This window comes from Eublepharis macularius, chromosome 2 (assembly GCF_028583425.1).
Source record: "Eublepharis macularius isolate TG4126 chromosome 2, MPM_Emac_v1.0, whole genome shotgun sequence".
Lineage (NCBI taxonomy): Eukaryota > Metazoa > Chordata > Lepidosauria > Squamata > Eublepharidae > Eublepharis > Eublepharis macularius.
In genome coordinates this window covers 28479132-28551220 of record NC_072791.1, presented here as the reverse complement: position 1 = coordinate 28551220, position 72089 = coordinate 28479132, and positions in this window count along the sequence as shown.

The window sequence follows — 72089 nt, the reverse complement described above, 5'->3', positions numbered from 1 at the left end:
GAAGTGGTCCTGCCCTCCACAGAGGCCCCAAATGCACCCATTTTGGCCCAGATCGGGCTCATTTCAGGCTCGTTTGGTGCAAATTGGGCCCATTTTGAGCTGCTGAAATGGGCCTGATCCGTGCCAAAACGGGTCCAAAATGACCCCAATCTGGGCTGAAATGGGTGCATTTTGGGCCACTGCAGAGGGCAGGGTCCCCAGCAGCCCCAATCCGGGCCTGATCCAGGTGGCTGCAGTGCATAGGAGTGCACAGCGCTGCAGGGAAGCACGCACGGAAGGTGCACTCCCCTCCTGGCCAGGTAAGCGGGGCGGGGGGTGGGGGGCGGGGGATCCCCTGCCCCTGGCGGGGGTCTGGCATCCCTAACTCAGTTCCATCCTTTAATTGGAAGGGGCTTTGGACTGGAGACAACACACATCTTTGTTGGTCAACGTCCAGGTAGAGTCCAGAAGGAACAAGCCTAGGAAAACTCTGATAACAAAAGACCAGAGTCACACAAACTCTGGTCCTCCAGCATTCAGCTGAAAACTATTGCTATAATAATTGCTTATATACCCCTCTTCCAGACAGATTAGTGCCTCAGAGCTGTGAACAAAGCCAGTGTTATTATCCTCACAATACAGATGGGGAGCGGTGGCTGAGAGTTGTGCCTTACCCAAGGCTTGGTGCTGAAATCCTCCATTTCAATTTGATTTGTGATTGTGATTGCTGAATTAAGGCTGTGCCTCTTTGGAGCCCCTCAACCCATTAGTGTTCCTAGGGCTGAGCAATTGGTTCCTCGCAACCAATCAGCTACTGCTCTGAGGTGATACGGAAGCAGCTCTAAGAGTTTCTGCCCTCTGAAAGAGGAAGAACCCAATTCCATCCCCTCCTCCCAAGATGAAGTGTCTCCGCCTCCATTCCTAGAAAACTGAGGCGACTCTTGTTTTCGCTTTGGCAAGATGGCCTGACAAAGGTTCACCATCTATCCTTATGAATGACTTTTAGAACATCTTGGGGGCTTCCAGGACATCCTGTGGCCAGGGCCGGTGCTAGAGTTTCTGGCACCTGAGGCCGGGGGGGGGGCAGCTTCAGGACTGCTCCTGCCCCCTCATGCGCATACAGAGCGCACGCATGCACCCAGACTGCAGGGTGGTGGGCAGCTGGTTGGGAGGGCTGAGAGGCTACCGGCCCAGCCAGGCACGGCGGGTGGCTGGGGAGGCACGTGTGCGTCCTCTCAGCTCTCCCACTCCGTTGCTCCGCGCACCGTTCTGGATGCCTGCCGTGCCTGGCCTGCAGCTGCAGCTCCCAGCTGGGGGTGTGTGTTGGTGGCAGCAGCAGCAGCAGCGCGGGAGAGCTGGGAGGCTGCAGTAGCTGCGGGCCAGGCGTGGCAGATGGCCGGGGCGGCGTGCTGGCAGCTTTCCATCCCTCCTGGTCAGCCGCCCACATGCTGCCACCACCAACTCTGTGGCGTGCATCCCCGGCCCTGGCGCCCCCTCCGGCGCCTCAGCGCTGGAGGCGATCACCGGGGTTGCCTCAATGGAGGCGCCGGCAGTGCCTGTGGCATAAAGAGTCGTCTGCTAATGCAAGAGACTCACTTCTTGGAATCAGGGAAAGACTCCTTACACCTAAGGAAATTGATGCTGCTGGTAGAATCCAACCCATACTTAATTAAAATGAATGCAAATGATGTCAGGATCTGGCTAAGTGAATTTTAAATAAAATTAATTTTAAAATTTTCTTCTTTCAACCTATTTGGAGCTTTCCCTAGGATTGTTCTACAGCTGCAAGAAATTCATTTAGTTTGAGGAACAGAGGAAAGAAAAATATTGCCCAGTTACATATTGATACTAAAGATATTGATAAAAAAATAACCAATACTATCAAGCATAATAGCTGTTTATACACGTTGGGGTTCGAATGGAAGGTGCTTTGTTTGGAATGCTAATAAAATAGCTGTACTTCTCTCTCTCTCTCTTTGGTTTTGTTGAGAGGAAACAAAAATAAGTATTGTGCTACATTTCCTCAAATTGCGGGGAAAAAATTAGATTGCTGGCAAATAGCTTCCAATAGATGAAGCGGCATTGTTAGGAAAGCAAACGGCAATATCCAGCATTTCTAGATCTATCAGCGTTAAACGTAACCTCTGTGAGTGTACATTCCGTGCCGGTGGGCAGGAGGTAATCAAGCCGAATAATTGCTATGCATGGTAAAGTGTTCCATCTTTACCTTTCCGTTGCTTTCTGTAGCAGAGGATAATAAAGTCGACCTTGTTGTCATTGGCCTGTGTTTTATTATTGTGATTTTTTTCTTAATCTTAAATATTGTTTGATATGAAAACATTCCACTGTAAGCAGGCACTGTTGCATAAGGCATGAAGCTGCTCTGCCTGCGTGGTTCCAGAGAGACTAATGGGAACTTTGGGGTATGTCAGGAGCAGCCAGGAGCTATAAACAGAAACCCATGGATCCGTGTGCTGCCGCCCTGTGTGATAATCCTCTGGGGTAACTCCACTTACCCAGGGTAATCATTTGCTCCCCTGACCCGGAAGGACTATAAATGCTTCCAGGTCATGTAGATAGATAGTTGGCTCTACTGCAGCTGTCTGTGTCCCAGATAGGGTTGCCAGGTCCCCTTACCCTCCTGGCAAAGCATGTTCATGCTCCTGGCAGGTGCGATAATATCACTTTCGGAAGTGACATCATCATGCCTGGCAGCGGGCATGCTCCCACACTTCACAGGGGCCAATTTGGGCCCCTTTGAAGTGCTGGAGCATGCCTGCCACTGGGATCAATGATGTCACTTCTGGAAGAGTGGCAAAACCACACCACGTTATCACCCCCCCCCCTGAGAGCACGCCTGCTGAATTTGTCTCCCGGCCTTGGTCTCCAGTCCTTTCCTCCCCCGCTGGTCAGGTGAGTGGCAGTGGGGGGAAGAGGCTAGGAGCAAGGGATCCCCCCCCCAAATCAAGTGACCTGACAGCCCAAGTCTCAGAGTAGCAAGACATGAAATTTATTTGACTTTTTCAGGCATTAACCTACAAAGACAAAGGTTATTTTCTGAGACTATGGCCGTTTTCACACGCACCCCGGGAGATCGCACAGACTCACAGCATGAAGCGTCTTCCTAGCATGATCTCCCGGCACGATCCCCTTTAATGGCCCGATGACATCAGAAAAAGCGCCATTACACAGGATCGTGCTGGGAAATCATGCTAGGAAGATGCTTTTATGCCGTGAGTTTCGCGCAATCTTCCGAGCACGTGGCCATGTGAAAACAGCCTGTGTTCCCAGCATAGGGTTGTCAGTTCCAGGTTGGGGCATTCTTGGGAGATTTTAGGGATGGAGCCTGGAGAAAGCATGGTTTGGGGAAGGGAGGGCCTCAACAGGGTATAGTGCCCATAGAGACTACCCTCCAATGACGCCATTTTCTTCAGGGAACTGATCTCTGTGGCCTTAGGATCAGTTGTAATTTGGGAGATCGCTAGCCACCACCTGTAGAGTGGCCAGGGCTTTTTTTCAGTGGGAACGCGGGGGAACGGAGTTCCGGAACCTCTTGAAAATAGTCACATGGCTGGTGGCCCCGCCCCCTGATCTCCAGACAGAGGGAAGTTGAGATTGCCCTTCACGCTGCTCAGAGGGCAATCTCAACTCCCCTCTGTCTGGAGATCAGGGGGTGGGCCACCAGCCATGTAACCATTTTCTCCGAGGGCAACCCACTGAGTTCCACCACCTCTTTCCCCAGAAAAAAAGCCCTGAGAGTTGCAAACCTACCAGCATCAGAAGAACAGCGGGTGGCTATGAAAAACAGTAGTATCACAGTTGAGAAATGTCCTTCTCATTAGTGCATTTATGTTCTCCAAAGCGATCTTGGTATATCACCACATCATCTTGGCAGTGAATTCCATTAGGTGGTTATGTGATCACAGACAGCAGAGTCACAGATAGTTGCTGGTTTCAAAGTGTTTCTGAAAGCATTATTTAAATGGAAAAGTTTAATCCAACTCAAGAGCACAAAAACCTGTCCTATACCTGCATCCTATCCGAGTGTTTTGAGGGCACCCGATGATCACATCATCTGATTCCACAGCCATTATCCCAGGAGTCAGTGTTAATTTTGTCATAACAATTGCTGTGGCTAACCTTGAATGTACTTACGTGGCCTTGACCCTGCACAGACATCAGTCTATTTTGTGTTCCCTGTTTGACTCTGTGGACTTGACCGGGGCTTCAGGGTGGCTTCACCTTCCATTTCTTTTCCTTCTTAGACATCCAGATGGGGCAGCAGAACAGAATGAGACCCTGGCTCTCCATCTGTTGATGGGAAACCAAATACAGGGTTTTATTGTTCTCTAAGTAAGAACAGATACAGCCTCTGCATCAAGGCCAAGCTCGATGCTATTAAATCTACCCTTTGAAGTCTTCCATCAGGCTGACCAAGGACAGATGGCAAACTGTTATCACTTGATACTGGCTTAGGTCAAGTCGAAGTTCAAGATTAAAGGTAACAAGAGCTGCCATTCAGCTGTCAAATGAATCATTCTATATACTGAATACGCATTAATTCTGCAGATTTTTTAAAAGGTGAATTCCTTTTTTTAAAAAATCTGGTACAAACTGGAGTGATAATCTACCATCTTTGGAGCTCTGAAATCTTCTTCTTTTTAAGTACCCCGGGTTGCCGGGAAATGTAGATTTTAATACTAGCTTCTGCATTTGTGTCATTTTGTGTTTCAAGATGAAAATCATGATTCTTCTCTTTGGGAGCCTTTGTTGCCAAAACCCAGGAGCTGATTTATTCTAATGTTATCTTTGTATTGACTCATGGCATATAAAAAATACCCAAGTTTGTTCTGTAATGGAAAACTCTGACAAAATTTCAGAGGAGACCTAGAGTAAGACAGGGATGGTCTACTATGCAACAATAGCTTTGACAATCAAAATTCGCATTTATACAAGGAAGCAATGGTTTTGTGGGGGGAAAGAAAGGAACTTAAAGATTTTATTTCCATTACCTAATGTTTAATAAGAAACAAACCTTCTATTCTACACATAAGTCCAGGGATCTAAATGTATGGTCTATTTTTGAACTTCATCCAGAGAACATCTTGATAGTGAAGGAGCAGACCGCACAGATATGGAACTGATGCTTTTCTTTCTTTCTTTCTTTCTTTCTTTCTTTCTTTCTTTCTTTCTTTCTTTCTTTCTTTCTTTCTTTCTTTCTTTCTTTCTTTCTTTCTTTCTTTCTTTCTTTCTTTCTTTCTTTCTTTCTTTCTTTCTTCGAGCCAGTGTGGTACAGTAGTTAGACTGCCAGAAGACCCAAGTTCAAATCCCCACTTTTCTCTGGAAACCTGATAGGTGATCCTGGGCCGTTTGCATACTCAGGGCCAAGCTATATGCTATGGTAGCCATGGGTTCAACTGTGACTGTCCAAGTGTCCATGCCATTTTATAGAAAAATTTAGCTGTTTGAAAATTGATGTGAGGACTACTGGAAACAAGAAGACATACCAGAAGTTGAGGAATGGATCCAAAAGCTGTTCCATATGGCGGAAATGGACAAATTGACAAGGAAATTGAGAGAGCGGAATCCAAATTAATTTTTAACTGACTGGAAGAAGCTTAAGGACTATGTGGAAAATAAATGGGATGTGAGAGGACAACTGTGGACTTTAGATAGTTACTAAGTGATATGAGCTATGAGAACGAACATGGACTTTACCTTTGATTATAGGGACTATAGAGTAATTAGAGACAACGATAAGAAATTAAGGGGTTTTAGTATTGTTGGAAGTCAAAAAGGGAAAAGGAGGAGGGGGAAGGGATGGGGGGCATATACTGTAACTATAAGAGTAAATGAGTATGTATTGTGTACTATGTAATATGTTAACCCATTCAATAAAATTTCTATTAAAAAAAAAATTGATGCGAGGACCATGGTGTGGCAGCACCATGGAACCTTGGTTTCCCTCTACACCTTTCCAAGTACTGAAACAGTGCCTCGTGACTATTTCAGCACTGGAAAGGTGTGTGTATGGGGAAGGGAGGGGACAAGGTCACATGGTGCCACTGTGCTCTGTGCCTGATCTAGTTCAGGCCCTCACAACAATTTTTAAATGGTTAAATTCTCCTCTAAGGTGGCATTGGCAGCCACACGTTGGACCCACTTCCTCTGTAATTTGTAGTTTGGCTCTCAGCCTAACCTATCTCATAGGGTGGTCATGAAGATAAAATGGAGGAGCGGAGAACTATGTACGCCTCTTCAGGAAGAAAGATAGGGTATAAATTAAGTAAATAAATTTCTCTCGGATTTGTAACTTCTATAAGCATTTACAAAAATATTATTTCTAGAGGAACTAACAGAAGCCAATTATATACATTTAGTATATGAAAGAATATGAAATACATAAAAATGATGTCTCTCTAAGACCATTTTAAAAAATGAGCAGACCCAACCCGTACCTCTTTAAATTACAGTTTTATAAATAACAGATTAACAATTCTGGATTCAAACATTTCCAACTGAACTAGCTTTCAATTAATACAGATAAATATAAATATATGAATATAAATAAAGAACTATATAATGATTTGGCTTACTTTCAGGCTCTTGTGTTCATTAATACAGTTTGCAAATGATGTCTGTATTAACATAAACATCTTCTGTTTTTCTCCATCCCTTTTCTTACATTCTGTGTGCAAGTTTTTCTTGCGTTGTTGGCTTTCTGACTTGGTCTAGACACAGATTATATGTTAGCATAGATGTTCCTGTCTTTAAAAAACCCTTCCCGGGTCATTATTCTCTCAATTTTTTCCCTCTGAGAGCCAAGCTACAAGTGACGCCTGACACAGGTTGGACACTTGTCAGCTTCCCTCAAGTTTTGATGGGAAATGTAGGCATCCTGGTCTTGCAGCTGTAATGGAGAGCCAAGCTGTAAAACCAGGATGCCTACATTTTCCATCAAAACTTGCGGTAAACTGACAAGTGTCCAACCTGCGGAAGGCATCACTTGTAGCTTGGCTCTAAGTGCTTCCTGCAGTCTGAAAAAACAGGAAGAACTCAAAGGAAAACCAGGAGAGCAAAAATCAGCAAACAATACTGTGTAATTATGAAGCTGGGTTGAAGCAAAAACCTGGTGCAGAAAAGCCCATTGGGACAGCATGCTGAGTTTGTCAATCGACTCCTAATAACTTTATCAAGACATCAGAAAGTATAGAGAGCTGGTTTGAGCTTTCTCCTTGGAATTATTGCAACTGTAGTTTTCCTGCTACCATCAAGAGGTCAAATACTATCTTCTGTCCATATAAAAGCCAGTCTGAGAAGGTTCCTTCTCATTCTAATGTCATCAAGAGGTTTCCTCAGGTGTCTCATGGTGATCAGTATAGCTTACTTCCACATAGAATTGCTAGGTCCCTGGCAACCAGTAGGAGACTAGGAGGGGTGTGGGGCCTTCCAAAAGCAGCAACGGCAAGATGTCACTTCTGGGAAAACCCAGAAGCAATATCACACCTTTCTAGGAATCACTGGAAACTCTGTGGTAAAACTATAGTGATAACTGGAGAGGACTATGGTGGCGATTCTTAGGGAGAAGTGATATCACTTCTGGTTTTCCATATGCATTTCTTGATGTAACTTCTAAAAGGTCACTTATAACCTCCTTCAGTATGAAGTGGCCATCTTTTTTATGGTGAAAGTAAAGCTCAGTACTTGGGGCACTGTTGCCCCCACTGATGTTGAGCCCCTTAACCCCCTCTGAGATCCTTCAGGGGTCTGCATTGACTTCTAACTTGTTTCCTTGCACACTTTGAAGTGCTGGTATTCATCTTTAAAGTCCAAGTCTGGTTCCAGGGACTCTGAAGGTATCTCCTGCTCCCATATGAATTTGTCAGGTCATCATTGGGCACCCCTGCCTTTTGAGGAGAGGTGGAAAACAACTATGGAAAGTGTATTTTTTGGTTAGCAGTGCAACATCTTGGGAACTTCCTCCTCTGTAAGGTGCTGCTTCAGGCACCATTGCTAATGACTTTCCGTTTGCTTACTGTGTTCATTTCAAGGTATGGGTTATATCAGCTCTTCATGGCCTAGGTCCAGCATACCTACAGGACCACATCCCTCCCTATGCTCCTCCACGTCAGCTTCACTCTTCTGAACAGGGTCTCCTGCAGGTGCCACCCTGCACATGGGCAAAATCAACAGCAGCCTGTTCATGGGCTTCCTCTGTGGTGGTCCCCACTCTGTGGAATGGCCTACCTGAGGAGGTCAGGAGACCCCCCACTCTCCTGGTTTTCTGCAAATGATACAAAATTGAATTATTCAAAAGGGCTTTTTACTCAGATAGGAAGGCTGTATTGTAGGGAGGGGATCTCAGATGATCCGCTAATGAGTTAGGAACCATATCCCTCACCACTATGTTGTATTGGATTCCTACTAATGCTATGTCTTTGTGAACTTCTATCCATTTACCCTATGGCATTGTATCTATGCCTACGGCCAAATATCTATGCATAAGGCCAATTAAAGCAATGCATTTTTAAAGCTCCAGATACAGTTTCCAGGCCTGTGCCTTGCAATCCTGGGAGCATTTGGAGGTGGGGCATGGGGGAAGGGAAGTGTCCCACAATGCTCTATGAATTTCCACAATTTCTATGGTATTTGCCAGGGAAATGTCTAGAGTGTGGATACAGTGACTGGAAGTGACATCACCACATCCCTGATGTCACGCCCACGCCCTTTTTCTCCTGTTGTGAAAGCAGTCACAGCCTAGGAGAGTCAAGTCACGTTGCTGATTGTGGGAGATAACATGCCACAGCAGGCGATCTGGCAAGCTTTCCAGGGCTTCTTTTTAGGGTGGATGGTTAAAAAGGGGGCAGTGGGGGCAGAAAAGCACATCTTTCGTGCTGTGGTATTAATGCTACTTTGTTTGTATTCTTTCCGAGATGCTTAGCTGACTTCAGTGGGCACAGGGTGTGGCCAGGTTTGATCATATCAGTCCCCTGGCATGCTGGGAAGGAGAAGCAAAAATGGAAACCAACCAACAACCAGTAGTTGATCAAATGTCTCTCAGATGCCAAATGGAACGTTCATGCCCCCCAACTCATTAATAATGTCGTACCTGACATTTCTATTACTTTTTATAGCTTTGCACAACTTTGCGAGCCAATTTTTGGCTGAGAAATCAGGGATTAAAGAAACAAAGAATTAATTGCATAATCTGTACAGCAACCCTGTAAAATAGCATCGTGTTGTTATACATATATTACTAACAGAAGGTTACTGCTTAGAAACAGCAAGGGTGAAAAAGCTTGCTTCAGGCCAGTTAGGGACTGATCTTATTTATTATTCAAATATTTATACCAGGGTCTTCCTAATTCCTGGGTATGCAACACCAGCCCTACATTCCCAGTCATCTTTCTGTGACTGCTGTAACTCAGGCAGTGTTCTCTTTTTGAAAATGCATGGCTGACTCATTGTAGAGAAAAAAAATAACCTCAAAGATTACAACCTAGAAATGTCATTCATGCTCAGCAAGCCATTTATATTTATGTATATGTGTGCAAAAATGACTTAATGCCAGGTTTTCACTCTCGTCAACAAGGGTTGTTGCAAGGGAAGCTGGGACTTCACTGTTGGAATGGGAAGCCAGAAGCTGGCTTTGAGATTTAGAAGACAAGATCGCTTGACTGGAAAAAAAGAAGAAAGTCTCAATGCGAGAATGGAAATTAAAAAAGAAGAATTCCTTTGCTTTTCCAAAATCTTTTCACCTGAAGTCAAGAAGCTAAAAAACACTACTTTGCATTTTGCCTCTTAACTGCTTTCTCCAAATTCTGTGTGGTCCAAGGATCTACACAGATATAACCCTTGTTAACTGTAGCCTTTTGGACTTTGCCGTCCAGTGGTGGTCCACTAGAATTGCTTTCCTTTTCACAGACTACCTTCATTACATGCCTAATCTAGGGAGGTGCTCCAACACTAAAATTCAGATTTCAAATTCAGGTCCAGAAGTGTGACCACTTAGATATGGGATTTTAAAAATTCAGAATTTCTGAAACATCACAATCCCATTCAAGTCAACAGGAAAGAAGACAAATTGCTTTTTATATATTGTCAAAGGCTTTCATGGCCAGAGAACGATGGTTGTTGTGGATTTTCCGGGCTGTATAGCCATGGTCTTGGCATTGTAGTTCCTGACGTTTCGCCAGCAGCTGTGACTGGCATCTTCAGAGGTGTAGCACCAAAAGACAGAGATCTCTCAGTGTCACAGTGTGGAGAAGATGTTGGCAGGTAATTTATATCTACTCAGGAAGGTGGGTTTGGTCTGAGTCATCCTGTAAGTTTCCCAGGGTGTGGAATGCTAATGGAGGGAGGCTTCACTGTATCCTGAGGAGGTTCTTTTGCATGTGGATTGGTGCTTGATATGCTAATCTTCTCTGCAGGGCTATTGAAGGATGTAGAGTATTTCGTTAGCCTTGTGTTTTTCAGGACTGGAAACCATGCCCTATTCATTCTTAAAGTCTCTTCTTTCCTGTTAAAATTGTGCTTATGCTTATGAATTTCAATGGCTTCCCTGTGCAGTCTGACAAAGTAGTTGGAAGTGTTGTCCAATATTTTAGTGTCCTGGAAAAGGATATTGTGTTCTGTTTGAGTTAGGCTATGTTCAGCCACAGCTGATTTTTCCGGATGGCCAAGTCTGCAGTGTCTTTCACGTTCTTTTATTCTTGTCTGGATGCTACGCTGTGTGGTCCCGATGTAAACTTGTCCACAGCTGCAGGGTATGCGGTATACTCCTGCAGAGGTGGGGGGTCTCTACTGTCTTTTGCTGATCGTAGCATCTGTTGTATTTTTCTGGTGCGTCTGAATACTGTTTGTAGCTTGTGCTTTTTCATAAGCTTTCCCATCTGATCAGTGATTCCTTTGATATATGGCAAAAACACTTTTTCTGTGGGAGACTGTTTTTCCATGGTTGTTTTCCTTAGTTGTTTTTAGAGACTGTTTTTTCCTTAGTTTAAAAATTGCTTTTTAAATGCCACTCCCCAGCCCTTTCCCAGTGCCTGTGCCAACTCCAAGAGCTGAACAGACATGATAAGGACACAAAATCAGCTACAATTGTCAGGCAGCAATGCTTGGGCAATGGGCAATAGCTGCAATCTTGCCAGTGGCTGTAGGTAGTACCAATCTCCTTTAACAACAACAAGGCAAGAAACCTTCAGAGGTGGTTTGTCATTGCTTGCCTCTGTGTCACATCCTTGCACTTCCCTGATGGCCTCCCATCCTAGTACTAGCCAGTGTCAACCCTACTTTGTTTTCAAGATACAATATGATCAGGCTAGCCTGGGCTTTTAGGGCCAAGGTTCCTTAGAGACTAAGAACATTTTATTCCAGTATAAGTTTTCAAGGACTAGAGGCAAGTGCTTCAGAAAGCCAGGGCTCATTTCGAGGGGGAACATGCAGGAACACAGTTCTGGAAGTTCCCCAAAGAGGTCACATGTCAGGTGGCCCTGCCCACCTGACTCTTGGCCATTTTGGGCCCATTTCAGCCTGGATTGGGGCCAAAACGGCCCAGATTGGGGCTCTGATGGGTGGTGGATCACTCTCCCACTCAGCAGTGGCCCAATCCTGACCATTTTGGGCCCCTTTTCAGCCATTTCCAGCCCCTTTTTGCCATTTTGGGTCCAATTTCAGCCCTGAATGGCCAGGATTGGGTCCAAAACAACCAGGATAGGTGATGTCAGGGGGTGTGGCATATGCTAATGAGTTATGCTAATGAGTTCCTCCAGCTCTTTTTCTACGAAATGACCCCTGCAGAAAGCTATGAGTGAAAAAAAACCTCAAACATCTCTCTCTTACATACACGCCTGTGTATACAGACAGTCCTTAAATCTGTAACCTCTAGATTTAATCTAAATCAATCTTACAAACCTTATGCCTAATAAAAGCGGGGTAAACTGAATATAAAATTTCTGTATTAACCCGCAGCCTAATTGATCTGTCCGAGCTATGGTATGAAGGCCTCTTTGGGTGATTCCGCACACATTGGATAATGCACTTTCAATGCACTTTATCAATCGTTTGAGGTGGATTTTTTGTTCCGCACACAAAAAAATCTGTTCCAAATGATCTATAAAGAGGATTTGAAGTGCATTATCCAACATGTGCGGAATCACCCATTGCCTGCATCCTGCGTAATATAAGTGCCTGCACTTTGAATTAGGCTCGGAAACGAATAGACAACTAATGCAAGGATTGCAGGAAAAGGTGGGATGTGGTCAATGTGCCCTGCCCCTGATAAAAGACAGGCTGCTACATTCTTCACCAATTGCAGTTTCCTTTTTAGTGGTGGCAACATGGTTGCGAAACATGAAGAAGACTGCTGAAGTTGGAAGACGTCGACAGACCATTGAGGGGTAAAGCTCTGTGTATATCTTCAAACTTTGGCAAGGGACTCAGAGGTGAAACATATACATGCAGAATGTCACAGGTTTAATCTGGAGCATCTCCAGCGAAATGGTAGCAGTGATGTGAAGATCTCCATATGAGAGCTGGTGTCACTCAAAACAGGCAGTACTGACCTTGACATACCAAAGATGTAGATGTCACATTTTTTTGTAAGGAATAGTGAAAGAAAAGCCTTTGAGCGCATCAATCTGCCTTTTACAGCATTAGACCATTTGGCCGTTTTCACATGGCCACGCGCCCGGAAGATTGCGTGAAACTCACGGCATAAAAGCATCTTCCTAGCGCGATTTCCCGGCACAATCCTGTTTAATAGAGCATTTTCTGACATCATCAGGCCATTAAAGGGGATTGTGCCTGGAGATTGTGCTAGGAAGATGCTTCATGCCGTGAATTTGCGCGATCTCCCGGGGCATGTGTGAAAACGGCCTTGGTCTCACAAGCTCAGTACTATCTACCTTGTTGATGGCTCTCTGGGATCTTAAGTGGAAATCTTTCAATACAATCAACAGCTAGGAGGTTCAATAAACAAACACAACAGTGTGAGTTTTCTGCCAGTGTCTTTCTAGACATCATCCAGTTCTCTTAGGTCATCCAACTCCGTGGAAAACCATGGAGCTGGCTTCAGCCCCAAGGGTGAACCCAGCCCCATGAATTTAAGGAGCTTCACATTTCAAGCTAGTACTGCAGCCTCAACAGATCATGTGTTTGGAATTTTAACTCCCCTCCCCAGAACATTTTGGAATCCAGAAGGATCCATGAGCCTCCAAAGACACACCATTTTAACAGGTACCCCCTTTCGTGCAGTGTCTGAGCAATATTCACCTTTGTCTTCAGTAGATAGTGGTCAGTCCAGGGTTCAGGCCAAATCTCCAGCATTTACTTTCTTAAATGAGTTCATTCCCACCTGCATCAAGTGGTAGCCTCTGGAGGTATAGCAGGAACTGGAATCAGAGTTTGTCAATTCCTTAACCATGGTTTGGCATAAAGTCTGAAGCCATCTATCAGGGTATGCTGTCTGCTTCTCTTTGTATGCTCTGTAAGTATATAACGGCCGTGCTGCAGTCACATACCCCTGTCCTGTGTGACTCCTTCCATCCTAACAATTTTCCATTGTCACCCTTGACATTTCACTTTTCTGCAGAAGGCCCTGACTACAGCTCCAACTGTGGTAATACGTTAACACTAGACATGGGCATGAACTACAAAAAAACTGAACCATGTGGTTCGTGGTTCATGGCATTTTCACAAACAGGAACCACAAACTCCCACAAACTGGGTGAGTTCATGAACTGGTTCGTGGTTCATTGGGTTTAAATGCCCCTTTCTGGCCACTTAGCAGCATCAGGAAAGGGGCATTTAAACCCCTGATCAGCTGCTTGTCGGGGAGATCCCCAACAAGCAGCTGATCATTTAAACAGGGGCTGTTTAAATGGCCGCTCCCAGCAGCGGGGAAATGACCATTTAAACTGTAGGTGGGGCTTGGCTGGCCGGCTGGGAACTCCCGGCCAGCCAGCCAAGCTCCACCCACAGTTTAAATGATCAGCTGCTTGTCAGGGATCTCCCCGACAAGCAGCTGATCCACGGGTTTAAATGCCCCTTTCCCTGCTGCTTTGCAGCAGCAGGGAAAGGAACAATGCTAAAACAAACCAAACGGACCAGTAGACCAGTTTTCGAACCACGAACCACTGGTTCGCAAACCACGAACCGAGCTGGATCATGGGGTTTTTTTGTTTGTATTTAGGTTCGTGCCCATCTCTAGTTAACACCCATGGACACAGTGGATTGAAAACGGATCCATTTGATCTGAATGCACTTCCAATGTAACACCAAAGGAAAAAGAATCTTTCCATTGATTTTCTTTTAAATGCTCCTGTACATTTCTTCTCTTAGGCTCCGTTTCCATCTTGGTGTCCGTCTGCAAATCCCTCTACAATACTTTCCATATGCAATTACTCTTTAGGATAATGCTTTCTTTTTTGAGCGATTGTGCTTTGCAGTTCAATTCCATGAAATTTCTGTTAAGTGCCCTAAGATCCATGGATATGACTATTACTTAAACAGTAAGTAATGGTTGCGTGTAAAAATTAAGGAACACATTGTGCTTTAGATAAATTACATTCAAATTAGTTCTTATTATAAATGGGGTAGAAAATGGATTTTTAGCTCTGGCTGGCCAAAGAACCAACATTTGTCTCTAGTTCATTTGTTTAAATATATTCAGGCCAGATTGAAATCCATATTGCTTGACATTAATTGAGTATTGAAGCATCCGTGTACTCAAGTTTCATAAACCACTGATGGCTGAGTTTTTACAGACTTGATTTAAAAATATACCATCTCTTTTATAGGAAAATGATGTTCCTGTTTATAAAGTCATTTTCTGAGCTCACCATTCAATGCCATACATCTTAATAAAATGAATTTAAATATGGCATTTGTACTATTGCGATGACATCTTGTTTGCTAAGAAAATTATATTTTCTCCATTTGATAATGTATTTTTACAAAGCCTTCTGTGCAATATCTGAGGCAAACATGTTTCTCTTTTCAGAGAGAAGACTTGAACTCCAAAGATAAGTCAAGTGTGGAGCACAATGTAAAAAAATCATTCATATTTGGCAGTAAAGGACTGAGGCAATATTTGATTTAATGATCCAGAAATGGGCCTACTTTCAGTGCAAACTATTAGGCAAAACAAGTTAGTACTTGTCTTTTGCAAACTAGATAATACTTTGACCTGGAGTCTATGGTTGGCAATTCAGGCCAGCTTTTCAAGATGTGAGCTTGTTCAATGAAGTCCAAGCACTTTGCAAAAATACTTCTCTGCAATAAAAAGAAGTCTTGCAAAATATGAATGGCTAGATTCACAAAAGAATACCTTGCAATATCTTGACTTTTTATGTATTAAATAAGAGAAACTGTTGAACTAGAACTGTTGCATAATCAGAGCGATTGTCCTGCTAGCAGACCATACCAGGTCTTTGCAAGCAGGGGGTGCCTTAACTAAACCAGGGACAGCAATAAAGATTTAGATCAAGAGCTCACAACTCAGAGGTCCACTTTTATGTTTTTGCTTCTATTGTGTTAACTTTATATATTTTTATTATAATTTTAACACAGACTATAGAGTTTGGAGGACTTCCTAGAGTGTCACCTGGAAGTGACATCACATTCCCCTGAAACTCAACCTTCCATTGGCACAATCTTTAAATTTCTTGGCATTTACAGGCACAGGATTAAGGAAGCCTATGCAAAAGACAACATAAAGGGGTGTGGGCAGAGTATGCAAAACCACACTGGTCTAACGCTAGTGGCTGTGGATCTATGAGAGAGCATCTGCTCTGTATGCAGAAGATCCCAGGTTGAATCACCAACATCTCTAGTTGAAAGGATCAGGTGGTAGGTGATATGAAAAACCTTAACCTGACACCCTGGAGAGCTGCTGTCAGTCTGAGTAGACAATACTGAACTTGAGGGACTGATGGTCTGAATCAGTATAAGGGAACTTCATCTGTTCCTGTGCTCATTATACAGATACAACTGGGGCCCTTAACAAAACGTTGCAGGATGTGTCAAGGTGAAATAAGGAGGAGTTAGCTGCAGTGGGTCTTGTAATGCCAGTGGTCCAGGGGGTGGTGGCAGTGTTGGTGGCACTTGGGTGAGGCAGAGCAGTTGCAGGGAGGCATAGTCCCATTCCCCTTACTATTGCTTTCCCCTCCAAAGGATCCCTCTCTGTTCCTCCCCCTTGCGAAAGATCCTTCCCTGTTTCTTCTCTGCCTTCCAAAGATCCTTCCATGTTTCCCTCCTTCCCAAGGATCCTTCCCTTCCCCTCCCCCCCCTGCCTCCTTGGCAAATACCCTAACTCCCTCACCCTTACCCTGCTCTCCTCTCCCCGCAAATATCTTTTACACTCCCTCCCAGGTTCCCTCCCAAACATTCTTCTCCCTCCCCCTCAAACACCCTTTGTTTTTCTGCCTTCCCTCCCTCTCTCCAAAACACCCTTCCCCCATTCCTACCTCCCCAGGGCAGCTGGGCTCAGGGCTAGCCCTCTTTAGGCCCTTGGGGTCTCGCTGTGCTGCAGTGCTAACCGGGAATGGTGGGGCTCCACACATCCCAGGGCTGGTTGGGTGTGGTGATGCTACATATGTCTCAGTGCTGTCTCCTTTCTCTGCCCACTGTCTGCTCCATGTGTCCAAGAGCGGGAGGTGCAGAATTGGACCTGCAATTCTGGTGGCATGTGGGCACTTCCCCCAGCCTGAAGAGCATGCTGATGCCACCTGGACCTTGCATGACTCCCCAGGATGTGCTGCAATGGCAGTCGGGTGTCATCTGTGCACAGAACTCACTGGGGGGGGGAACCTCCCCCCCAATGCATCGTTCTTACTTTTTGCATTTTCTGCAACCATGGAGGGGTTGCCCTAGGTTGCAAGAGGCCCTGTTTTGTTTCCAAATTGCTCTAATCTGCAGATTTAATATCTGCAGAACAGGCCACTGGGCTATTAGTATATACAAGTGGGGGACCTGCAAGGATTTGTTGGGGGGCATCTCATTTCCCATTCTTTTACCATGTCCTCTTTCCCTTCTCTGTCCCCATAGCCTCTCCCTCATTTCCTGTTTCCTTCTCTCCTCCCTGCCCTTTGTCTGCCCCCCCTCTTCACCTTTCCCCTTTCCCCTCCTTGGCAGCCTCTCCCCTATGGCCCAGTTGTGTGGTGCTGGCTGAGCTGGGCCAAGTTGCATGGTAAGTGAACTGTAAGGACTTCTGCATTGTACTTCACTTTTCCCTGTACCCCTTCCCCACACTATTTCCTCTTCCCCTCCTCCTGTCAACCTTCATATGCTCACCTTTCCAAATGTCCTCTCCCTCAAACCCACTAAACACCTTATCTTTTATCTGCTCCCTATCTTCATCCCTATGCTCCCTATGTTCTTTTTATCATTTGGGTTTTTTAAAAACCTCCCAATTTTTTTTGTTTTGTTTTTTAGACTTAAGATTTTTCTGCAAACCTGGGGCATTTTCCAGGTGTGTAGGAAGATCTGTCTTGTCTGTTCTTGGCTCCAGTCTCTGGATCTAAGCATCCTCTGATCAGAGCCATTTGGCTATTAGTGCTCATTAGAGAGACATGCTATAAGAAGAGCCAACTTGGTGTAGTGGTTAGAATGTTGGACTAGGATCTGGAAGGCCCCGGTTTGAATCCCCACCCTGCCATGGAAGCTCACTGGGTGACTTTGGCACTAGTCACACCCTGTCAGCCTAACCTACTGCACAGGGTTGTTGTGAGGATAAATGGTGGAGAGAACAACATAACCTGTTTTGGTCCCCAATGGGGGAAAAGGCTGGGCATAAATAAAGTAAATAAATAATCCTTTGGTGCATGCAATGGAAACCCATACATTTGAGAGTCCACCTTTGTGCATACTGAGGCTCAAAAATACTCATGTTGGCCTATTCACACAATATGGAAAACTGACACATTGAGATGATCATGTATAGCATTTTCTCCAAGTATAGAATTGCAACTACTGCCACAACTCAAGTGCCACCGTACATTTGTTAGCCCATAAAGTGCTATTTGTATTGCAGAAAAGTAGCATGGCTCCATCTCTGGCATGCCCAACCGTCCCCCTGAAGTGGCCCTCACCCAGGGTCAATTTGCGGTGCTCTAATGCCAGACCACCGAGACACACAGGCACAAAAAGATTGTGTTCCTTGGTCACAGAGGGGCAAAAACTCACCCATTAGCATCAGGCACAAGCTGGCACTTGCATATGGACATATTTGCACTGTGGGACAATTATGTTGTAGCTCTTTAAATGAAGGCCCTTCCTAAGAAGATAGCCTTTAAAGACTTTGTGCCACTATGTTTTATAAACATCAGGTTAATTGAGGACTGCTGTATATTTAATGGTGAGGGAAGCCCTCTGGGACAAACTACAAGGAATTGGAGTTGTTCAGCAGTCCATTAGGCACACACTGGTGTGCCGAAATGGTCATGGAAATCCCAGAAGGCCAAATCATTAATGGGACACTAAGCTCCAATTAAGGGCATGGCCCAAAAGACCAAGGTGAAAAACATGGCCCTTAGTGCCAGTCCCGGAGGACCTCTTTAATCTTCCTGCTTGATCTCCTGTGCAGAAACACAATGGCAAACAACAGAAGTGTTTGTGCATAAAAGCCAGTTTTTGTTGTCCAGAGAGCAAATGGAAGAAATCAGAATAGATAAAACCACTGAAATTTGATACAGGCACCTTCCAAATTAAATCGATCCTTTAATACAAAACAAGCAATTAAAACAACAACCTCTGTGTATTGAGAATTACAGCATCAGTGTGCTATACACTATGTTGGAACTGTATTGCAAACCATGGTAGAATCCACATGTTGCTGGATATTATATTATTGTGTGAATAGAAAAATCCAGGAGGTGTATGATTATAAGACCAAAATGTGCAGATTCGGCTTGGATCCAAGGATGTACAAGCAGAAATATTAATGGAATTAATGCAGTTCTTCCTGCGCATGATGTGATGCAAAACTTAGCACTTTCTTCCCTATATATTATAATACCCAGAAATTAGTTGCACAAGATCTCTCACAAGGAGAATCATAGCACAATACGTTTCACTTAGCGTAAGCACCTACCATGGTCTTTTTCTTGCATTTCTGCTTTCATAAGAGCTCTACCGCCAAGTGGAAATTTTCCCGATCCCTCAGTGTGGACGTTCTGCAGACCAGGTCCCGGTTCCCTGCTCCCTGCACCATCAGGGCTTTTGGAGTCAGTGAGTAACTCCATGCAGTTCAAGCTGGATTACACTTGCAATGACTTAGAATCCTCTAGAGCATTTAAAGCTCTCAGGCTTGTTTTTCTTCAATTTTTGAAACGTCCCTTGAATAAATTGGTGGGGCTTGGATTCTTTGGTTCAACATTAGTTGTGTTAAGTTGCCCTGTTGTCCTGCTGGGATTCTATGGTTTGACATTGATTCGGTTAGGCTGGTTGGTTCTGTTTGAGCCTGGGAACTTTTGGGCAGTGGTTGCTCATGTGTGTTTAGCTATTGGCTTCTTTGTCCTGGAGAAGGCATGGAATCCCCTCCCCCACAGGAAACAATAGAAACAAGTAGGGGGCATCTTTTTCAGGGGCATGTAGAATGGGACCCCTTGATCCAATTGCTTGAAACTGGGGTAGTCTTTAATGGACAGGCAGGACAACGGTACTGAAATTTTGATGCCATTTGCTTGAAAAATGGCCACTCCAGACCCCAAGAAAGTATTCCCCATAGGGTATAATGGACCCCCCAAATTTTCCAAATTCAAAGAAAAGAACCCAAATCCAAATTAAAAAATGGTATTGGGGACCTGAATAATTCAGAATGGTGGTGTGGAAAATCTCCCTGAAATCCAAATCTGAAAAACTCCTTTTTTTTTTAAAGTGCACATATCCATGCTGGCAATCCTCACCGGATCCTTACAGTAACCTCTTAAACTGGCCAGCTGATCCTTTGGGATCATGTTGAGTCAGGTGGCGAGGATTTCACTGACTGATAAACGTGTCAGTTTATTATGAGGATTGGCTTTGAGTGTCTGTATATTGCAAAGTTTGTATACTACAAAAATACTTCATCATTATGGATTAAATCTTTCAAGAAAAACTTTCTAAGTCTAAAGAGAATCTCAATGAGTCATGAATAAGTTTGTAAATCCGGAATTGCATAAAATGTGAAAACATTATGCAAGTATCTTCTGTTTTTAGTGAAGGATTTGGAGCTTGGATCTCAAAGCTCATTTCTATCTTATTTTTGTAACATAAATGCTGCCCTGGTAAAGTAGGCAGGCCAGTAAATTGATTGGTCAAATATTGTCAACTGACTGGTCAACTGATCATCTATTTTTTTACTACAAAAACATTATGCAAGTAGATTCTATTGCTATCTTCAGTGATGGAGGGGCGACTCAGAGTTCACTTCTATGACCTGGATGCTACCCGGGTAGAGTTATTTTGTTCATCAACTAACTGCTCACATGTTGTCAATTATCAACACATGGAATGTTGGTTATTGGACTGCAGTAAACTGTTGTCAAACATTCTATGAAGCAAAAAAAAATGCCTCTGTGCCAATAGCAGCTAACTTTTAAAATGTCTTTCTTTCTTTCTTTCTTTCTTTCTTTCTTTCTTTCTTTCTTTCTTTCTTTCTTTCTTTCTTTCTTTCTTTCTTTCTTTCTTTCTTTCTTGATTGATTGATTGATTGATTGATTGATTGATTGATTGATACCCTGCCCCCCCTCCCCCGCGAATGGGCTCAGGGCGGCTTACAATATGTATACAATAGAATAAATTAGTCATATAAAACTATAAAGTCAGTAGTAATTTTAAAGACATTAAAATAGTTCAGGAGCCTTCTATATATAGGGCGTTTAGATAGCCAGTCAGCATTCCGTATATGAGCCATGACATATGGGCATAACACACAGCAGAGAGAGAAGTCATGGAGAAGGTAGTTGTCTTAGGTGGAAGGGGGGAGAAGACACCTGCTGGTCCTCAGCCAAATGCCTGGTGGGACATCTCCGTTTTACAGGCTCTGCGGATCTGTAACAGGTTCTGCAGGGCCTGAATCTCCAGTGGGAGAGCATTCCACCAGGCCAGGGCCAGGGCAGAATAAGCCCTGGGAGAGCATTCCACCAGGCCAGGGCCAGGGCAGAATAAGCCCTGGCCCTGGTTGAGGCCAGATGGATGTCCTTTGGGCCAGGGACCACCAGGAGTTGCTTGTCTGCAGAACGCAATGCCCTGTTGCTTCCTCTTTGTTTTATTTCTCTTTTTATGTCATTTATTTATATTTTTGTAACTGTAGGCCAACTCTGTTATTTCAGGAGAAAAACCAAAAAGGAGAGCTGAACAGTGAGTTGTTCATATTTACTGAAATCTTACCTTTTTGTTCTAATAATTAATTGAATTTGAGTATTTTTTGTTTCACAATAACAGTCAACTAATTAGTCTTTGTAATTAGTCTAAGTGTTAAACCTCTTGACAATTAAAGTACCTTTTTATTGTTACAGTAAATAGTTCCTTTAAAACTTCTTTACATACATTGGAACATATAAATAAGTGTACTCGGTCAGATCAATGGTGCATCTAATCCTACATCCTGTTTCAAATAGTGTCAATCAGAGGCCATCAGGCAGGGCCCACAGACGACAGCCTTCACTTACCGACTGTTGCTCAGCATTTGACTATCAAAGGAATCTTGCCTCTGAATATTAAGGTCCCCAAATACTTCACTATTACTTGACAACATTCGACCAGTTGATTAAACAAATCTTTTTGTGACTGGTCAAACAATCAGTCCTGTGCCGTGTGTGTGTTAAACTGTGCATTTAACCTAACCACTGTGATGAAGCATCTAATGTAACTACACCATGAAAAAACACCTAAGATGTGTTTTTTGTGTCATGATTTCAGTTGGCCTGTACAACGTGAGACCCACTTATGGTTAATGTAAAAGGCAATCCTAAAGAGAGTTAAGTTCATTTACTTCAGCTAGGAGATGGTCAAGCAAAGATACTTGTTTGTGTCTAGGATCTGGTAAAACCACTGTAACGCCAGCTGAGACAATGGCTCCAGATGATGATCTGGCTGATTTGGTTCCCCAAATCACTCCTGTATCACAGCTGAATGATATACACCTCCTGGGGTGGTCAATTACCACCCCACAAGATCTGAGGAGTTGGGAAAACTTGTCTCCACATAGTTATGCTCTAGGAATGTCCACTAGTCTTTATAGTAAATACCATAGAGACTAGGAGAGGTAGCCTAGAGCATCAGTCAGAAGTTACATCACACCATCCCAAACTCTGCCCTTCCCAGGCACTGCTCCCCAATTCTCCAGGCATTTGGTGATGCAGTTTTTGGAACCCAAGAGTGACATGAGGAGACTAGCCAGCCAGTCAGTGCCAGGGGAAACAAAACCAAGATGAGAGAACCAGTGTACAACTGCAGGCCATGTCCAACTCAGTGTTACTCAGTACTTTTGCTTTTAATGATCGGGAAGGTAGTGCTTCAGCAAATGCATAATTTTCAGGCAAGATTTCATTAGAGATGGCCTGTGAAACCTTAGCTTTTGAATTTTGGAGAGCCATCGATTGACAAAATCTTTCTTCACTTCTTTCTTCACTTCTTATAACTTCTAAAGTCTGGAAAGGGTCAGATTGTTTCCTCTTTCTCCAGCGATGAATGTGCTGTAAACTCTTTGTGTTTTCTGCTTTCCAAATGCAATACTCCCATATTCCCACCTGAGGTCATTAGCTACAAGGTAGGTTAAAAAACAAAGTGTTTGTGTCCGTCCTTCAGCGGTGCCCAAAACCCCATTAAATCCTCATTACTGTTCAGCTAATTATTTTGAAAGCTAGCATATTACTTGTTAAACAACGTTCATTTCAGCAGAATATGGTGTTTACCTGATTAAAGTGTTGAAATAAAAATTCTTATGTAGAAGAAAATCTTACAAATGTGAAAACTATCTTTTTGATGAGGCCAAATCATAGCATACTTGAATGCTGGGCCAAAACAAGACATTGTGACATTTTCCAGGGGGTCTTCCCTCAACACTTACACTATGGTTCTTTGATCATTTAATATTTCAGGACAGAATAAATATATGGGGAAAAGATGCCAACAAACTGGGTCCAAACCTTAGAAATATACTCATTGCCACTGTCAACTGAATCAATATTTTTAGTTAAATAAGCACTTGCCTTGAAACTGATTAATCAATCCGTTCACCCATCAGATTTAAATAAATTGCCATATTTCTAAAAACCTCAATATAAATTCCTTTTAGAGGGCTAAAGTTGACATCATGGGGTGGCTTCAGAAGTATTTATTCATCAGTTCACCCATTCAGTGTCAAAGAGGGTTGGGATTAGGGTTGCCAGTCCTCCACTGTGGGCAGGGGATCCCCCACTCCTACCCTCTCCACCCCCACTCCCACTTACCTGGCTAGCGAGGGGGGGAGTGGCGGAATGTCCTGCCCAAGGTGCATTTCTGGATGGTGCAGCAAGCTCCTGCACGCTGCACTGATTTGGGCCCCAAATGGGCAAAATCAGGCTTGTTTGGGGCCTAAACTGGCCTGCTGTGAAACACAGGAGCTCTCCAGGGCCCTCCCAGTAGCGCTCCCATGCTCTGCAGTGGGCTGAATCAGGCCCATTTGGGACTGAAATCAGCCTGCTATGAAGCGTGAGAGTACTCCAGGGCCTGTCACGCCACCCCAGCAAGTCTCCTGCATGCTGTGCGTCACAGCTGGCCAATTTAGGCCCCAAATGGGCCCAATTCAGCCCCAAACTGGCCAAAATCAGCCCGCTATGGAGAGTGGGAGCACTCCCAGGGGCTGCATGAGGGCTTGTGTGATGTCATTGCACAGCTTGGAAGCGCATGCTCAAATACAGCAACAAAGGTGAGTTCCAGATCTCCTGCCTCCTGCCAGAAGGTTGAGGGAACCTTGCAACCCTAGTTGGAATGGGCCTTGTTTTGACTGAAAATGACATGTGAGGGTGAGAGCCTGCTGCCCTGCTGAGCTTTGTTTTATGGGTTACGCTGGCTCTGATATTGGATCTGAGCTACTGTATTTCATACAATCTGCTGCCCCAATCTGATTTAGGATTCTCTAGCTTGACTCCAGTTTATTTTTATTTATTTTATTTTTGTTTTGTTTATGTTATTTATGTTCTGCCTTTCTCACTGAGACTCAAGGCATATTACATAGTGTGAGATTAGTACAATTAGTGGCAAGGACAAGGGCAGGCATTTCCATACAGTGTCAAGAACATTTCCATAAACAATGTCATAGGGTAAATGAATACAGTTTCAGGCATAGATCTGATTTTTTTTTCAGTCTATGGATATCAAATCACACACCCCTGGTTTCAGGAGAAAAATCCAGAAGTGACATCACAGTCTGCTGCAGCATTCTAGGAATTCCATCAATCTCTATGCTTTTTACCTCAGAGTTTGGTAGAATTCCTAGAGCATAGTGGTAGGCTGCAACATCACTTCCAGAATTTCTCCTGGAAATGCCACAACAACAACAACAACAACAACATTCAATTTATATACCACCCTTCAGGACAACTTAATGCCCACTCAGAGTGGTTTACAAAGTATGTCATTATCCCCACAACAATAATCTCCCTGTGAGGTGGGTGGGGCTGAGAGAGCTCCAGAGAACTGTGATAAGCCCAAGGTCACAATGGCATTGGTGATGCCGTTCTCTCCATTTGTTTCATCTGTAATCAAATTGATTCCTGATAAGAAAGTGAATATGGTGGTGGTGGTAGTGGCGATTGCCTGCCATCAGTGGAGAACTGGCAACTTTACATAGACTGCACTCATATAAGGGAACGATTACACATTTGCTGCAGCTTAGGATGCTGTGCAACAGTGTGCAATTTGTCCATTGCTCCTCACTGTGAATGGCTTGACCTTCTCTAATGAGGGTGCCATAGCAGAGGCACTTTAATTCATGAATGCTAAAATACAAAAATAAAGTCCCTACCCACCCTACAAAGCCTCTGTCCGTGCACACCTGTTCCATCATAATTATGGGAATTATGATAGTCACATCACAAAGGGTAAGGGACAATAGCAATAAATACCTGATTAAAAATGCTGGTTGATTTATAATTGCAATTACTTCCAGCCAGTCTCTGGAAAGTGCCAACCATTTCCAATGTCTCTTCAACTGTTCTTAAACATTGCAATGAAATAAGGAAAGAAGCAAGGGTGCATTGTCACCACCGCGGTCCTCCTGCCACAAATGCAGAGTACAATTAGCAGGAGAAGAAGAGTTTCCCAGAAGCTCCTATTCAATGAATTCTACTTTATAATAGGATTTTTGTACAATCACAGGATTTTTAAAAAACAGTATTAACTTTGTGCCACTGAATATTGTGTTGGGACAGGGGACTAGATGAAATGATGAGAATAACAGCCTCTGAAAAGATCATATCTCCCTACTGTGCCAATGTATTAGACTACAGACAACCGTACTTTTAAAACCACCATTCACAGTGAATCATAACAGCTTCCTGCCAACATCTAAGTTCTGCATCTTTTGAATGGCAAATGATTAGAATTAGGTCAGGTCTAAGAAGAAGAAATAACCCATTGAAATCCACTTTGGAGCGGTACACACTGAGAAAGCATGACAAAGGGGTGTGTGCGGCAGCTTCCTGATCTGTGTGCTTGGGGCAAAACAAACAGTGATGCCACACAGTTGACAAGCGGAGAGGTTTTTTTCCCCTGCACAAAGATGATAGAGAAAATCATTGATGAAGTGGCTCAGTATGCCTTTGTTTGCATGTAAAATTCTAAATTTTAGTAAGGGATGGGGAGGTTACTCAAATCCTTGTGTTTATCAGTGAAGATGTTCGATGAGAGTTTGGTGCCTCCCAAATCCATGCATGCCCCTTTCTCCTTGGGACTGCAGTGTGTGGGTAGAAGCAGCTTCAGTCTTCCTGCTTGCGCTGCCTTCACTTCTTCAAACCACCCTGTGAAGCTGCTATCATATATCAAAAAGCCAAGTGGCCTTGACATATGGATACTTAACTCCATGGACTGGGACCACTTGGCTACAAATCAGATGGTTCTGCAAACTTGGAGGACATCCCAGGTTTGCAAAGAAATGGGAAAACCTGAAAAAAATACATGGGGGGGGGTTTCCCTCCTGTAACCCCCCTTCCCTTCCTCCGGTTGTGGCAGTAGTGGCTGTGAAGTCCAGGGAGAGGCAGCAGAGGTGGCAACAGTGATTGTGGTTTGGAGGAAGGTGGCTTTCTGGACCCCCCCCCAGTAAGTCTTGTGGGTCCCCCCCAAAACAGGATTCTGATTTTAGCTCTTTAACAATTGCTGCAAGGCCCCAATCCAGATAGGAAAATAGTAAAGAGTCCAGTAGCATCATTAAGACTAACCAATAGAGATGGGCACGAACCAGAAAAAATGAACTGTGCAGTTTGTGGTTCATCACATTTCATGAACCACAGACTTTCACGAACCTGCCCCAGTTTGTGAACCGGTTTGTTTGGTTCATGAAAACGTCACAACCAGGTCAGCAAATCGTCACTTCCGGGTCAGCAGAAAGCCAATTCCGGGGCGGCAGAAGGCCACTTCCGGGTCAGCAGAAGGTCTGCAGGAAGTCCATCCCCTGTTGCCCAAGAAACTGATTGATCGGTGCCAGGCTGTCTGCAGTGACGAACCAAAAAATGAACCAAACGAACCAGCATAAAGTTCGTGGTGCTTCATCAGAAATGGGCTCTGACGAACCGCCAGTTTGTGAACCACAAACTGGCCTGCTTCGTCACGAACTTTGGTTCGTATTTCAGTTTGTGCCTGTCTCTACTAACCAACTTTATTGTAGCATAAGCTTTCCAGAGCCACAGCTCTCTTTGCCAGCTGCATCTGATGAGCTGTGGCTCTCGAAAGCTTATACTACAATAAAGTTGGTTAGTCTTAAAAGTGCTACTGGACTCATTACTATTTTGCTACTACAGACTAACACAGCTAACTCCTCTGAATCCAGATAGGATGAGTGATGGGGCAGCATCAATTGATTCTGCCCCCCCCCACACACCTTTACAGTGTCAAAACATCTGTGAGGCTGTTTTGGCACTTTAAAAGGCACTGGGTGGTGGTGATGGGGGGGAGAGCATATGGTGCTGCCACACCACATGGCCCTTGTGGCAAATTTGTAACTCTTAAACCTCCTGTAAAATTGTGTCAATGGGTGAAGCAGCATCAGGGGGAATCTCTGCCAGAAGGTGGGCTGTGAGAGGATGGGAGTAGAGATGAAGTAAGGAGGAGGTGGAGAAAGGTGGGCAAGCAGATCACTGGGGTTGGGAGATGAGGGGAGGGGAGGAAGAGAATGTAGGGGAATGGGATGTCCTGATTCTGCCGCTCAAGTAAGAAGATAGGGGAGAGCTGCTGAAAGCAGAGGTCAGTTGTGGGACAGCTGCCATGGCAAGGCTGGGGGGCAGGCTGAGTGGGAATTTGACACCACCCCAGAAATCTGGGATGAGGGCTGGGGAGAACACCAGCTGCTGTGAAGCTGGGGGGAGGCATATGGGAAGGGAAGTTGCCACTGCAGCAAAGCTAGCAGGTAAGCTAGGAGGAAGGAATAGCGGGGCAAAGCAGAAAAACCTAGCAACGATGTGGGTGGAGTCTGCCATAGCTCCATGGAACCCCCCACCCCCCTCACCATTCTCGCAGGCTCCCTGCTTGTTGGCTATATTTGCAAAATCATATTACTGATTTGGTTGCACATATGTTTTGCAATAGAGGCAGTAGTGGCTGCATAGGGAAATAAAAGGAAGTAAAAACAGCGTGTGGAGGAAGCCTGAAGCCAAGTTCCATGTACCCATATGTTGTGGCCATGCATGAGTCCGGGAGACAATAAACTCTCATTGATGCAAAGTACACATGTGATCTACCACCAAACATGAGGACTTTAACATAAAGACTGGTCCTTAGAGGGACCATGATAGATGATGATCAAATTAAGCATGGAATGCAGAAAGTGGATAGAGATACTTTTTCCTACCCTCCTCAAATACTAGAAAGCAGGAGAACCCAATGAAATAGATGGGCAATAGATACAGGAAAGAAAGGAACTTGTTTACTCAAAGAGTAATTAACTTGAGGGTGCCACTACCTCAGATGGGTTTTAAGGGCGAATTAGACAAATTCATAGAGGACAGGCCTGTCAGTTGCCCCTAGCCATGATAGTTAAAGGGTTTGGTATCTGATGAAGTGAACTTTGACTCAAGTAAGCTTGATGATGCAGTAGAAGTCTTAAATCACCGCTTGACAGCTGTGGCCAAGTGGCTGAAACTGAACAAATTGAAACTGAACCCAGACAAGACAGAAGTAATGTTGGTTGGGAAGGCCGAGACCCTGAACGACATTGTGCTCCCCACTTTTGATAGGGTTCAGTTGGCCCCTCCCAAGGAGTATTAACATTCTTTTCTCATAGGCCCTGGAGCTAGTGATATGTTCATTCACAGGACATGAATAGCACAACAATATTCTGTCTCTGGAGGCTTACTGGGGATAAGTTCCTTTGAATGCCCTGGGACTTTACTTTTCAGTAAACATACATATGGTTTATGCCACATGCTGATTTTTCTGTTCTTTCACCTCATAAAACCCGGTAAAATATAATACTAACTACTCTCACCAGGCTTCGATACTCTCTCTGGATTTCTGACAACAGTAAACTGTTCTAGCCAGGCCTTGGGAAGAATAATTGCTTTCTGTCTCTGAACCTACAAGACAAACTGAAGCAGCTTTAGTAGAAAAAGTAATAGTTATATATTCACCTTCAGAGATTGGTGTTATTATAGTTAGGGAATTGGGGGGGGGGTGGAATGTAGATGTGCACACACACCCCAAAAAGATTTTTTTTGTTTCAAAATAATCTTCATTACAGGAGGATTATCATAATTGTCATTTCAATTATGACTGATTCTAGTCTTAAAAGGGGGTATAATAGCCCATGCCATCTGAAACTGAATTACAGTCATTAAGTTAAAGGTGCACTTTTATCATTTAGCTTTGCTCCATTTTAAATGCTCAAAGGCCTCTTTTTTGTGACTGAGAAAACCTTTCAACGTAACATGCCAGTATTCAGCACCAGGCACCTTTTCACTAAAACTATTCAGAATAGCCAGGCGATGAGAAAACGCGGATGATTCCTTGTATCAGCAAGACGGACGGACTCTGTGTGCTGGCAAGTCGCCACTGACTTATGGTGATCCCTGCAAGGGGCTTTCAAAGCAAGTGAGGAGCCAAGATGGTTTGCCAACACCTTCCTCTGTAGAGCAACCCCAGGGTCCCTGGGAGGTCTCCTGTCCAACTACAGACCTTGCTTACATCAGGGTCAGAGTGTCAGTCTATTGGTCCCTCTAATTAAGCATTGTCTGCTCTGACAATGGCTCTCCAAGGTTTCGGCAAAGACGGGTCTTTCCCATTAATGCTACCCACTTCTTTTACAGTGAAGATACCAAGGACTGTACCTGGGACCTTTTACAAGAGCTCTACCATAGGGCAATGTCCCAAATAGAGAATATTAGGGAAACCCCAGTACTTTGGTCTATTGATAAACCATAGAGTTTTGCCCAAATGCTAGAGCATCCCTGGTGATGCACTTACATCACTTCCAGGTGCACAAAGAGTGATGTCAGCATGTTTTAGATGATGCCATTATGTCACCAGTATGCCCGCCCTCTGGGTAAGTCTCCTGTCAGTTGCCAGCCTTGTGTGGGCAATCTTAGCCTGGATGCCTCAAAAGTCCCACAGCCAGGAGTAGCCCAGTTTAGATTTAGTGTTTTGAACCACCAGAGTCCAACTCAGATGTTATATATCTATAGCTCATCCCTTCCTGTTGCTAGAGTTGTGGTCTTGTTCCTACCAATGCTTATGTACATATGCATTTATATTCCACTTTACTCCTCAATGGAGACCCAGAGTGGCTAAAAATACAGAAAAAAAGCCAACAGAAACAAACAGGGAAAAGAGGGGGAGTCAGACAGATACAATCAGACAGAGCTGATATGTTGCCCAGGTCGAGGCTGAAATGTTCAGGCTAAGAGCTGAAGGACAACAACGTTTTGGCTTTTGCCTTTGACTCACGGCCAAGGGATCATGCTTCTGGGCATACATAGGTAGGGTTCCAACTCCAACTTGGACAAGGCCTGGAGAATTCAGTGCTGTGGCTGGTGAGTTTGGGAAGAACAGAAACTGTCATTTCCTCCAGGGTAACTAGAGAGTGGAGACCAGTTGTAATATTGGGAGAGGCTGGCAACCGTATGGCCAGACCTTAAGTACCTGGGGGTAGAAAGAACAATTTTTCAGCTGCTGTTAGCTGACTTGGAGTACTGTGCTCCCCTTCCAAGTAGGATCGGTTTGCAGGATACTTTGAAATGCCTTGCATTCCTCCACTTGGTCCAGGCTACTGCTCAGGCCTGCAGTCTTCCTTGCTCCTGGTGTCTGGGGGGTGGGGGTGGGGGACAGTGTGGGTTCTGGAGGCTGATGGATCCCCTTACTCTATTGTAGAATGATATTTCCCCCCTTTAGGGGGAGGCGCAACATTTTAAATATTCTTTAAAAAAAATGAAAAGATCAAAATGAACAAAAATTTATGGTAACTTTGAAATTATCTCATAAAAAGGCAGTTCATGGCATTATCTGAAATGGTCCTCTAGCGATCTAGTTTTTTAATGCTTCTTAATAGTGCAGTAAAAATACAAAAGCCCTTATCAAGTGCGTTTCATATAGAAGACTCCAGAGGCCAGGCCAGTCCCCATAGGTGACGTCTATTGAGTCGTCTGGCACTAGGGGTTAGTGAAGACAGCAGGAATGCTTCTACTGCCCCCACATGAGCTGTGATTTGCAGGACTTGCTTCACCATCACTGTCTATCTATGAAGCTGTCTTAGACCTGATCTAAGTGCCGTACTCACAACAGAATATTCACAATATCTTCACATGACGTATTTGTTCACTTGCAAAGGTTACAACATGCATACGGTGTGCTGAGTTGTTAGCGTGACACCTCAGGAATCCACCTCCATAATTCCATATTTGACATGATTTTTTTTTAGCCTGTAGTATTTGAATATTTGCATCGCGCTCACAGGAATGAGACTTTCAGTAATGTGCTGTCTATTGAGTTCTGAAATAATGGAGACCATCTAGTCATCTCTGCTTCTATGGTTATCCTTCAAAGTATTGGCTTCTACAACTTCCTTTAGAAAGTAAACTATATTTCATATGATATAAAACTTCTGGAGATCCAAGAGAGGGAAAAGGGGAAACCCGGCACAATGGGAAAGTTTTAAAAAATCATTTACACCACACAATGCATATTATTGTCTGCAACAATCAACATGTGTGTTTAAAGTGCCATCAAGCTGAATAATCAACAAACATGGCAAATACTCCTGGCATACATCACCTTTCCAACCACGAATGCGGTAACTATTGATCAGGTCTTATTCTCTGTCAGACCATTAGCCCAGTTAGTTCAGTCACTGCTCTGACTGGTCGGGGTTTTCCAGGATCTTAGGAAGTAAAAGGTCTTCATCAACATCTGCTAATTGTGATCCTATTAAAATTAGACATGCCATGGACAAGGGTTGCCAGCCTGGAACCAAAAAAAGGGCAGAAATTTCAAAAATTGGTATCAGCAATGTAGTGATGTGACATCTGGTTTCAGAACTAGAAGTGACACCACAATGTTTTGTGGCACTCTAGGAATTATCCAAATCTTTGTGGTTACCATAGAGATTTTGGAAATCCCTAGAACGTCATGTGTCACCCTGGTGTTACATCCAGTTCTGAAACCAGAAGCAATGTGATGGTATCACCATTGCTGATTTTTGCCTAGGGTTGTTGAGATTCTCGTAATTCCTCTTTGCCTATTTGTTCCCTGAAACCCAACAATACTTTTCTTTTCCTCTTTTTAGGAATTTGGAGTCAGTTTCTAATTAATTCCTTTATGATCAAAGAGAATTTAGAAGAGAGGAAGAGCAGGAGGTAAGGTTCTGCAAAATTTCAGAATTTCACTCTGTAGATGCTCAGAGACAAGAAATGTCTTCTCAAACCTTCCCATTTTCCTGCTAGAGCACTACCCTGTGCTGAGGAACATAAAACAATGACAAGGGCTGAAATTACAAAAAGGCATCTTCAAAGAGAAATGAAAGAGAAATCCTGCCCTTAAAAGAGGGGGAAAAGAGAATAAGAGGAATCATGGCCATATCTAAAAATGTGAATGTCAGAAAAAGAAATTCCCCACCACAGAACAACCCCTTTCCCCCCCTCCCCTATTTTGTTCCCACTGCCCCATGGAGCAGCAGCAGAAGCACAGGCCTTCAGGGCAAGAGGTTGCCCGCCCCCCCTTTTCTGCATCTATTCTTAAGTGCGTCTTCCACCTCTGAGTTCTGGTCTTTCCAGAAAGTCTATCTCATTTTTATCTCACCCTTCCTACAAGCAGGTTAGGGTGGTATATATCATATCCTCACAACAACCCCTTCAGGTAGGTTTGAATGAAGAAGACTGTTAGGCACATGGTCTTCCAGCCGCTAGCACGCCTGAGTCAAGATATGAACCCCATTCTTCTCAATCTGACCCTTTAACCAGTACTTCCCACCATTTCCTGCTTATATTAATTTCTTTTGCACATATCCATTTCTTTGTTATTCTCCCTCTTTCTTCATCAATTTTATCTTCTCCACAAACTCATTTATTTCCTTTTCACATCCTTCTTAGACCCAAATTACTCTTTTCTACATTGCCAATCAATATTTTCCTTCTCCATTCTTTCTCCCATATCAATTTTAGCCCTATTGTCCTCTACCCTTTCTTAATTTCATGCCTTTCTCACTAGCATTCTTTGGTAGAGGCAGAACCTCATAGTTATATTGCTCCAAATCTCAAAACCTAAGGCAAGCTCCTTAGTGTTGTAATTTTTTTACCCATGCCTACATCTGTTTATGCATGTTTGTCAAGGAGAAAAAGAAACAGTGGAGGGGAGACTGTAGGAAGGAAAAAGTGGGTGAGAGGCGATGTCCATTTCACAGGTAGTCAGTTCTTTCTGATGGAGATGGAAAATAACAATGTCAGGGTAGATTTACTCATTTAAACCCATCATGCCATTGTGTATCATTGTACCGCAACATCTAACCTTTGTGAGCAGACGACGAGGGCTGGATTTGGAATATGTTGCATACTGGTATGCAAATATGGAGACAGTATCCAGGCTGGTTCCAAATATTATGCTAGAGAACAATTTCAGGTATTTCATAGGACGTTTAGATCTTTGATCATCAATATGGTGGTAATGGGCGTATTGGAAGAACTGTACATGACTTGCATTCTCCGGACTCTTCAGGTCTTAGTGCATCACTGAAGTTCAGGAATGTGGAGAAGAGCTCCACGATATCCGTGAATGTTAGGTGAGAAAACAAGTTGATTGTTGCATATATTGATCATTTATATTAAGATGGCTGGCGACATTGGTCTCAAAGAAATAAATGATAGGATCCAAAAAGGTTCAGATGACACCTTCAGATAGGACTGCCAGTGTGGGTGAAAAGATGTTCTCTTCCAAAAAATGGGGAGGAGCTTAGGGTAGAACATACACTTTGCAATTTCTGCATTCACTATTTTCTACCTCCAAAAAAAAGAGCATCCATGGCAGTGGTAGGACATCTGCTTTGCATGCATAGAGTCACAGGTTCAATCCCTGGCTTCTCTGGTTAAAAGGATGAAGTGATAAGTGGCATGAAAATCCTCTCCTGAGACCCTGGAGAGCCACTTACAGTCCGAGTAGACAATACTGACCTTAATGGACTGATGGTCTGAGCAATGGTCCGGTTCATAAGTTACAGAGAACATACATACAATCCGTGTATAGTGTGTACTTAGTTTTTCTGTATAAATGTTATAAAACTTACATTCAGTGCTAGGGTTCCCAGATTTCCACTTATGGCAGGCACAGGGGACCTCACCTTTCCAAGTTTTCAGGGACAATTTGTTAGTTTGTTTGCAATATTCATATCCCACTTCCTGACAACAATCTCACCAAATGGGTCATATTTAGAGAGAGGCCCTGCTGGTAGGCTTACAATCTAAAAAGATAAGGCAAAGAAGGGAAGGGGAGTGGAAGGAAAAGGGAGGGGACAGCAATCAATTTGACACAATTTGCATGCAGTTGAGCCGGGCTGAGCTTCCCACACTGGATGCAAGTGGCCAGACTATCCTATGGTCCTTCACCTGCTGGCTGGCTACAGAGGAGATGGCACTTTCCCCTCTATTCTGATAGTTGAAGTAGAGTTTTTTTTCTGGAAGGAAGGGAGGAAGCAAGCTCCTCCTTTGGCTACATAAATACAATTGGTGTCTATTGGAATATATGCAGGTCTTATGAATAGATCCCACTGATTACTTAAGGCTATAAAAGACTGGTGGAACCCAGAAAGTGGTAAGAATGTATGCATTGGCATTGCATCTGCAGTTCTCTTGCACCACCAAGACCTTTTCTACACGGGTTATGTGTCTGGATGGTTGCCATGTAGATGGGAAAGTTTGGATTTTCCCAGTCCCACCCACATAGACAACAGTCATTTTCCCTGGCTCTGCACTAGTAGTGGACATTTCCCCCTGCAACAGGAGGCTTTTAAAAATGGCAATTGAATGCTATATCTTTATAATATTATAGCAATCTGTGTATCAGATTCACTGAATTCTCAGCTTTTTTTTTTAAGTCTGTAGCCCAGTTCATTGTGGAGATATAAGAGGAAAGGCATATCTCTGCAATCAAAGGACCTAAGTGTTTTGAAGAAAAAAATGCAAGCTGAGAATCCAGTGAATCTGATACATAGATTGTTATAATGCTTTAATGATATTCAACTGCATTTAAAAAAAAAACCTGAAAAAGCCTTGGTGGTGTGGATTGGGAGTAATAGCTTCTGCTGGGGGACTGGTTCAGGGAAACTTTGGGGAAACCAGCCACATGGAAGTCCTGTTGCTGCTGTGGTCATAGCAGCAACAGGGGAACCACATATGGTTTTCCATATGGAAAGCAGTCATCCTCCACCTCTCTCTCTCTCTCTCTCTCTGTGTGTGTGTGTGTGTGTGTGATAATTGAGTGTTTTGGTAGGATCTGGTATATCTTATGAATGATCTTAAGTCTGATTAAGGAGTGAATGAAGAGAGTTTATTCAGGAACTACAACTTTGACAGAAAGGAGAGAAACAGAATAGATACTAACTACTTCAGTAAACAGGGAGGCGGGACTTCCGGGAAGAAACAGGAAGCAGGAAGTAGCCGAAGAATACCCATCTGGAGACATGCAAGAAGGACAGAAGAGAGGAGGACAGTAGGATCCCACTCTACCATCTATCTAAATGTCAGACCCGCTGCCCCTTGCAAGTATTCTGTGTCTCCTGCCTTCTCTGTAAACAAGACGTTGTATTTCCAACAGTTTTCACAGTCACCAATAGTGTTAGAATTATCCTCTTTTTACACCGTTGACCTCACTTACTTATAGTGGGAGTTTTGTGCTCATCTCTTAAATCTAGGCCTAGGAATTATCTTAAAAGTGTAGAAATGTGAGAGCACATCTGGTAATTGAAAAGTAGAAAAAAGTAATAATAGTGCTCATTTTGAAGCAACAATGATGAAGATAATGGATGATAGCCAGGCAGGCCATATGCACTTTGCGAACAAAATTAATCATGGACTCCACAACGCAAAACAAGAATGGCAAGTACAATAAACCATTTAAATACAAGAATGGATTTTAATTTTAAGAGTCATAATAAAACAATACGATAATGATGATAATCAAGGCAGATTGGGGCATATAGAATACAAACAGGAGAGAAATTAAAGCTATATATAATGTTTAGTTTGTACATCCAATATATTCTAAAATGTAGTAATGACTCAAAAATTATTGGAGTGGTTCAACCTGAGAATCCCTATATGTCTAGGCAATGCAAGACTAAGCAGGGCTACTCAGAAGTAAGACCCATTTTTTTTCAATTGGGCTTACTCACAGGAAAGTTTCCTTAGGATTGTACTGTAAGAAGCTATGATGCAGAATTAGTGGAGTAAGTCATATTTATATGCCCTGATCTTCCAGCTTGCATTGAACAAGAGAAATCTCTGGAAACCTTTGCAATTCCATTTAGTTAGACTAGAATTAATAAGACAAGACTTAGTATTAAAGAGGTGATTAATGGTGCAAAAATAATTTTAAAGTGGTTTTGTATCTTGCCGATACATTTTCATTAAGCCTCTAGCTATGGCACCAAGGGGATCATGTTTTGTTGTTGCTGTCTGATACATTTTTATGTTACATTTTCATTTGCATATACAGTCGGCATCATTTGTACCAAAAAAAAAAATCAGCTAGGCCACGTTTTTGGAAATTGATACATCTGCAAAGCTTTACCTTGATCTAGTTCAAATTATAGTTTTAGGTTTCTCCAGTACACCAATGGAAGAAGGTTGGGCTTACATTTTGAGTAGAAGTTCATTTACAGCTGCTTTGCACACTATGTAGTGGTGAAATTGTTTGCCACCATGACTTCACCTTCCGAGGAACCTCAAGGGGAATTGGGGTTGGTTACTTGAGAACTTCTTAGAAATCCAGCCAGTATGATTGAGCTTCCAAAATCTCCATTGGGAAGAGGCCACATAACCTGAGATGGCCTGAGTTAAAAACTACTAATGCAAAGCACGTAGGTTCTGCCTTGATTCTGGCACCAATACATGTGTGGTGGCATTACAGCCAATGGAGTGTAAAAATGGGCTTTTCCTGTAGCAGCTAGGGCTCCCAGTTGCCCACTGGTGGAGGGCAAACTCCTAGGGGTTTGGCGTGTTGCCCCCCAATAGCTGGTGATTAGTGGGAGGTGGCAAGCCCCCTGAGGATCACCTGCCACTGGTAGTCACCCCTGGAACATACATAGCATACACAGTCCCAGGGGACACAACAATGTCACTTCTGGAAATGATGTTGTTGCGCCAGCCACAGGAGAGGTCCCATGCTTTGTGGCTGGGAGCGCAGGCGCTTTGATTGTGCTTTGTGCACGTGAAAAGAGAAGCACTCAAAAGACACAAAGCAAGTGCCAGGCCCCCCTCCTGCCAGGTGGGTATAGACACCTAGCAACCGTAATAGCAGCCCCCCCATCTTTGGAAGTCTAGAAGTAGTTAGAAAGGCTACTGCTCTCCTTCAGTTCAGGAGGGAATGGAATGCTGGTCCCCCCCCCCCGTCAGCCTTTGGTTGAACCTTCTGAATGTGTTAGGATATAGTTTTTAGTGGATTGATTTCTAACTTTTTGCTACCAGTTGTATAGTATTATGGATGGTTTTGGCGTGTTTTCTTTATGTACATTTTTATGTATATTTTAAAATTATGTTTCATGATCAGTCTTTAGGGTTGTTTTCCAAAACATCTTGAATGCTGAGAAAACTGATATGTGATGTACTTTTAAAAAAATAAATCCCAGTTGCTGGTGTGTCTGTATTTATAATGTATGTGTTTGCAAGCATACATTTTGGTCTGAAAAAATATATTGTGTCCCTACAAACTGAATCTTAGGTTATCCTCTGTTTCATCTCCAATGGAAGCTCAACGGGCTTCTGGTATGTTCTTGGGATTGCCAAATCTAGGTTGAGAAATTCCTGGCGATATTGGCGGTGGTGTTACTGGGAATGGGCCTCATTGTGAGTAGGTGGGGGAATTAGCAGCAAGGAGAAAGGCTGTGCAAGAGGGACAAGAACGGGATATCTCTACCAGTATTTATAGGGTCCCTTCCCCAAGGAGACAAACAAGACTGGTGATCTTTGAATGAAGGAGTATTTTTATTAAAAGGGGAAAACTCACACACACACAAGAGATTGTTCACAACTGCACAAGATGCCTAGGAAGAACAGGGGTGAAGGTGGAATAGATCTGAGGGATTTCAGGGTGATAATTACCTATCCAAAGAGCAGAGTAGTCCATGGAGGAAGAGCTTCAAACGTCCAGTGTTCTCGGCCAGGAGAGAGATAGAGAGTCTTAGGGAAAGTGACCCTAAGAGAGCAGTGCTTGGATCCAGAAGGCATGCCTAGTTTGAATGGGGCCAGAGCCCTGGTTCGTATAGGGCAAAACTTGTCCTGAGGCTGGGGAATCCCCTCAGCCATTGGAACAAAGACTGAAAAGGTCAGTCTCTGGGAATTATAAAGGTTTGATTACTCTGATTACTTGCTGACGGGGTGTGTGAAAGGAAATGCAAAGTCTCTCCTGCTGCCTCACAAAAGGCGCAGTTTGCTAATTAATCTCCCTGGGGCTGAGTTGATGAATTTAGATATGAAGATGCAGGTTCCCGGAGTCAAATCAAACTTATCGGTGCTGGTTGATTGCTCCTCGATGTTAAGGTGGGGATTTCATCACGGAAGGAGAGTACTGGAATGTGCTAAGTGGGGTGACACGAGACCTTGTCTTATCACAGCTCATACCCATAGCTGGAGAGGCAGTAAATCAATCACCTCAGTCCTCTGCATTTTGCATGAACATTCATGCCTGATCTCCTGGGCGGGACTTAGTAACGCTTGCTGCTCAGCTGGCTGGAATTCCCCTTCCTGCAGACCAAGCTGCATTTAATCCAGGGGCCCTATGATTTTATATCATAGGCCTGTGTATTAAATATGGAGGAGGAGGCCAGGGCCGATTACTTACAGTGGAGCCTGGAGAGGGCATGGTTTGAGGATGAGAAGGACCTCAGTGGGGTATAATGCCATAAAATCCACCCTCCAAAACAGCCCTTTTCTCCAGGGGAACTGATTTCTGTCATCTGGAGATCAGTTGGAATTCTGGGAGATCTCCAGGCCCCACCAGGAGGCTGGCAACCCTATAAGTTCTTGGCCTGGCAGAATTGCATAGAGTGTCTGGTTATGTGATCGGGTACCTCCATGTGGGAGCAGAGGCAGTAGGTCCCAGGTTCAATCCCCGGCATCTCCTGTTAAAAGGACCAGGGAGTAGGTGATGAGAAATACCACAACCTGAAACCCTAGAGAGCTGCTGCCAGTCAGAGTAGACAAAACTGACCTTGATAAACCAGTGGTCTGACTCAGTAGAAGGCAGCTCCATGTATTCAATGGTGGTGGGCTCTTTTTCAAGTGTTATTGAGTAATGTGAGTGCATCCCGTTTCGCTTGCAAAGAGAAGAAAGGAATCTATTCTAACAGGTGAGTAGCAAAACATCTGTTGGGGAAACTAAAATAGGAGATTGTTGAAAACCCCTTTTCTAAAAAAAAGAGAAAGAAATCAGACTGGCAACATTCTGTTACATCTACATGCATTAAGAGATTCAAAGAAAAACCAAATTAATAGTCACAAATGAGTGACTATTAATTGAACGATATTAGGCATGATTATGGCTGTATTCTAAACAGCCGCATGCGTTTGTAAAAGAGAGAGAGAAGGTGGGGGGGGGGGGAAAGGAGCCTAAATCTATGAACAAAGCGATCAAAATAAACGTGAAAGTTAAAGTAATTATGGAGTTGAGTGAAAAATAATAACAAAAAAGTAATAACCCTAAATAATGGAAGGGGAGGATGACAGTCAGGCTAGATCAATGTATGTGCATGACAGGGTAACGCCATTTGTGAAGTAAGAACAAGGTAGGCACACAAGTGCTTCGAAAAATATAGTTTTCAGTCTCTGCCAACAGAATAATACAGTCCTCGAAACAATGAAGGGAAAATGACAACCCAAAAGCCACTTTTGAGGACTCTCTCCCTCCCCTGCCACCCCCCTGGTATACTCACAGTGGATACGATCCAGTTCCAGACTTTTAAATTCCATTGATGTCAGCTTGAGAGAAGAATGCAGGTGTATGCTTAGGTGCTTAACTTTTAGCAGTTGCTTAAATCTCCTGCAGAGATTCACGGGGCACACCTTTGAAAGGACTCTACGTGCTGCACACAGCCATCACCCTGACATATGAGTAAATCACTGGGGCCTTCCTCCCTGCCAGCAAGTATTGGGTGAAATCCAGACTAACACCCCCATTCCATTGATTTCAATCTCAACTCCCCTCTGTCTGGAGATCAGGGGGCGGGGCCACCAGCCATGTGACCATTTTCTCCGAGGGCAACCTACTGAGTTCCACCACCTCTTTTCCCAGAAAAAAAGCCCTGATCCTACAACACCAGAAGTTTTCCTCTGGTACAAGGAGTCTTCTTCTGAGAGAAATGGCTCCACGTCAGCTGAAAGCTCCAGAAGAAGGCATTAGCTGAGTAAAGCAGTGGGATACAACCTCATAGCAAGTTTCCCCTTCTCTCCCATACTCAATACCTTTAATCAAATAGTTGGAACCAGTTTTGGGACAAATCTGGGGTTCTGATCATAAGAGCATATGAAAAAAGAACCTAAGAGCCCTGTTGGATCAGATGAGTGATCCATCTAGACAAGTATTCTGCCTCACACGGTGGACGATTGCCCTGAAGGGCCAACAGCATGGCATAGAGGCTAAGGCCTTCCCCTGATGTTGCCTCCTGGCACTGATATTCAGAGGTCTACTGCATCGAAATGTGGAGTTGCCCTGGAGTCATCATGCCTAGCGACTGATAGACCTCTCCTCCACGAATCTGTCTAATCCCCCTTTACAGCCATTTACGCCTGTGGCCATTACTACATCCTCTGGCAGCAAATTCCACATTTTAATCACTCGTTGTTTAAAGAAGTATTTCCTTTTGTCCATCCTGAATCTACTGTCCATTAACTTCATTGGATGCCCTCAACTTCAAGTATTTTGAGGGAGAAAATATTCTGTCTACTCTCTCTACCCTGAGCATAATTTTATAAACCTTTGTCATGTCCCCCTTAGTGGTCTCTTTTCTAAACTGGAAAAGTTCTAGGGTCTTCAGCCTTTCTTCATAGGACAGGTGCTCCAAGCCCTTAATCATATTCATTGCCCTCTTCTATATGACACAACAACATTTGATTTATATACCACCCTTCAGTACAACTTAAGGCCCACTCAGAGCTGTTAACAAAGTGTGTTATTATCCTCATGACAATCACCCTGTGAAGTGGGTGGGGCTGAGAGAGCTCTGAGAGAACTGTGACTGACCCAAGGTCACCTACCTGGCTTCAAGCAGAGGACTGAGGAATCAAACCTGGTTCTCCAGATTAGAGTCCTGCCGCTCTTAACCACTACATCAAACTGGCTATACTTTTCTAGCTCTGCAATGTCCTTTTTGAGATATGGTGAGTCCAATCAGAGGGTGGAGGAATCAATGGTGGTTCCTTTGTCATGGACAGATCATTATTTGCTTGGGTTTCAGCTTACAGGGATACTGAGACTCTGCAAGGGTGGGGAATTTATTAAAATGATCCACCTTTGGAGACCTCAGAACTTATATGATGGATCCAAATGGTGCCTGTTAATATGGTTGGTCGCCCTGTTGACCTTTGGAATGGGCAGTGGACACAATTGCTCCCAGGTGCCCTCTCCAAAGTATTAGATTCCAGGTAGCCCTGTGCTTACTGAGGGGCTGCAGGTGATGAAAAGACAAAGGAGATGTCTAAAGTGACAGTGGAGGAAGACTTGGGATGAATATAATATGACAGCTTACTCCACAGCAGTGATGGCAGCAAAGAAACAGTTCGCCATCACAGAGTTGGAAGGGGCCATACAGACCTTCCAGTCCAACCCCCTGCCCAATGTAGGATGAGCCTAAAGCATCTCTGTCAAATATTCATTCAGCCTTTTCTTGAAAACTGCCAGTGAAGGGGAGCTCATTACCTCCCTAGGCAGCTGATTCCACCTTTGAACTACTCTGACCGTGAAAAAGTTTTTCCTAATATCTAGCCGGTACCTTTCTGCATGTAATTTAAGCATGGGTCTTATCCTCTGCTGCCAACTGGAACAGCTCCTTGCCCTCCTCCAAATGACAGCCTTTCAGATATTTAAAGAGAGCAATCATGTCCCCCCTCAATCTCCTCTTCTCCAGACTAAACATTCCCAAGGTCCTCAGCCTTTCCTCGTAGGGCTCGGTCTCCAGACCCCTGATCATTCTCGTTGCTCTCTTCTGCACCCTCTCAATTTTGTCCACATCCTTTTTGTGCTGAGGCCTCCAAAACTGCACACAGTGCTCCAGGTGCAGCCTGACCAAGGCAGTATAGAGAGGGACTATGACTTCCTGCGATTTCGATGCAATGGCCCTCTTGATCCAACCCAAGGCTGAGTTTGCCTTTTTTGCCACCGCATCACACTGACTGATCATATTTAGTTTACAGTCCACTCTTACCTCAAGATCTCTTTCACATACACTACTACCCAGAAGTGTATCCCCCATCCTGTATTTGTGCTTCACATTTTTGTGGCCCAGATGTAATACTGTGCACTTATCTATGTTAAATTGCATCCTGTTCAAAACTGCCCACTTCTCCAGAGTATTCAGGTCTTGCTGAATTTTAACTCTATCTTCTTGAGTGTTTGCCGCTCCTCCCAATTTGATATCATCAGCAAATGTAATGAGTAGTCCATTTACCCCTTCAACTAGATCATTGATAAAAATATTGAAAAGTACCGGGCCCAAAACCGAGCCCTGTGGCACCCCACTGGACACCTCCCTCCAATCTGATGAAATGCCATTGACCACCACTCTTTGGGTGCGGTCCTCTAACCAGTTCCCTATCTACCAAACTGTCCTATAGTCCAGTCTGCAGTCTTCCAGTTTACCCATTAGAATGTTATGGGGAACCTTATCAAAAGCTTTACTAAAATCCAGGTAAATCACGTCAACAGAGTTCCCACGATCCAGTAAGCTTGTCACTCGATCAAAGAAGGAAACCACGTTGGTCTGACAAGATCTGTTGGGGACAAAATCATGTTGACTTCCCTGGATCACTAAGTGGTCCTTCAGATCCTTTAAAATCTGTTCTAATATCTTCCCAGCAACAGAAGTCAGACTGATCAGCCGGTAGTTTCCCGGGTCATCTTTCTTCCCTTTCTTAAAGATTGGGATAACATTAGATCTTCTCCAATTTTGTGGCACATCCCCAGTCCTCCAGGAGGCCTTGAAGATGATGGACAGAGGCTCTGCAAGTTCTCTAGAAAGTTCTTTGAGCACCCTTGGGTGCACACCATCCTGCCCAGGGGATTTGTATTTGTCCAGTGCAGCCAGGTGCCTCTCCACAACCTCTCTGTCAGTGTCAACTAGCCATCCAGGTGTCCTGTCATGTCTTCTACCATCTCTAGATGGGCTCAAGTTCTTCAGGGAGAAAACAGAGGCAAAAAAGTCATTAAGCCTGTCTGCTTTTTCTCTGTCCTCCATCAGAGTTTCTCCTTCCACTCCCAACAGCGGTCTAATTGCCTCTTTTACCTTGTGTTTGCTTCTCACATATCTGTAGAAGTATCTGTAGATACCCCTATGGTATCTACATAGTTTAGGACAGTGGAACTCTACTGGGTGGTCAGAAGCCTGTTGAGATCTCACCTGCAGGAGAAGGTTGACTACTTGGTGACCATTTTGCTCAGCACTTTGCAGACAAAATCTCTCACATAGCTGGGGAGCCCAATTATAGAGCAAAATGTTCTCTGGGGCAAGCTTGGCATCTCGCTCCAAAAACAATGGCTCAATGGTTTGTCCAGATGTAGAACAATAAGTGGGGAGAGAGTTGATGCTTCCTATCAGGGACAGACTGTAGGTAAAAATATTACCTGATGACCTGGTAAGCACCAGGTGGGAAGCAACTGCTCCACCCCACTGCTTTTAGAAGGACGGGGTGAAAGACCCTATTCTGCATCATAGGGCCAAGCTACAAGTGACAAATGACACTTGAACGGCAAGTGTATTTCTCCCTGTTCACTTGCGCTCCACTTGATCCACTTGCCGTTCAAGTGTCATTCGTCACTTGTAGCTTGGCCCCCAGTCTCTTGCTATCAAATTGTTGTGGGGAAAAAGAGGAAAGCTTCAATTCTGGCTTCACCAACAAAAAAGGTGGGTAATTTGTCCAAAGGTAAGAAAAAAGAGTATAGCTGGGCTACTGGCAACTCTCCTAACAGCCGACTCTCCTTTCATACAAAGTCGTTAAATTTTGAAATGTGAAGACTGATTATACATGAAGTAGACACAGGAGAAGCAGCAGAGCTGTTCCTATTTGACAAGGTGGCATCATACAAGAAGTCAAGGAGAAAAGCAAGGGAATGCAGCTTTGAACATCTGATGGGTGCTGGCAGGTGATTTCACCAGCTCATTCGTTGCAGAGTCTTTCAGGGGCCATTTTTAAATCCTCTAAACGTCCCATTTGCTAGACACAGGAGCTTTTTCTTGATGCCCATCCCTGATAAGATGCTGTCACTATTTTGTGCTTTGAAAAAATATGGTGAAAAATCTGCGCAGCTGATCAAATCTCCAGTGGCCAATCAGAAGCCCTACTGGGTAAAAGCACCACCCAACCCTCCCACTTTCTAAAAATACTTGGCAGGCGCAAAGAAAGATGTCAGCAGGCACCACGTTGGGGACCCTTTGACTAGACAATATTGGCCTTGCTGGACCAATGGTCTAACTCAGAATAAGTCAGCTTCATGTGTAGAGGCTAAGGGGACCCTCAAGAACAATATGGAGCCAGGAGGGTGAATTAGAAATCTCCCCTTCCCACCTCTGCATGTGAACTGTGAAAGGTGTAAAGCAAATGACAAGGGAGGGCAATTTCATCAAATTCCTCCTACCTGAAAATCTCCCCCCAGGCCTGCATATACCGTATTACTCTTGCTGCTTTGTGTGTGTCTGTGTGTAGGAGGGTACATTCTGTCCATTCAACTTGCACAACCTGGTTATGTCCCAGATGACTTCCCAACACTGTCCATTTTCTAGTTTAACATGAAAGCGGGGATATGGGACGTAGAACTTGAAGGCAGCAAGTCAGTTTTCCTGGTTACCTGGCTAGTAAACTGAGCATCTGTATTGACACCTCATTATGCACACAAGGAGGTGATTATCTAGATACAGTTTGCATGAGAGCCAGCCTAGCATACTGGTTAGAATGGGATCAGGGAGACCCAGGTTCAAATCCCCTTTCGGCCACGGAAGCTCATAGGGTAACCTTAGGTCTCTCTCTCTCTCTCTCTCTCTCTCTCTGCCTAACCTACCTTACAGGATTGTTGCTGTGAGGATCAAATTAAGGAAGTGAGACTGTTGCTGTAAGCTATTCTGTGTCCCCACTGGCAAGAAAAGCAAAGTATAGGTAGCTACCTAAATAAATGAGAAGAATATCTAATCAAATAAACCAATACATCAACAAAGAAATCAGTCTCTCCGCCCCCTATGCCCAAATCCATCTAGCTATGCCCTTAGTTGCGTAATGTGCTCCTAACTGGCTTCTCCTTTTCAAACAAAATGAACATTTTAGCTGCAGTTTTGGAATCCTACCACTCTCCAAACACAACTGGTAAAGCAGCTTTCCAAATGGTCCTTAACAGGCCTGGGTGGGGGGTGCCCACGGCATGAATAAGTATTGCAAAAGTCAGCACAGAGGCATGCTGATCACTGAACATGGGCTCTACTTCCCCCCCAAAAAAACCATGCAAGAGATTGGGCAGACAAGATATGCTTCTCCCACTCCTGGCTGAAATTAAAAAAAAAAATCCAGGCAAGGGTGAACAGAAGAGGTATCATTTTGAGCAAAACGAAAGCCCATTCTTCTCTCCCTTTCACCCTGCCTTTATCTCCACATTTTCATATTTAAAAGAGGCAGCAGGAATCGTGTTTCAAATATTCTGTTACTGTCGCCTTTTTGTTCACTGTGCTTGTTGAGAAATTGGAGGTTTAAGGGGGAGAGTGGCATAGTCTCTGTGCGTGTGCGTGTGTGTGTCAGAGAGAGAAAGAGAGAGAGACTAATTTCCTAGTTTAAAAGGTGACAATTTGTCTATGCAGCCAAATGGTCCTGTCAAGGCATCAAGAAATTTGGGGGTCTGGAATTCAGAGCGGATGCTTTCGAAAAACACAGGCTGCTTTAAGCTTCTTCAAGTAGCCTCCGAGCGCCAGAACTGATGTTTTGTAATTTTGCCTTCTCATCTGCTTGGGTTTATCATTGTGGTAAATAGGGATAATGACAGGGAGTCAGTCATTTCCACTTAGATGCCAGTTTTTAAGTAATAATAAGCTCACAGCAGGTTCGATTTGGTCTGCACTGAGAGTACCTGGGGTTATTTTCCTTTTGCTTTCTTATGGTAAATTATCTCAACCCACCAGGGCCAAGCAGCGTTTCTCGCTGCAAAAACAGTGGCAATGAACAGCCAACGCTCGGTGGTACACTTAGAGCTGTTTTCTCCTTTTGTTGCTTTTTCTGTAGGATTTTTGGGGCGGGGGCTGGGAATCTCGATGCCATCCATTTTGCTGTTAGCCTGGCTCACTTGGATATCTATGGCTATATATAAAGGACTCACTCGTAATGACCGCTCTCATTGCCCCCCCCCCCTCCTCATCCTCATCATCACCCCAAGCATCTCTTGTCTGTATTGCAGTCCCTAATGGGAAAATTTAAAATCAGTGTTTATGATAATGCCCTTGTTCCCATGGACACCAGAGCACTGCAGAACCAAGATTAATGGAGGACCATTGAGACTGGTCCTAAAAGATTGTCCCTCTTGGGTATTCTGGTCTGTCATGCAGCCTCCATTAGCTGCGGAACGGAGGGGACCCCTTTGTTGAGTCAGAATCCCTGGGACCAAAGCAAGCCACCGCAAGATGGTATTTCCATCGCACATCAACAGATCATTTCACCACTGCTTAAGGCATCGTAAATTGGACTTATAGCTCAGCTGCTGGCATAAATAAGTCCCTTTGATAGTTAGTGGAAGACGTTATGACACTCCAGGGTACAGGAGGGGACATTGGCACTGTCATTTTTCCTCTCCAGCCCTGGCATCCTGGTGCCTCTGATCTTTCTGAAGATTCAGGGCACGTGCTCTTCATTACGGTTTGGGCACCGGGGACTTGTTTTTTTTTGCAAGATTAATGAGCGCCACGGAAATTCTCCAGCGCATCTCGATAATTAAGTCTTTGTTTATCAAAAAACAAGTTATATTAGGAGCAGAAAATTCGCAGTAATTATTCATAATTCTAACAATTCAAGTATAGCTACCTCATTTGCCTGGGTAATTCTGCTTTTTAATTTCTTGCATACATTTGCATATTAATTTTGCCCGTCGGCTGCAGCAGACTTTGACAGTTTGTTACTATGTGATGGTTTTCGCAGGGGTGCGACTCAGTTGGGTGGCATTTCGACTGGGTGCAATGATAAATTATGAATTTTCTCATTTGCTGCATAATGAACTAACCCCTTCCAGCCCAATTAAAAAACAAAAAGAAAAGCCAGAAGCAAAGACTCTTTGTGTGTGTGTGTGTGTGTGTATGTGTATGTGTGTGTGTTCGTTCGTTCCCAGGTATTTAATATTTTTCCATGTTACTATCTATTGCAGCCTTTCCCACAACTTTAAAAAGCAGATGACTGCATTTTCAGCCTTTCCAAATGAGTGTTCCTTACCATACATCAAATGCAATTCATGATTCATGTATCCCTTGACTATATTCATGCTTTAAATTGGCCACTTCTCAACCAACAGGGCAATCAGAGATGATAGCAAAAAAGGCCGGGCTCCATCTCTGATGCCCAATTTGTGTTGCCGTGATCAGTGTGTACATGTGTGTGTGTGTGTCTGCCTGTCTCTTTCTTGGTACCAGGGAAAGGGTTTTTCAAAGGAGCACCATAAAAGATATGTGTTTGTATTCTCTACTTCCACGAGAGACAATGCTGGTGTAAATTAACTGCTAAACTACAACGTGGGCTTCCTTCTCATGCAAAGTAGTTGAGGAAAGAAAGAGAAAATATTTATTACCTCAGTGTAGTTAATGATAAAAGAAAAGAATCTTTAGGGACTTAATTTGTGGATGAGAAAGGGGGGGGGCTGCGTTCGGTATTTTAAAGTGTTTTTGGTACATTTGGTAATTTGATGCTCTTAATGTAGCACTTAGAAAAGAATAAAGAAAGCCAAATTGCAGGGTAAAATTTGTGAGATTTCATTATGCAACTGCACATGTGCCGAACACTTTAGGAAGACTGCAGGCCCGCTGCCACTCTGACTTTCAAACAATCTGAAATAACCTAACCAATCTGTGTCGCATGATGCAAATACTGTAATTAGGCAATTATGCCTCATTTTTAATATAAACTGATTCCTGTGCATTTTGCTGCTCTTTGTAGATGATTTATTTTTAACCCCCAACCCCCTCTGTCTATACCATTGTATTTCACTGAGGGTTGTAGAAGAACCACACAACCATGTATCACAGTGGATTTGATACTAATACACCACAACCAAACACCGGAGAACATACGAGGTTGATGTAAAGAGGTTGCAAAGTCTATTTTATGTAGCTGTGTGTTCAGTGCTTCCAAATAGCTAAAAATTCCGGGATCACTAAAACATAAACCTTGGCTGGGCTGCGTGAACATGGCAAAGTGTGCAACACTGAAAATGGACACTGCAATTCAGACATGGTGATAAACCATGGCTTAAAAACTGTGATTTTATCAAACTTTCAGTTAGTTATGATGCCTCAGTGGTCTCAGCCCAATAAACTGGGGATTGTTGGATGTCTCTAAAATATTATTTCCTACCAAGGCAGGGATCTACAAACTTTTATATTAAAGAATCAAATTATGGCAAAATTCAGAGCAAGAGAGCAATGAACTGCCAGTATAAGAAAGTCCATTTGCATCACTGATAATATATACAACTTGACACCATCTTCTTTACTAATAGCCAAGTGGCTCTGATCTCTAAATACTTAAACCTGGAGACTGAAGCCATGAACGAACAAATCACACCTGAAAAATGCCCCAGGTTTACAAAAAAATCTGAAATCTAAAAAAAAAATACACTGGAGGGTTAAAAAACCACAACATGATAAAAGGAGTTCCTATAGCTTTTACCAGATCCCCTCAGTGGCTGTTGCTAGGCAACCATAAGAGTCCAGCCAGTATTCCAGACTTGGTTTCTGTCAGGAAAAGGCAGAGGGAAGGGCTCAGGCCCTTTTCGGGGCTGTTTAGGCTAGGTTTGCCAGCTCTAAATTGGGAAATTCCTGGCAATTTGAGGGGTAGAGCATGGAACGTGGGGTTTGGAGAGGGGAGGGACATCAGTGGGGTATAATGTAATAAAATCCCTCCTCCAAAGTAGCCATTTTCTCCAGGAGAACTGATCACCATGGCCCGGAGATCAGCTGTAATTCCAGTGGACCTCCAGGCACACTAGTTTGGGCCTTTGAGGGAAAACTCATTGGGGACAGGCCCAGCGTATATAGGGTTGCCAGGTGTCTATTTTTCACCTGGACAGTCTGGTATTTTCTTGGACTGTCCAGGGGAAAGGGGAATATCTGGTATTTTTGTGCATGAGTCCGCTTGTGCAGGAGCAGCAAGAAAGCACCCACCAAGGTTGGCCTCACTGTCTTGCCTGCTGCGGTAGGAGGGCAGCCAGAACTGGCTGACCACCTGCTCAGCCCAGCCCACCCACCTGGCCTCCTGGGGAGTAGGCAGCCAGCAAGCCCACCAGCACCCTGTCACCTTGCCCAGTGAATGAGCCAGTGAGGTTGTTGGCACAGTGGCCCTCCAGGGCTGGGCAGACAGAGGTGTGCTGAGACTGCAAGGGAGCATGCTGTAACCAGGCCCTTAGGAAGCAGAGCCCCTTGCAAAAAGACATCTAGCCTCCGCTGCATGTAGCGAATGACATCACTTCCAGATGACGTCAATTCCAGAAGTAGGGTTGCCAGGTCCCTTAAGTTTCCCAGTGGGAGACTGGGACACTAGCTCTTACTCTGTCACTGCTCTTGATGTTTCTGGGAGTGATGTCATCACGCAGGATCAAAGGGTGCCGCACGTGATGATGTCATGCATGCTTGGGAAGGGGCAGAGAGAGCGGGCAGCTCTCTCTCTCCGCTGCCACCATGCCCCTTGTCGCTGTCAGCGAAGGCTGCACAGGGGCAGTGGCAGCCACGGCAAGAGAGTGGGCCATGGCCACTGTGGCTCGCTCTCTTGCTGCCACTGCTGCCACCACCACCTCCACACCCCTTGTCCCTGCCAGCATGGGCTGTACAGGGGCAGCAGCGGCTGCAGCGAGAGAGCTGGCCGTAGCCACCACAGCTCGCTCTCTCACCACCACCGCTGCGCCCCTTGTCCCTGCCGGCGTGGGCTTCCCAGGGGTGGCGGCGGCAAGAGAGCAGGCCACAGCAGCTGCCGTGGCAGCAGTGAGAGTGGCCTGCTCTTGCTGCCGCCACCACTGCCATGCCCCTTGTCCCTGCTGGTGCGGGCTGCACAGGGGCAGCGGTGGTGGCAAGAGAGCACGCCACGGCAGTGGTGGCAGCAGTGAGAGTGGCCTGCTTTTGCCACCACTGCCTACTCTCTCTCTGTTGCCGCTGCCGCCTGCTCTTGTCGCGCGGGAGTGCACCCCGCACTGTAAAACATTTATTTTTACTATTAACAAAACTCATTGTGGGAAAAAATACAACTGGCTCTAGAAAGGGGAGGGCGGGCAGGCGGGCACTGCCTTCTCCTCCTTGCCTGATCCCAGACGAGTGAAGGGGGGCAGGCATTGTCTCCTGCTCTGTGCCTGATTCTGTCCAGGTGAAGGGGGGGCTGGCATTGTTGCCTTCTCTGCGCCTGGTTCTGGTGGGTGGAAGGGGGAACGAGCATTCCCACCTGCTTCGCTCCTGATCCTGACCGGGTGAAGGGGGAGCGGGCATTGCCTCCTGCTCCCTGCCTGGGTGAAGGTGGGAGGCGGGCATCACTACCTGCTCAGCTCCTAATCCCAGCTGGGTGAAGGGGGGCTGGCACTGCCACTGGATCTGTGTCTGATCCCAGCTGGGTGAAAGTGTGTGGGGGGGCATTGCTGCCTGATCCCAGCCTGAGCTTCCCACCGTGGCACACTCTCAGAAGGGTGGGCTGCCTCTTCTGGGCTTCCCTCCACAACAGCGCCCTCTGGAGGTGCACCAGAGTAGGAAGTGAGTTGTCTGGAATATGGTTAGCCTTTTATAAAGTAGGATTTATTGTTTTTTTTTTGTTTATTTACAGCTCACCTTTCTTGCTGGGACTCCAGGCAAATTACAGCATACAGAAAGAGAAGAAAATGGAATCATACAGTATAGGACACAGAACAAACAATGCAGTAGGACTAGGAATGCACACGTGTGTGTGCATGCACCCGTGCACACACACACAAAACACTTGTATTTTATCTGCCAGTCTCTGAATCCCAAGGGCCCTCAAAGCATCTTACAATAAATACTAAAATATGAAATATCCAATCAACACGTACTGCTCTTTTTGAAAATTTTTAACAGAAAACTCAACAGCCCATCAGTTAAAACTCAGATAATCACCACCAATAAAACAACCACGCCAGCCAGGCTCAAATGATAAATATAGATAAAACTAATTAACTCCAAATGCCTTGTGAAAGTAACGGAAGTAATTTTTTTTTCTTCAGAAAAGTTTAGTTTTTGGGTGAAAAATTATTTAAAGTTTGTCATGTTTACAGAATGTCTGAAGAATGCAGACATGGGGTGAGGGGAAGAATCTGTGTGGAAAAGGAGTGGCAGCGTCCCTCGCCCTCTGCTCAGCTCATTACTAGTGAGGGCTGAAATCGGAAAAAATAGTTTAGTGACACCTGGTACTGAGAAGGCTTGTGGCTGTGAGGGGAAACCAGGACTTGGAGAGCCTAGGTTCAAATTCCCATTCAGCCATGAAGCTAACTGGGCAACTTGGGGCCAGTTTCTCTCTCTCTCCCTCTCCCCCCTCAGCTGTTATTCACACACACCCCATCCAGGGTTCTGGCAGTCAGCTTCTGGTGGCAGTATAGGGTTTCCAGGTCCAGGCTGGGAAATTCCTGGAGATTCTGGGGGTAGAGCCTGGAGAGGGTGGGGTTTGGGGAGGGGAGGGGGCCTCAGAATAGCATTATGCCAGAGAGTCCACCCTCCAAAGTAGCCATTTTCTCCAGGTGAACTGATCTCTGTCACCTGGAGATCAGTTGTAATGCCAGGAGATCTCCAGCCACCACCTGGAGTCTGGCAACCCTATGGTGGTAGCAGCTTCCACTCACATCACACAGGGCAAGGGCTGGACTTTGCTTGGCACCAATAGGGGGTGGCTCTGCCCTGGGCCTGTGGCCAGAATACCTACGACTGCCCCCAATTTGTTAATAGGATTTGCGGTGATTATTTTCTACCCACCCTCCTGGTACTAGTTTTCTCACAGAATATGATCTTATTCATAGAGTCGTACGGTTGGAAGAGATCTCCAGGGTCATCTAGTCCAACGCCTTGCACAATGCAGGAAATTCACAACTACTGTCCCCATACCACCAGTGACCCCTGCTCCATGCCCAGAAGATGGCAATACACTATCAGGATCCCTAGCCAAACTGGCCTGTGGAAAACCACTTCCTGACCCCAAAATGGCGATCGGCATTAGCCTGGCCATGTAAGAAGGGGCCACGAGAACTAAGCACTGATGTAACCCTTCCTGCCCTCCGTCCCCGCAAAATACCCTTTCTGTGCTCTGTTTTTAAGCTCTTTGCAGCCTTAGGCCTGCAGACAATTTTAACCTTTTATTTCAGAAAGGGGTTTCTCTTTTGGTAAGAATCTACATAAATTGGCAACATACAGCAGCGTTTGACAAAATCAGAGCATGCTGTTAAAATGTCTGTTCTGAACTATGCTGTGTCCTTGGAGAACTCTAATGGACGAAAAGATAGGGATAAATCAAATAATTGTTAAATAACTTTTGTTTGCAAAAAGAAAAGAAAATCCATGCAAACCTCATACTTTCCTGGTCTTATTTAAATAATCTCCTTCAGAGCTTTGCATGCAGATAACATGCCATTCTTTGGACTGGGAGTTTTGGAGAATGTTGTGTATGTGTGACAACCTCATCATTTTGCTCGCACAATGCCACATCTTCAAAAAGGTTATTTCTAGCTGGTAAAAGAGGAGCTTTGGATTGTCCATTCAGTGGTGCTTCTTCTGCTATGTTAGTATCAGGAAGGTATCTTTCTCATACGCATCATTTTAAACATTGCTTACTGAAACATCCCCCCCCCCCCATTTAGGGTTGCTAACTGGCAACCTCCAGGAACTTGGGGGTGGGCAGAGGTAGGCAATGCATCACAGCATCATGTGATGCCACAACTTCACGTCCAGCTGCATAACTGGAAGTGATGTCATGGCACTGAGGTGATGCATGACATCACTTCCGGTTATGCAACTGGAAACAGTTGCATGGTGTTGCCACAATGATGTTATGCTGCCGCCACAACACCACTTCCTCCATATTGCTTTTGGTGCTGAAGTGAGAACCCAGAGACCAGGAGCCAGAGGTGTCATGCATGCTCTGGTGCTCTGGTGGAAGACACTGCTTTGTACATGGTATATGTCTTGACGTTCCAAACAGATCAGCGTTTGTTCACAGTGGTTAATTTTCACATTCCTGAGCTCCCTTTCTCTTCCCCAAGATTAAGAACTAGTGCCGTGGCTAGGGCGGGGTGACAGAGGCGGTTGCCCCGGGTGCAAAATTCTAAGGGAGCAAACTTTCCTGGGTCCGTGCAAAAAGCGCCCTTTGCAAGAAGTCCCGGGAGCAGAGGGGAGCGATTCCCCTCCCTGCAGAAGGTTTGCAAAGGTGCGGTGCCCTCCCCAGAAGGAAACCTTCCAGGCAGGTGGAACGTTGTGAGGAGGGCGCTTCCTTTTCAAAGTGCCTTGGGGAAATTCACAAGGTCCTTCCCTCCCTACTGCTTTTTTTCCTTTCCAAGGCGAGCCTCCCCCTTCCATGCAGTGCAAAAATGGACCCGGGCAGCGGGCTTGTGAGAGCGGGTGAAGCGAGTGAGGAGTCCAAGCAAGTCATGTGAGAAAGCGAGCGACCCCGCAACCTGATCCCCCTGATCTATGCTGCAGAAGTTGAGGTGCCAAACTTGTCGGCTTTTGTCGAGAGATCGGATTGAAATGGGCCGGAGAGGGAAGGAGGGAAGAGAGATTGGCCGGCGCGCGACTCCCATGAGGACACAGAGGTGCGGCTGCCACCCAGCAGCTGCTGCCATTATGAAAGTTAGCATGGTGAGGTGGCCTCGAGTCCAGTTTGCTGCTGGCACACAGGGGCATGGAACCAGAGAGGTCCAAAGCCAGACGTGTGTTGCTGCTCTGGTTACTGCATATCCCTACCCTTCACAAGTTTAAGTAAGAGTGGGAGAGAGCACCGCCAGATGTTAGCCCATAAAGACTTTGATTATTCATTTACAGACAGCCTTTCTCACTGGGGCTCAAGGTGAATTAGAACAGCAGGGTTTGAGTCCAGTGGCACCTTAGAGACCAACAAGATTTTTCAAGGGTGTAAGCTCTGGCGAGTCAAAGCTCCCTTCTTCATATCTGCTGGAACTGAGTCCAATGCCCCTTAGAGACCAACAAGGTTTTCAGGGTAGAGGCTTTTGAGAGTAAAAACTCCCTTCTTCAGATCTGCAGGATTTGAATCCAGAACTGTGTGCAGTTCTGGTCACCATTTCTCAAAAAGACATTGTAGAGTGGAAAAGGTACAGAAGAGGGCAACCCAGATGATTAAAGGGTCAGAGAGAATTATTTCTCCCTCTCTCAAAATTCTAGGGGGGGGGGAAGGGAGTGGTATATAAAATCTTAACCCTCCCTGTGAAGGCTGCCCACCATCCTGTTTTAAATGCATATGGATTTTTATTGTATTTTAATATGTTGTTTTTATTGTATTTTGTATTTTAATATGTTGTTATCCATCCTGAGCCCGCTTGCTGGGAGGGCGGAATAGAAATAAATAAATAAACAAACAATAATAAAAAAACTCGGGAGCATCCCAAGAAGTTGATGGGCAGTAGATGCAGGGAGTCCAAAAGGAAATGCCTCTTTACTCAATGAGTGATCAAAATGTGGAATTTGCTGCCCAAGGATGTAGTGGTGGCCACAGGCACAGACAGCTTTAAAAGGGGATCAGATTGATTCATGGAAGACAGGTCTATCCGTGACTACTAGCCACAGTGACTAAAGAGAACCTCCACTTTCAGAGGCAGTCAACCTCTGAACAGCAGTGCCAGGAGGCAACTTCAGGGGAAGGTCTCCACCTCTGTCCCCTGTTGCTAGCTCTCCAGAGTATCTGGTTGTCCACCGCATGAGGCAGGATGCTGAAGCGTTGGTCTGATCCAGCAGGGCTCTTCTTTTATTCTTGTGATAAAACAATTCAGTCTAAAAGCAAAGATTCTTAATAAAACAAAAGAATGCAGTGGGGATAGGATTGAAAAAACTGGTAAAACAACTCGAGCAAACAAAAAAAAAACCTGTCTAAGGTAACCAAACAATCAGTGTAGGTAAAAATTACCCCTTCTGTAAAATAATTCAATCTGACGGCAAGACTCTTACTAAAACAAAATAACGCAATGTGGTTAGGAACAGAAGAACTGTTGTCCAAGGTAACAAAACAATTGAGGTTGAAAATGTGTATTCCACAGTGTGTGTGTGTGTGTTTGAGACCTTCCTCCTTTCTGTATTACCTGCTTGCCACCTTGGAAGCATTTCCATTACCAAGGACAGGTGAAAGCTCGGCCAATTACATCCATGCCCTCCCCTTTCTCTGGACTCAGGTGAAACTGACAAGGCTTGGGGGACACCATGGGGTTTTTCTACACCAGTTATATGCCCCAGGTTCAATGCTGTTGGGAAGTGGGGTCTTTTCCTCCTCCCTTACAACATGATGGTGTAGTTTGGTGTAGTGGTTGTTGTGACATTAAGGATCTTTTTAACTATCACTGGCCGTTTCCACATGGCTTGCCTTTTGTCGGGATACGGTGTCTTCACACGTGAAATTGCACCAGGAAGACGCTGTTATCGTGCGAGATCATGCTGTTACTGTGCGAGACCACGCTGTTATCGTGCGAGATCACGCTGTTATCGTGCGAGATCATGCTGCATCCCGGCAAAAGGTATGCCGTGTGGAAATGGCCACTATTTCAACTGCCAGTTGTGAAAGAAGATCCAGAGGAGTTAGCCGTGTTAGTCTGCAGTAGCACAATAGAAAAGAGTCCAGTAGCACCTTTAAGACTAACCAACTTTACTGTAGCATAAGCTTTCGAGAACCACAGTTCTCTTCGTCAGATGCATGGAGGGTATGAAGAAACTGGTCAGATTGTGAAACTGGTCAGTTGTGAAAGAAGTTTCTCAAAACTTAAATAAATAAAAATGTATTAGAGATCTACAATGAGCCAAGATAGAATGAGTAGCCTAGCAGTACTGTCAACTTGAGAGAGATTTCAATGTAGATTTCAATACTGTTATTGAAAAATTTGCACAAATTAAAATCAGGCAATTTTAAATACATTTTATATACTAGCATAAAATTCATTTTACTTTAATTACATCAGTATTTTCTTAAAATACAATACATGTGCTTGAAGAGCAAGGGGTTCAATATTGGACTGGTGGAAGGGACTCAGGGAGTGCTAACGGTCCGTGGGTTAGGGGGTACAAAACATGCCTTGCCCCAGGCGCTGGCAACCCATGCTGTGCCACTGTTAAGGACTACCTGGTTTAGGAAGCCTCCAATCTAAGCACCAGACTGTGTTTGTACCCTATGGGATACAATATTTTATAATGCAAATATACATACTATTAAATGCACAAGAATCCTGGTCTGCTTTGTACTTTGCACTTGGTCCCCTTGAGAAGCACCATCTGACTTGATGGCCAGTCCAGGGGCAAGGCATGGCTTGAGTAGGTGCCCTTTATTGGGACCGCCTTACCAAAATACGGTCTATTTAATGACATTTCTGAATTTTCCAAAAAAAACCCAACCATTCCTTCCAGGACTCATGAGATGGTACATATGGGATGAGATCATGGGCATGCTATGGAGGTGTGGTTTATGTTTGCACTGGGCTTAGAGAAATTATGCGAAGGCCCTGGGTAAATGGTAGGAGGGCTGGCTTTGACAATAGCTGGACCTGACAAGTTAAAGCAGACTAGCCACAAGCCAAGCCAAGTAATCCCTGTGCTGCAAAGACTGCTTGCTTGGGTCCAGTCATTGCTGGGAACAACATCTATAGTCTTGCCTAAGGTTGCCAGCTTCAGGCTGGGAAATTCCTGGAGATTTGGGGGGTGGAACCTGGAGAGGGCAGGGTTTGGGGAAGGGAGGGACCTCAGCAGGGTATAATGTCACAGAGTCCACCCATCAAAGCACCCATTTTCTCTAGAGGAACTGGGCTCTGTAGCCTGGAAATCAGTTGTAATTCTGAAGATCTCCACCCACCACCTGGAGGCTAGAACTCCACCTACTTCTTGCCTGTTGATGCCTCCAGTGCCTCTACTAGATAGCTCCAAACTGAGTAGCCCCTGTGGCCTTGACAGCACCCTTGCAGCTTGGTTTCCCTAACCCTAACCCTCTTCCTTGTTGCCAGTGACTCTCCAGCTGAGAACTAGGCCCAAGAACTTCTCCTGCAGAACAAGGTGCAAACCAAACCCTTTAAAAGAAAGCATGCAGAGCTCTAAAACCATGTAGATCCACACCGCTGTCCTTCACCCAGGATCAGATTCTTTATGATGTATTAGTGGAGGGAAAGAACGAGACACTAAACTAGACATGGACGGTACTGTTCCGCTGTTTTTATGGAAGATATAAACTGATCCCTCGATATACTAGCACCATGGGGGTTTTCTTTCCTTCGTAGCAGCATATTCTGCAGAAGCTGATTCAGGGGAAAGCTATATAACTGGATAGTTATGTATTCCTGTTAGGACTGAATGGAAATGGGGGCTCTTGGGGTCTAGACAGGATCACACAGACTAACTTTAGCTATCTATTGTCTTCAGCTGCCTCCCAATTTGTGTAAAGTTTTCGGGAAGCCTATTGTTCTTGGGCCGTCAGTGCTGTATTTTGGAGTAACCTTGTAATTTGCCACCCTGTCTTTATCAGCCCACGGTGCTTTTTTGTTCTTTTGGAAGAGCAAACAACAGTGACTTTTTGTTTTCCCAAAGCTAAAAAAGCAACAGTAATGCGAACAAGCAAAGAGAAACCAACGGGATAATAGAGAGAACTGCTTTCAGGGAAAGGGTGGTGTGTAGAAACCAAAACTTTTCTGGTCAAAGTGTCCCCTGGGGAGGGGATGCATACCTAAAATGAAGTTTCCATCATTTATGCCCCTCGTATTCATGAAACATACCAGAAATATGAAAGTGAAGACGACGTGTAAAGAACAACTCAAACTGAGAACTGCTTTAATCATTTGGCAAATAATCCTAAAATAAGCAAGGGAATGAAATAAGGTCCCTTATGACATCACTCCCCAGAAATTCAGTTTCGTGACCCAATAAGATCCCTTGAAGAAAGGCAGGTGGGTGGGAGGGGGAAGGATTTAAATACTTCCATCATAAAGTGTGCCACTAGGAGGCAGTATTTTCTACTGATTAAAAATGGAGCAAGGAAAGAACCCCATATTGTCTGAAGTGGGAGAAAGACTGTGGTTTTCTTCAGAGAGCTGAAGGATGTGATTTAAAGGAACTGGTGAAAATGCTTGTGATCCTCCTGCTTTTGCACCAAGTTTTGCAGGTTTTTGTATTTCTTAAAAAAAAAAACCCTGCCAAACCTGTTTGCCAGAAGCTAGGGGTAGAAGAGATGTGACCTCATTATGGGATTCAGTGCCTCTCTCTTATCTCCTTTCAAGTCTCTTAAATTCTTCTCTGTTTTCAGCTTCTGGGATCCTTTCCTGAAACTCTGCTGTTACTTGTATGATGCAGATGGATCACTTTGTGTGTATCTGGATGGACAGCGGGAGGGGGGTCAGGGTGGAGCAATGGAACACCGTCCTGTCATGCACTTTCTTCCACTGGTTTTGGTGGAATTTCAGAGTGAAGACTGTGCTCAGCTCTCCCATGTGCTTAACTCTTCCAAAGAAGCCAGAGACACAACCCAGCCAAATTCACAGAACTTATAGTGCAATCCTAAACAGAGTTACTCCATTCTAACCCCATTGAAATCAATAGGCTGAGAATGAAGTAACTCTGCTTACAATTGCACAGTTAACTTTGCCTAGATCACGTCTCTGGTTTTCTTGCACAGGAATTACTGCTCTTTCTCCTTCACTGTTTTCAGATGTTTAAAGGTATGGCATGAGACAGAGGAGCATACTTGCTGACCCTTACAGTCCATGCATGTCCGAGTTAAGCACTTAGATCTGATCATCTTTTGGAGGGTGGGAGGTTGAAGTTGGCAAGTGTGACCCTGCATTTCCTTGTATGCTTTCAATATACACATAACATCACACATCTGAAAAGAACTCCTTTTATGTGATCATAACGGGTATCGCTGGCTTTCTCCCCTTTTTATAATGTTAGAATCTAGGGGTGTGCAGCAAAATAATTTCAGTGTTATTTGGATATGAGCATCAGGAATACCATAAATATTTGTCATTCTTGATACTTGAGTCTTGTTTGTTTATTGTTCTTATTGTTTATGGTCAATAGTTGTGTCCAAAAATATCAGTATAGTATTTAGAATTCCAAATATATTTGGCTCCATTATTCCCTATGGGGGAATTTTTCCAGGGGGCTCTAGGGACCGTTTTTCAAGCAAACTGCACCAAAATTGCAGGGAGTCTAGTCTGCCTGTCCACTAAAGACCCCTATGCTTTATGTGAATTGGACCAAAGTGTCCAGTTCTACAGGCTCCTGAATAAGTTGCTCCCAGACAATCTCCATTGATTCATATGGGGGAAAAATCCAAGGCTTTCTCCAGGACACAGGAAGCCTCAACCAACAAACAACAGCAGCCTATGTCCAAAAGTCTTCCAATGCAAAGAGAACCAACAAAGCCCAACAGAACTAACCTCAAATCAAGCAATCCCACCAGAACAATGCCAAACCAGAGAATCCCAGAAGAACCAAACTGGCCAACAGAACCAGCGTCACTCAAAGATTCCAGACAGAAACCAGGTCCAATGCAAGAACACCAGAACCAATGTCAAACCAGAGAATCCCAGGATCCAACCTAGCAAGCCAGTAATACCAAGGCAACAGCCAGATCTGGCAATGACATATGGCAAGCAAGCAATACTATGCAGACACACAGACAGCAATGCAGCCTCCCCCACCTCCTCTTATTGCCTGGGAAGCCTACAAAGGGGGCAGGGGGAAACAAGTATGAGAAGCCGTGTTAAAACATTGTTGAGGTCGCTTAGAACAAGTTTTCATTTAAATGTTCTTGTTTTATTCTTGTTTCTTTTTCTGCATCAGGCTGATTCTCTGGTATTCCTGAATCTACTGTAAATTAACCATGATTAGAGGAGGAGTTCACGGCTGTTTTTCACTTTTTAGCCAGTCCAAAGCACTGCTTTTTAATTTTATTTCTCTATGTCATAAACATGACTTTATGATCAGAACAGATTTTTTAAGAAGTATGATCAATGATTTGGGCTGGATATAAACAGTGCTTTGTTTCTTTTCCTACTAAGGCTGATAATTTACAATTAATTCATGAATGTGGGAGAAACAGAAAATTGCAGGGGGAAGTGGAATCTTTGCCAAAGGTGATTTATTTCCAGGTAAATATAAGATTTTGCCAATGGAGACATTGTTAAGTGCTGAGGGGTACCACAATTTTGCTTACAGTCTGTTGTGGAAAGATAGCAGTGGGTGAAACATTGGTAAACAGCTGTTACCCAAATGGCTACCCATGTCTATCCTCCCGCCCTGAGAGACATCCCTTTGGTCTAGAGTACAGATCAGCACAACAAGGGTTAATTTATAAACGGGGGTCTATTCCTATACATGCTGGCATCTGGTGGGTAGTGTTAACCATCACTGCAACCCAAAACTGAAGGAAGTGAAATGAGAGAGGGATAGGGAAGACAGGCAGGGTGAACTGCCTCCCCCTACATTATTACATTTGTGAGGAGTTAAAAACTTGACACTCAAGTACGATAATGGGGTTCTACTACTAAAGGAACAAGCAAGGAAATTGCTACAAAGGCACAAACTAGAAAGAATACAACAAAAAATACATAACAAAACATAGAATCATAGATTCATAGGGTTGGAAGATACCTCCAGGATCATCTAGTCCACCCCCCTGCACAATGCAGTATATTCACAACTACCTCCTCTCCCACACCCCCAGTGTCCCCTGTCCATGCCCAGAAGATGGCAAAACACCATCAGGATCCCTGAACAATAGGATATTCACTTGTACACACTCCATATCGTATACAGTTAAAACACAGCCAGAACTAACAGAATATTATAGATGTCCTTTGAAAGGATGTTCTAGATGTTCCTAAATATGCTCGTGTATGTTCAGATGAAGGTGCAATAATTGAATGAAGAGTGATGAGTCCAAATAGAAGACTCCCGAACAAACTCCCCCAAAAGGTAAGACACAATGGATCACGTTTAGTTATACTCAAAAGCTGGAAAAGGTGCCTGATGTCTGGGCACGCAAAGTGCATACAGCACAGTAGGAGTATATTAAAAGCACAAAATTTTTGCACCAAAGATAGTAGTGGCACAAAAAACGAGCCAGCAGAGGAAAAGGCTAAAAAGAAATATGAGGCCAAACCCCACAAATATCAAGGAGTGAAAAAAGGCAAAAAAGCCCGATGGGATGCTATCTTTACAATGTAGGACACTTGTCCAAGATGTAAATGAAGCTAATTAATATGGACACTTTGTATGTGTCTTCATTCGGATTGGTTAGTATGGACTAATTTGGGCTTGGATTGGAAGCTGGGGTGTTTGAGCATGCAGCAGGTGCAGACAGCCTTCCATCTTGAGAGTGGAGCATGGCTGGAAAGGGGCTGCCTCTTGCCCGTAGTGCACCACACATCCATGGGGAACCGGTGCCAAATCATTTACAGATGACCTGATTTTGGGTCAGGGTTTCATACACAGTGGAGCAAGATAGCTTCTATGTTCACGCTTAATCCTTGGGTTGGAACGATACTGGATGCAATTGCACACTTCTTATTGCTGATAATTTTGAAGGCCTCCAGGGATGTGGTTTAGAAGGTAAGATCATCATGGAGGTGTTGGATGATTTATCTCTTTTCTCCTGTCCTGTTTTCCTACCAAAATGCCATCTCAGTTTTAATTCCCACCAGAAACACTCAATGGAGGAGTGTTCAGAGATGAGGTAGTAATTTACCAATAAGGGCTAAAAGTTTGGAGTTTCCCCAGTTGGTTCTTGGGCTTCAAAGGCAACGAAGACAAACTAGACATGAGCACTCTGGACCTTTTAATACAAAAATCATCTCTGATTATGTACGGAAAGCATGTGCAGACAACAGGGTTGTGGCCTGGGACATTTCTTAGCAACAATTGTGATGGAACAGTGCAGTAGAAGTAATGAAGTTTTGATGTTTTGCGAAGTTCTATCAAACTGTGTCCTCTCCATTTTAGCTACCCTGATTCCTCTAGCAATATGACTGAGGTCTGGCAGCTGAGATCTTGTTCAAAACATTTCAGTTTAGCACTGGAGAACATCTCTGGGGAATCCAACTTCCTGAAAATGTACCTAGTAAGTAGGCATTAGCCTACCACCACACATTTCAAGAGTCAGCCTTCTCTTGGCACTTTCTTGCATGTTCTTTGCCATTGAGCAATGACGAACAGTTGCGCAACATGTCTCTGAGATGCTTTGCTAATCTTGGACCAAGCAGATGCAGTGGGATGGAAATGTTTAAAATAAATAAATAAGTACATATTCTCAAAATGGTTTTGATTTTCCTCAAAACTTCTACAGATGTTTCACCTGAGAGGAATCTTGCAGCTTTGCTCAAACTTTCACTTTAGGAAATATCCGCAGGCAACTCCAACCGCTTGCAAGGAATCCTGGAGCCAAGGTGATGTCTCAAGACACAAGCTAGGGTTGCCTAGACGGGCAAAAGTTTTTCAGTTAATCCTGTGCAGTAGTAGAGAATGAAGTTTGCTCCATCACCTTTTACCTTGATTCCTTCCCCAACCATTTATATTATTGGTTTCTTTCTTGTATTGATTTTCATGTAATAAATAGAATGTAAGGAAGTCTTAAGGGTTCTGCCTAGAAAGTTGGTCCAGTCCAATCCCCTGTTTCCCACAGCAGTCTGTCAGATGACCCCAGAGGGACTATAAGCAGGACATGAAGGCTAAAGCCACTCTCAGTTGTTGAATCCAAGTAACTGCTTTACAGAGGTGCACTGCATCTGAACATGGAGGTTCTATTAACTATCTAGGCTACAGAATTCTGATTCCAATCTGTCTAAAAGAATGGAGACATCTGCCCATCTGTGTGTCTGCGGTTCTCCTTCCAAAGAATGGCTTCTACAGCTTCCTTTAGGTAGTTAGGATTAGGAATGACTCATGGGCCATCAGACTTCTGAGACAAGAATGGGGGGACATATAATGATGGAAACATTTTTTAAAAAATCCTTTACACTTAGGGTTCCTAGCAATACCTCAGCAAATGTGGAGCGATGTGGGGGGCAGAACTGGGGACAGCAGAGTTGGGATAGGATGTGATGTCACTTCCAGGTGATATTCTAGGCTCCCTTCCCTAGACTCTATGGTCTTTACTTTAGAAACTTGAGGAAATTCCTAGAGCATCACTATGTGGAGGCCATTTTTTCTCAGTTCCTCAAGAAAGGGCAATTGGAGTTAGGAAAAGTGGAGGCCTATTTATACCACATAATGCATATCATCTTTTGCAGAAATCATCATGGCAAGTACACATGCCAAACATGTCACCAGTCAGGATGTGGTATGCTGAATCAGGTAAACCAGGACTAACAGTGCAATCCTATAGAGAGTTACTCTAGTCTAAGCCCATTCTACTCCAAGACTGGAGTAACTCACCATATGATTGCAGTGTAAGAGAGTGGTATTTCCAAATTCTCTTCCCCAGCACCTATAAACTGTATGCATTTAGTTTGCAATAATCTGCTTTTCATTGTCTTCTGAAGCGGGAGTGTTACCAAAGTGGCTATCCCAGTTTACTGTTTTAAAAATGAGAGAATCTCATAACAAACCTGGTTATAACATACTTGCAAATCACATATAGTAATGCTTCCATTTGGATATGCATGTGAGGTAAGGGAAGGGAAGCTGTTCAAATGTACTGCATGCATGTGTATACTAATCAAATTTTAGAGAGGCGACCCCAGAATCCCTCCAAAATAAAGAAAGCCAAAATGTATACTTCTTCTCGCTGCCTTGCTATTGTCCTACCTTCAGTTCTGGGTTTAGCAGTGATAAGAAATGTGGGGAATGCTGCCTGAGGTGGGTTCCAAATCACTGGGCCAGATCCCCTACGTAAGCACGCAGCCCAGTACGTTAGAAGCTTTCAAGGAAGTCCTCTCCTCCTCCTCCTCTTTTCCCCCTGCTTCAGTCTGCCGCCCTCCCTCCCCTTCCACCAGCCAGCCCCTTTGTCGACACTTGATCATTTACATCAAGTTGACATTCGCAGAGTTTACTCAGGGGTCTGTAATTGTATTCTTTCACCGGTTCTGCATTACCAACCATGAAAATGGAATCTTATCATCCCTGACCAATTTTTAATGTACAAAATGATTTGGCCGAGGTTCAAAGGGAGCCACAATTGAAATCAGGTGAATGATACATGTAGTATTTTTCAGTTTCTCCGTGCCTTGATTTGATATTTTTTCCCCTCCTATGGCATATGGGGAGAAGTCTTTCTCCGTTTTGTATGCTATATAAATGCATATATAAACTGCATATATTTAAGAGTTATCGATAGATTTCTTTTTGGTACCCACCTATCATTTAAATTTACTTATTCACACTGCAGTGGAGGACAATGAAGTTTCCTATAATCCCTAAAAAAGCAATCAAAGAATTGGAACAAGCTTAAATTCTTCTGATAGAGCACTGGGATTAATAGGACATGTATTAAATGAAGCCCCATTGCCACATGAAAAGGGTCTCTGAGAGACACACAAATAAAATCAGGGCACATTTACATCATAAAGAGTAGGGAAAACAATGGAGAATCCTTTCTCACTGAAATACATACTGTCTCCAAAGGGACAGAGGCCTTTTGGCACAAGGGATAAGGGGGCTCTTTGCGTAAAATGTGTGACTGTGTCCGTCATATCAAGGATGCCAATACAAATAGCAAGTGTACCATTCTTTGTACACCAAGAATGTCATTATGGGGCAGGCTAAAAGAACCCATCTACTTCTCCATGCAGTAACAACAACAACAACAACAACAACAACAACGTGCTTCTATGCCGCTCTTCTAGACAGATTAGTGCCACACATAGAGCGGTTAACAAAGTCAGTGTTGTTATTATCCCCACTACAGCTGGGGAACAGGGGCTGAGAGGAGTGGCTTACCCAAGGCCGCCTGCTGAGCTCATTGCAGTAGTGGGAGTCAAACCAGGAGAGTGCTGATTCACAGCCCAGCTACTTAACCACTATGCCACAGCAGCTCTGTAGGGTATCTTGCTCTGAAATATGAAATGTGTAAATTTAAAGTGCAATTCTGATACCTTTCTAAGTTCATTGAAGTCAGTGGGCCCTGGAGGGCCAACAAGCAGGGCCAAGACCTTGATGTTGCCCCTAGTAAGTATTGGTGTCCAGAGATTCCCTGTTCCTGAATATGGAGGTTCCCTTTAATCACCATGGCTAGTAGCCCCTGATGGACCTGTCTTCCAAGAATCTGTTTATACCCTTTTAAAGCCAATGACAATAATGCAGATTATAATAATCTGAGAAGAGGTGATTGATCCTAGGTCTGTCTCCTCAAAAGTGATTGAAAGGGCTAAGCGCATGAGGCCGCACTGTAAGAAGTCTCACAATACAATCCTAGTCAGAGTTACTTCAGTCTAAGCAGACATAGCATTGCCTACCTCACGCCTGCCTCTACCCATTCCCTTTTTCTCCTCACCTCAGCCCAGGGAAGCCTGCCATGACAGCAGGACCTGGTGACAGATGAGAACAGAGAAGGATGTGCCTTGTGAAGGTGACAATGGTAGTGGCATGTCTAACCAGATAGGGGTGACAATTAGGAGCATCTGTAAGGACCTAACCACATGTTACTTTTTCTCCAGGTATGCATGCATGATCCACACACGTTTGCTAGTTGCCTGCGGGGAAATCAATTCCCAGGTGTATTGCTGCCTTGTTTGGATCAGGACCCTGGTGTGCAAGGAGGAGGGCTTCAGCTTTCCTCCTATGCTTTTTTCTCAACCGGAAATAGCCTCAGGGGGCTGATATTGACCCAATTGGGGGCTCCATGTCTACTGATGTGAAACTTTAATATAGCATTGTTAGGGGACATGCCCATGTCTAGTCGTGCCCATGTCTAGTCTAAGGTGATGCTTTACCAGAAAGATAGGAAAGTTTGGGAAGCCACTGACTGCCTCTGAGAGTCTACAGAGAGAAAGTCTGAACTTTTGCAGAACCTCCCTTCTGCCCCTTTCTCTTTTCAATTTCCCTTTGCTTCTAATGGAACTGATTAGAAAGGGACTCAAAGTTCCTAAGAAGAGGGAAAGAAACTTGGTTGGATTTCAGGGAGAAATTGACTAAAGAGGAATTAAGAGAATTTCTCTTATGGCTATTTGACGTTTTCCCCAGTGGGCCAAATAGTGGTCTTCCATAGCTGTTACAGGTTGTGAACATATCCTTGCCCTTTGTGTCACTGTCCCAATCTGAATCGGGCCCACATGTATCTGGGAACTGAATCCCCAGCATAAAACTCCAGGCATTCTGATCATGTTGGACCTGGGGAGGGGGACCTGCAGTTAGGCCCTAATGTTACTGGAATTGGTCTCCTTGCACTACAAGAATTTGTGGGGAGAATTAGAAAGCAAGGAAGATGGCTATGCAAGAGGCTGGTAACCGCAGGGATCTATCATCAATTTCTACGGGGTCCCTTCTGTTATAACAAACAAGGCTGGTGCTTAAAATCAAACAACTTTTATTAAAGAACAAGACTCCATGCACATACACGCTGAATTACGTGGTAAAATAATTATACACACAGAGAAGTTGGGAATAGAGAGAGGGAGTAAGTATATCTACCTATCCTGAAGAGTAGTCCAGTCCGCGGGAGAAGAGAGTAGCTTCGAATGCCAGCATCCTTGGCCAGGAGAGCTAGAGGCTTAGAGCAAACCTCAAGGGAACAGTGCTTTTGGATCTGGTAAGCGTGTACAGAGGAAGAGCGTCTTAGGGAAGCGACCCTAAGGGAGCAGACAGGAAGTGTGCACAATTTGAATGAGGCCAGGATCCTACCTTTATAGGTAAAATGTGCCGAGGTGGGAGAGACCACCTAGCCATTAGAACAAAGGCTCCAACAGTTAGTTCCTGGGTTTAACAAAAGGTTTGATTGCCTTGATTGGTAGCTGCCAGGGTGTGTGAAAGCAAATGCAAAACTTCACAAAAGGGATAGTTTGCTAGTGAAGTCCACCGGAGCTAAGTTGGTGAATTTAGGTGGGGACTGTACTTCCCCAGGAAACAACTGTATATACTTATGAATGTCATTTGATTAGCTCCTCAATCAGGGACAGAAGATCTCATCATGGGAGGAGGGAAAGGAATGTACGAAGTGGGGATGACTCTGCGAGACCTTTGTTGCACTGGACTCCTATGGGACTGGCGGGACTGCAAATCCAATCACCTCTAATCACTCCACATTCCTATGTGGCATTCCATACATGCTGGGGTCTCCCGGGTGGGACTTAGCAACTGTTTCAATACAAGCTCTGGTTTCAATACAAGCTGCCATTTTAAATCCAGAGGCCTGGTGATTTTTAATATCACAAGCAGCCATATTAAAACGGCTAGGCCGGGCTGACTGCTTACACTAAGCCCACTGACTTTCAATATGGTTGTTCTGGAGTAACTCCGTCTATGATTGCACTGTAAAGCTTAGAATCAGTCCTAACATGAGGCAGTCACCTAAGGCTGCTGTTACTGGTTGTCTTGTAGTCAACCATTTATTTATGTATCACTGGCCAGGGGTAGAGATCATTTGGTTCTACAACTACAGATATAAATATCAATATATTTTTGGTTAGTTACGTTAAAACCCATCTAACTAGCAGCTTCTGAGGATACAGAAGCATGATGTAGTGGTTAAACTTGTGCGACCAGGTTCTGGGAGGTCCAGGTTTGAATCCCGACTCTACCACAGGAACTTGCTGCATGACCTTGGGTCAATCAGTCAATCTCAGGGTAACCTACCTCAGATGAACAGCAGGATTTGAGTCCAGTGGCACCTTAGAGACCAACAAGATTTTCAGAGTGTAAGCTTTGGAAAGATGAAGTGCCCTTCATCAGACCCTGAGCTCTGACTGGTGAGAGAAATCTGTTGTTCTGACTTTTATATCTTTTATTTATTTCATATTTTATTTGACTGGCAACTAAATTATAGGACGGCCTTTAAGAAGATGGTGGCCAGCAGAAGCATAACCTGGAGCTCTGTGGTTTTATCTCTATTTATCTCTATTTTTTAACTAAATTGTAAACTGCCTTGAGTGCTCGAGCAGAAAGTTACTGTTTTTTTGTTTTGTTTTTTCTCCCGCCCACTATGCCATCAAGATAAAGAGGGGGGGGGGTTATCTTATCTTTGCATACAAGTTACAAATATGTACCATAATAAAAATATTGTTTGTGATTGTGTATAATATTTTTAAAGGGGCCATCTTACATTCAGAGTTATTTTTCTTTGGGATAAATATGGTATATAAAGACACAACAGACTTGGGCTCTGCCTGTCCTTAGCACAGGTTCTATTTTTGCCCACCTCTTCCCCCTACAAAATGACATGCAAAGCTTGGGTCTTTGGGGCAGGGAGTTTGGCCATGAGTCTCATGAGACCTGTCCATTAGTGCATGGATGAGTTGTGTTGCCTGGTAAATTCTTGGAGATTTGGGGGTACTGCCTAAGGGGAATATGTGGAGGGATTTAAAATAGAATTTATGATGCAGTAGAATTTTCCCTAAATAACTTTGCTGCAGGCATGTTCACAGTCTTTGGCACCGCATACATCTGTGAACAAACTTTTTCCAAGATGAAAATTGTGAAATCCAAGTGTAGGTCAAGATTTACAGATGAACATTTATATGACATTTTAAGGGTGTCTGTCACAAACCTTGACTTGGACATTAATGCCTTGGCTAAAAGAAAGCAGCCACAAAAATCACACTGACTAGGTAAGCATATGCAGCTAGATAAAAAGGATTAATAGTAAAATATTGTTCCAAAATGGATTGCATTCCAGTTAACATTTCTTCTTTGATCTCTGAATGTTTACTGTTGACCTAAATAAGTAGATTAATAATTTTGTTATATTTTGATTTAAGATGTGGCACTCTTTAGGCATTGGGTACTCTAATGTGGCCCCCATGTGCCAAAATGTTGGGGACCCCCTGCTCAAAACTCTATGGTATATCATAGGATCCCCCCTCCAAGGCTGAAATTTCCTCTAGGGGAACTGATCTCCATAGTGTGAACATCAGCTGTAATTCCAGGATAACTCCAGGTTCCACTATGAGGCTGGTAACCCTATCTATTGATGGTTGACTGTGTTGGTTGAGCCATGTTGCTGATTGACATGGAGAAATGTTTATGCTTATTGAGATATTTATGCTTTGCTTTTCTCTCCAATAGGAGCCCAAAGTGGGTTCTTCCCTCCTTTGTTTTGTTTTTGCAACAACTGTTTGAGGTAGGTTAGGCTGAGAGTGTGTGACTTGGCCCAAGGTTACCTAATGAACTTCCATGGCAGAGTGAGGATTTGAACCTGTGTCTCCTGGATCTTAGTCTGACACCCTAATCATTGTACCATGCTGGGACTCATTTCTTTGTAGCACAAATTCACGTATATAGGTAAAGGAAAGTGAGGGGCAGCAGCCTTGTCCAGTTGAACTTTGACCCTGAGTGGGACTGCTCAGAACACTGGCAGTCTTCTCGCCCTGGGCTGCCTTTAGATAGAAGTATCCTGCACTAAAGGATTGTGGGCATGTTTAAATCTGTTGTGCAAATCAGCTGCTAACAATAAACCCTAGTTTAACCTATTTTAGAGGGTTCAAATCTTCATTTCAAGATGAAGGGGGAACGAATAATAAAAAATGAATGCAGATATTTTTCTCTAGTATCAGAATATTCCAATATCCAAAATGACTCTCTAAAAATTTCTTCTGTGCAGCACAAAATGAAAAGCAGTTTGGGTAACTATCCAGTAAATATTTCTGTTGCAAAGGAAGACCAGAGGCCTTCCTGCAACCTACCCACAACATCATGTGGCCTAGGTCTTAAAGACTCTTAAATAGAAACCTTTCAGTTAGGATATACTGATGTTATTAGACCTTAGAACTACTTTTAACTGAGAGAGGTAGACTGACCTTACACGATTAACATTTCATCAGAACTACCAAATATTTTAGCATCTTAAAAGAGGAACAATCAGTGGTGTAGATCATTTTGTTAGTGAAGAAACCAGGTTTTATATCTCTGTTTTTGAAAAGATTTCTACACAGCTTTGTGTTCCACATTTCATGATAGGATACATGATACAACAGTCTTGCTGGAGCTATGCCTGGGTAAGGGCAGCGCCTGGTGGATAAGATGGGCATGAACAGGGAAAAAAATGAACATTATGTTCGTTATTCATTGCCATCCACGAACAGGGACTCACGAACAACCACGAACATGGCCCTGTTCATGATCATGTTCGTGGTTGGTTGTTTGTGGGGGCCAGCAGGCTCTCCTCCAGCCATCATCCAAGTCAAGATCCCTACTGCACCACTCCCAGAAACCTGACCTGAGCAGGTACCATGAAAGGTACCAATAATAAATAATAGCTTGGCCCCAGAGCCTGGCAGCAGCCCTAGAACTTGAAGGGGTATATCCCTACCACACCACTCCCAGAAACCTTACCTGAGCAGGCAGCAGGAAAGGTACCAATAATAAATAATAGCTTGGCCCAGAGCCTGGCAGCAGCCCTGGAACTTGAAGGGGTAGATCCCTATCCCACCACACACACAGGAAATTCAGGCTCCAATGCACTCTATCAAAATGCCAAAAGCAACTCTCTCTCCACTGTGTGCAAAGTCAGAGCTGGGAGCCCCCCTGCCCCCTGGTCTTTGCTCCCTTGTTGTAACAAATTTGGAGCTCCACACTGGAAAGGAAGACCTGCCTATCAAGCTAAATTGGGCTTAGATTGGGGTATCCAGGGCAACAGTAGGAGGAGTTCAGACAGAGTTCAGACAATGGTTGTTGTGGGTTTTCCGGGCTGTATTGCCGTGGTCTTGGCATTGTAGTTCCTGATGTTTCGCCAGCAGCTGTGGCTGGCATCTTCAGAGGTGTAGCACCAAAAGACAGAGATCTCTCAGTGTCACGAGTGATCTGTGTCTTTTGGTGCTACACCTCTGAAGATGCCAGCCACAGCTGCTGGCGAAACATCAGGAACTACAATGCCAAGACCACAGCAATACAGCCCGGAAAACCCACAACAACCATCGTTCTCCAGCCGTGAAAGCCTTCGACAGAGTTCAGACAGTCCCTGCCTAAGTTGCCAAGGGAATTGATTGCAGGTGCTGTTCATTTAGAATGGGGCCTCACAAACAGCTTGTTCACGAACAGCAGATTGGGCTGTTTGTGGCTTTTTTTTGTTCGTATTGCTGTTCATGCCCATCTCTAATAAGAACCTTCCTGGGAATTTCAAGCAAGCTACCTTGGAGTCTAAGACCCATGTGGCATAGAGTGGTAAGCTGTAGTACTGCAGCCCAAGCTCTGCTCATGACCTGAGTTTGATCCTGGCGGGAAGCCAGCTCAAGGTTGACTTGGACTTCCATCCTTTTGAGGTCGGTAAAATGAGTACTCAGGTTCTTGGGGGTAAAGTGTAGATGACTGGGGAAGGCAATTGCAAACCATCCCATAACAAAAATTCTGCCAAGAAAACATGGTGATGCAACGTTCCCCCGTGGGTCAGTAATGACTTGGTGCTTGCACAGGGGACTACCTTTATGTTTTTTTACCTTGGAGTCTAAGGTAGGTGGGAGAGAAATGCAATCCATAAGTAATTTATGGCAGT